Source organism: Arachis ipaensis, chromosome B9 (assembly GCF_059453495.1).
Source record: "Arachis ipaensis isolate K30076 ecotype BB chromosome B9, ASM5945349v1, whole genome shotgun sequence".
Classification (NCBI taxonomy): domain Eukaryota; kingdom Viridiplantae; phylum Streptophyta; class Magnoliopsida; order Fabales; family Fabaceae; genus Arachis; species Arachis ipaensis.
Window position 1 is genome coordinate 153,655,947 of NC_142444.1, and position 72,089 is coordinate 153,728,035.

Sequence of the window (72,089 nt, forward strand, 5' to 3'; positions counted from 1 at the left end):
AACAAGAAATAAAAATAATTATATGAAATGAAATGGATAAGTTTAAATTGAATATTTTTATTATTTTTTTTATAATCCTATAAATTAAATTTTTAGTTTACATAACTATTAGATTTTACACTAATTTATATATCTATCTTAATTCTATATAATGTGAGAATCCAAACCTAATTACTTATTAATCATGGCATCAGTTTTTTCTATATGTAATTATGGCATCTTTTATGCCATATATGTTGTATGCAGTCAAATATATTCATTTATTACTGATAAATACCAAGAGCCTAATAATGTTTTTGCATCCAAAATTAATTTAATGCTACCTGAAAATCTGATCGATGCTACCTGAAAACCTGTTATAGAAAAGTGATGTAGGTTAGATTATCAAATTATTGAATTAAGTCTCATTTTAGTCTTTGAAAGATAAATTATATTGTTTTAGTTATTAATTTCTTAATTGTTATAACTAGATCTTTTATATTTAATAATATGTATTAATATAGTTTTTCATATATTTTCTGTCACTTCAAACTCAGTACTGATAGTGACGTGACTTAAGTCTTGTTATGCTAGACATATTAAAATGATATTGTATGCATTTTGACGTTAAAAAAAGTATTAAATGACGATGTTTGAGGGTTTGAACAATATTAAAACGTTATACTCTTTCTTTTTGAATAATTAACCCTCAAACGACATTGTTTAGTGTTAAAATACGTACGACATCATTTGAATATGTCCGGTGTAGCAAGATTTGAGTCATAGTCACTAACGGTGTTGAGCTCTAATAATAAAAAATAGACTACATTAGTGTACTTTTTTAAATCCAGATGACTAAATTATAATAATTAAAAGTTTAGGGACTAAATCAATATAACTCGCCAATCTCAAAGACTAAAGTAAAACTTAACTCCCAAATTATTTTCATAGAATTCTCTTAGATATTAAATAAAGTGTATATATATACTAACAACAGAAAAAAGTTTTAAATAAATACTTTTATGTTTATATGATTATAAAAAATAAATTAAATGATTGTATATAAAAAAATTATACTCGTATATTTTAACCATAAATTTAATAAAAGTCAAATGTTATATATACCACTTTTATATATACCCTTTTTTTTTCATTCTTAGTATTCAAAGTAATTGATAAAAAATTGGAGAAGATAAAAAAATTTAATTATTCTATTAATTTTTATAATTTTACTAAATTTTTAGTTAGATATTTATATTTTAAATTTTATAATTTAATTTTTATATTATATATAAATTTATAATTAGATCCTTGTTAGTTGTTAACTTTTAAAAAAAATACAATAATCATAGACTATTTACACTTGCATTTATTATGTAATATCACGTCAACAAAAGAGCTGTTTTTTATATTAATTGTGTGAATAATCATTTAAATAAACCATTATAATTGAATTTCTGTGTAAAATATTTTATGTATATCAAAATTAAACTCAAAATAAATACAAAAGAAATTAGTGTGAACATAGTGTATATTTAATAAAATAATATTTTAATAGTATAAAAAGGTTCTTAGTGATTAACTTGATGCAATGCACCTTACTCTTGATACGTCCTGTTTTTACCCAAACTCCCTCATAGTTTTGTCTCCGGTTACCATGGCTGATTATCGTGAATCTCATAGTCCTAACCATGAAAATGGTATTGGTGATGGTGGTGCTATCAAGAACTTTAATGTTACTCTTTCTCCTCTTTCTTCATCAAAGTCTACATCTGATGGCACTACCACCACCACTGCTCTGCTTCACCCAATAACAATAAATGGAAGTAGTAATAATAGTGAACCGATGAGTGAAAATAACCAATTTGACCTGAATCAGAAGTTGAAAGAGAAGAGAACAGGTGGATATGATGATAATGATTATGTGAATCCTAGTTTCATTCATCATTCATCATCATCATCATCCAAAGGTGCAAGTATGAGTGATCATGCAACAAAAGAGATGCTGAAAACTCATCAAATTGAACATGCATGTCCAATGAAGGAGAGCTTGATTTGGACAAAACAAAATCTCAAAAGGTATGATCATGATTTTCTCTTTAAAAAGATTGACGGGTCTTCTGTTTCAGAAAATATTTTTGAAAAAGTAGTATTGCGGCCACAAGGAGGAGTGGGAAGAGGAATAAGAACAGTGTATCACAACAATAACCGCAACAACGAATCGATTAAAAACAACATCAACCAGCAACACCATCACCACAATGATCCAGATAATAATAATAATCAAAAGAAGGTAACTGATGATGTTGTTAACGATAGTGAGGATGGAAGAATTAAGAGCCTTCCTTACAAAAAAAATGGGCCGTACACATGTTCAAAGTGTATGACGGTATTCGAAACATCACAAAAATTTGCGGCTCATACAGCTTCTCATTACAAGCATGAGAGTAAGGCTCAGAGAATGAAGAGACAAATGGCCAAAATGATGCGTAGAAATAAAAAAAGGACCCGTGAACTTCAGCAACAGCAGATCAAGGATTTTGGAGGAGGAGAAGGAGGAGAATCTGCTTTGCAGGTGGAAGTGGAAGATCAAGACCATAATAATAATAATATTAATAATTATGATGCTCCACCTGGTTTTGATATTCGTTTTGGCGATGACAAGATCAAGATGGAGCCTTTTCCATAGATATTATTATGTTATGTTCTTCGATTCTTGTTTGCTATTTGAATTCACAAGTTCATTAGTATTTTGTTATGGGTTATAATTGTCATGGTTATGGGGTTATATATATGTATTGTTAATTATGTTATATTTTGTTGAATTGTGTAATTTTAGTGTGTTACGTATGTATTGGACATTGATATTTTATATGAAATATTTTATTGTATGTCTGTTACTGAATCGTGAATTTGAGCTATATGTTTATATGAGAATAGAATAATGATGATGATGTTGATTTTGTTCTTCTGTAATTCTTTAATGGCAAAAATGTTGATGGTGCTTTGCAGGTTAATAAATGGTAATAAATCTTCTAAGAAAATCAGAAATTTAGTGAGGTGATAATAATAAATAGGAGTGAGAATGTTATTCAATGTTTATTTATTTTTAATTATTCCCATTTAAATTGAATTTTGGAAGAATAAAAAATGTGATATATAATTAATACCATCTTAATGGACTAATATTTTTAAAATGATGCCTTTCACTCACTCTCATCTAGACCCTGAGACCCAATCATTCCATTCCTTCTCTCTTTTTAGACTTGACCTACTCAGCCAAGTTGGGGACTACTCAGATCACCACTGGCCGTTCTTAGCTCGTCACTCCTTTCTTAAACGTCACTGATTGCTTCTTTCATTTCTGGTATTTCCCTCTTCGTCCATCGTTGTGGGTCATCATTGCGTCTTTCTCGTATGTCACCATGCTGAATTGCGCCTTTGTTCTCGCCTCATCGTGCCTCTCTTCTCGCCTCAATGTCGCCATTATTATTGTTGTATTGCCGTCTGCTATTACTGTCACATCGTTGAAGCTGTTTGTGTCTTTCATTCTCCTTTCTTGTGGTCTGTTTTATTCTTACAGTGCTTCATTCATGAGGGTCCTTTTTATTTAAATTTAGATATAAAAAGGTTATACTGAAAAAAATTACTAATTCAGTTGTTTATACTTCTGTGCTTTATTTAAAAAGAAAATAAATTTATAATTTTAGAAATAAGCTTTTTAATATATTTTGTTTTGCAGAAATATCTGATGTCTAATCCGATCAGCAAATGAGTAGATGAGATTGGATAAGCGTGTAAAAAATGTGGATATCGTATTTTATCCGATCTGCTGAGTTTAGTGCGGATCAAATCAAAATTTTTGTCATATCTGATTCACGTACACCTCTAAGTGGATGTGTGAGTTTGTGATATAATACTTAAAATTAGGGGTTGACCAATCCATCTAAAAAGAAAAAAAAAAGCAAAGAAGGATATTTACAAAACAACTTTATTAAGTGACCAACTAGGAGTGTAGCTAACCAACTAGTAAAAAAAGAAAGCCTATTAAGAAAAAAGCAAAAAAAAATAGAATTGGACCCTAACATGAATTCAAATTATCAAAAAACATTTAAAACTAATTGAAAATAAACATTCAAAATCTAGAAAAAAAAATATAAAACCAAATAAAAACAAACATCCGAAATCATTGTAAAACGAATATTCAAATCCTAATAAAAAGAAATATCTTAATTGTAACAAAAAAAAACATCCAAAATTTAACAAAAAGAAAATATTCAAAATTTTTTTAAAAAGTCCAAAACCTAACAAAACGACATATAAAAAATATTGAGAAAATCCAAAAATTTTAAAAAAAATCCAAAACTATTATAAAAATAATTCAAAACCTAAAAAGAATAATAATCCAAAACATAAGAAAAAAAATCTAAAATATATTAAAAAAACATATTTGAAATCCAGGAGAAAGAAACATCTAAAACTAGTTAAAAGAATTATCTAAATCCTAGATAGAGGAAGAAGAAGATCATGTATGGCGATTGCTGTGCAGATGATGGGCGGTGCGGCAGGCGCGATGCGCGATGAATTGGTGAAGAAGAAAAGAAGAAGGAAGAGAAAGAGGAAGAAGAAGAAGAGGAAGAAAAAAAGGAAGAAGAAGAAGATAAACATGCACAACGCAAATATTGGAGGCGTGTTTTTTTGAAATTTAAAAAGTTGGCTGCATTTTAGTTGGTTAGCTATACTTTTTCTTTACTAAAAAAAATAATATATATAATTTAATTAGGAAAAGAATTCAATTATTTTACTTAGATTTTGCGGCTAATTTCTTTAGATATGAAAAAAGATTGTGTGTGTAATTTATAGTAATGATTAATTAGTGTATTTCTTTATATGAATTTTATATTTTTAATTTTAAATAACAAATTAGATTTTCAATTTTAAAGAATAATGAAATTTGTAATAAAATTTAAGAGTCAAATTTCTTAAGTTTACATATTAGAGAGTTCGATTTTTGTTAAAATAATTTTTTTCTAGCATAAAAAAATTAGAGGATATAATTTACACATTTAAAAAAAATTTAATACTAAAATATAAATTTAAGAGCCAGATTTATATATTAAAAAATTAAAAATTACAAATTTAATTCTTAAATTTATATTTTTTACATAAAAATACATCAAATCTTTATATTATTTTAAAATATTATTTGAAATCCAATATCAAAGTTAAAATGCGAGATTTTGCGGCAATCGCTGTAGACAACAGAAATATTATATGATAGAGAAAGAGTACGTACTCCGTACTCAGAGAGAATGAGAGAAGGAGAGAGCGGGAACGAGTGTTTGAGGGCGAAACACAGTGAGCATGGCGGCCATGCCGTCGGAAGAGATAAGGGGGAGAGTGTGGGTGGAGGTGCATCCGGTGTCAAGGAGGGTTTTTCACGAGGGGGTTTTTCAAATCCTACAAAGATCTCCTTTAGAGATAAAGTCATTGGTCCAGAGAAATCGAAGGCGTTTGCACTTGCAGGATCTCTATCTGGGGATAGTATAGCCACGGTGGTGGGCAAGCAGGGCGATTCCCAACCTCCATGTGTAAACTTCACTGAAGAAGCCAAGCTTTGTTTGGCAGAGCCTTATCGAGAAGTTTTAGTGATTAAGGTTCTTGATAAAAATTATAGTTACACAGCTCTTTCACACAAGCTTCGGATGGTTTGGCGCATCAAAGGTGGCTTTGATTTGCTTGATGTGGGGTTTGGGTACTTCATGGTAAAATTCGATGCATGTGAAGATCGTGAGAAGGTCATGCTTGGTGGTCCGTGGTTGATTGAGGGGCACTATGTTGCTGTAAAACCGTGGGATATATATTTTCGGCCATGTGAGCAATCCTTCGGGTCTACGCTTGTATGGGTTCGGATTTCGGGGCTCCCAATCTGGTGCTATCAGGAACAGGCCATGATGCGTATTGCTTCTGCAATAGGAGTTCCCATCAAAGTGGACTTAGCCACTAAATTGGCTGAGAGAGGACGATATGCCCGAGTATGTGTTCAAATAAATTTAGGACTGCCAGTGATCAAGCATATCATTGTGGAAGGCGTAACTCATGTAGTGGAGTATGAAAGTTTAAATTTAATTTGTAACTCTTGTGCACGTTATGGTCACGATATGGCACAGTGCTTGGGTAGAGACTCTAGGGAAGGAAAGAGTGTTGATTCCGATGCCACCAAGCCACGGGACGGTACAAAGGCAGTGCCACATCCTGAGACCAAAAGTCACAATTCAAATGAAGTAGAACCTAATGTGGTAGGTGGCGTTACTGGCGAGAATCCTGCATCGAATTTGCAAGAAGATTTGGAGGCTAATAATTTGGAAGGAAATAATGTTGAGGAGGCTTGCATGCATGATGAACCAGGCTGGGAGCAAGTTGTGAGGAAAGATAAAACCAAGCTGGGTCAGAAGCAATCTAACAAGGTCCAAAGAGGCATTCAATCCAGAATCGATTCGGGTAGAGTAATCAGGCCCACCATTCACTTCTCTCACACGAATGGATCAAGCTCCTATCGTGCTAGGGTCGGGTCACGAGTCAAGGTCGGACACAGCGCTTCCCGTGTTGGTGAGACGTCGATCTCCTCAACCCGACACACCCCAGTGCCTTGCGGGTCCTCTCTCCGGAAACGACCAAGGTCGGGGTCCCTACAGAGCTCGCCAGTTGAGAAGAATGGAGGCACGGTGGTGGAAGCATCGTCATGTCTTCCTTCAACCGTGAAGGAGGGTGTTACCGTGGCGGTTTCATTGGAGAAGGAAGGCGCATTGCCGGCTGTTACTGCGTCGGTAGGCGGGATTAAGGAGATATTCCAGGGAGATCCGGCAAACCTGAAGGTCACGGGAGTCACTTCCGCTGGGCAAGCCTCGGTTTGAGGTTGGTGAAGCACTTTGATTTCCTTGTTTTATATTTTTATATTTTATATTATGGATAGTTTAAATATAATAGCTTGGAATATTAGGGGTGCTTCTAATAAGTTAGCCCGGGTGAATTGTAAAGAGCTGGTTAGGAAATTTAAACCTGTAATTTTTATTGTGGTTGAAACTCACTATCCTTTTCAACACTTGAAAATGTTCTGGGAAAGACTTGGTTATCACCCTATTGGTATAGTGGAGGCGTCAGGACACAAAGGGGGTATTTGGTTCCTTTCTGCAATACAGGGTGTTCACTGCAAATGGGTTGATGCTTTCGATCAGTGTGTTACAGTTGAGGTTCAGGTAAATAATGTGATTTGGAGGTGCAGTGGTATCTATGGTAGTCCTCAATTTAATACCAGAGTTTTGCTATGGGATTATCTTGTTACTCAGTCTTCGTCTTTTTGCGGGCCATGGATTGTTCTTGGTGATTTTAATGAAGTACTATTCTCTCATGAATCTAAGGGTTGCCTCTTCTCGAGTCATCATGCAGATCGGCTTGCTGCCTCTCTAGGGGATAGTAATCTGTTTGACTTGAAGACTATTGGAAGACAATTTTCTTGGTACAGAAGGGTTAAAAATGGTGTTGAGGTGGCGAAAAAACTTGACCGGGTTTGTATCAATAGTGGCTGGCTATCTCTATTTCCAGAGGCTTACGCAGAAATTTTAAATAGGCTTCAATCTGATCATTGTCCTATCCTAGTACGCTGTACAGGTCGTCCCCAACCGAAAAAGAATAGACCTTTTCGGTTTATTGCAGCTTGGGCAACTCATCCGGGGTACAGAAATATTGTGAACCAGTCATGGCAGGCTGGCTACAGAGAGATGCACGGCAAGCTTTCAGAAGTGCAGAAGAACTCTTTGGAGTTTAATTCTAAAGTGTTCGGCAATATTTTCGTTAGGAAATGCAAATTGGAGAGACAGATTAATTTCCTTCAGAAGCGACTTGAAGTAATGGAAGATTTGTCTATGCGACAAAACGAAAAACAGCTGATTGAGGAATTTAATAACACGCTTGTGCAGGAGGAACTTCTATGGTTTCAAAAATCCAGAGAGCAGTGGGTAAAATTTGGGGATAGAAATACCAAGTTCTTTCATGTCCAGACTCTTGTGCGGAGAAAGCATAATAAGATTCATGGTCTCTTTCTTCAAGATGGGGTGTGGGAAACGGACCCGGATGTCCTTAGAAGGGAAGCTGAATCCTTCTATAAACGCCTATTCTGCCAGTCGGAGGATGTAGACTTAGGTTGTCTTGGTGATGTGCCACTACCTTCCCTGAATGATGAAGCCTATTGTAGCCTCACAGCGCCAGTTACTCTGGAAGAAGTTAAGTCGGCTGTTTTCAGTATGCATTCTTTTAAGGCGCCGGGCCCTGATGGGTTTCAGGCTTTCTTCTTTAAAGAATACTGGAAGATTGTTGGTTTTGATGTTTGGACTATGGTTCGTCATGCGTTCTCTGGTTTGGATATGGATCCAAGGATGATGGAAACTCTTGTGGTTCTTATTCCGAAGGTAGAAAACCCGGTTTCCATGAAGGATTTCCGACCAATTAGTCTCTGTAATGTGGTTTACAAAGTTATAACGAAGGTCCTGGTCAATAGACTTCGTCCCCATCTCAAAGAGATTATTGGGCCCCTTCAAGGAGGGTTTATCCCGGGGAGAGGAACCCCTGACAACATCATTGTAGCACAAGAGGTTCTCCATTTCATGAAGAAGACAAAGTCAAAGAAAGGCACCCTGGCCTTTAAGATTGATTTGGAGAAAGCGTACGATAGAGTGGATTGGGGATTTCTGAAACAAACCCTGGTGAGTTTTGGCTTTCCTCCTCCGACAGTCAATCTGATTATGCGTTGTGTCACTGCTTCCTCACTGTCTATCCTCTGGAATGGGGATAGATTAAATAGCTTTACTCCGAGCAGGGGTCTTAGGCAAGGAGATCCTATATCACCGTATCTGTTTGTGTTGTGTATGGAGAGATTGTCCTGTTCTATTAATCAGCAAGTTGATAAGGGCGTGTGGAAGCCAGTTGCGGTTTCTAGAGGGGGTCCAAGAATTTCTCATTTGATGTTTGCCGATGATTTGCTTCTTTTCTGTAAAGCTGAAAAACAGCAAGTTCAAACTGTAATGGTAGCTTTGGAAAATTTCTGCAGAGCCTCTGGGATGAAGGTTAATGTGGAAAAATCTAAAGCGCTATGCTCCAAGAATGTTTCAGCGACAAGAAAAGAGATTTTCACTGGAGTCTCCTCCATCAGATTCGTTCAGAACTTGGGCAAGTATTTAGGGGTGAACCTTAATCACTCTCGGGTGACACGCGCAACTTTCAACGATGTTTTGGACAAGATTCGGGGAAGGCTAGCCAGCTGGAAAGGAAGATTGCTTAATAAGGCAGGCAGACTCTGTTTGCTCAACTCGGTAGTGACTGCGATTCCTACTTATCGCATGCAAGTATCTCTCTTCCCTAAAGGGGTAACTAATAAGATAGAATCCATGATGCAAAACTTTCTATGGAAGGGTCAAGCTGATGGTAGAGGCCTGAATCTAGTTAACTGGAAAGTGTTGGTCACTCCTAAGAAGTTTGGAGGTCTGGGAATTAGAGATCCCTTTTGTGCCAATATTGCTCTTCTTAGAAAACTAGTTTGGCAACTTTTTCACCATCCCAACAAGCTATGGGTTCAACTGTTGACGGAGAAATACCATTCTTCTAAGGATGATTGTTTTAGTCGGTCTCGAGGAAGTGGATCTTATGTTTGGAAGAGTATATGTCGAGCTTGGGATATCCTAAAGGAAGGTTTTAGTTGGTGCATTGGGGATTTGGAACAGAACTTTTGGTTTTCTAAATGGAGAAGAGAGGGGCGACTGTGTCAGGAGATGGATTATGTTCACATTTCTGATTCGGATCTCAGGATCTTGGACCTTTGGTCATCTGGACAGTGGAACCTTGAGAATATTTATTCTCCTCTGAATCAGTCTCTGCAGAGCAACATTAATTCTTACAACCCAGATGTTCAAGCTGGTTCAGAGGTCGGTTGGTGTTGGACTGGTGCGGCCTCAAAGGTTTATGATGCTCATAGTGGTTATTTATGGCTCAGTAAGAAGATGTTTAGTTGGGAGGATAGGGGTAATTGGCTTTGGCTTTGGCGTCAACATATTCCGGAAAAGCACAAATTTTTGGCCTGGCTATGTCTTCGGGAGGCTCTTCCTACTGCTGCATTTCGTTTTAGAAGGGGCATTTCGCACACGGATAGCTGTCCACGATGTTTCTCAAGTCAGGAGTCGGTTTTACATTGTATTCGGGATTGTCCAAAAGCCCAACTTGTTTGGCAAGCTTTAGGGATCTCCGATCAACCAGTGGATTTGATGAGTTGGTTCTTACATAATAGCAAACAGCGCCCCTTTAGATTCTTTTCTGGTCTCTGGTGGATTTGGTGTTCGAGAAACAACGAGATCTTTCATCCTCACGAGCATTGGACCACAGACAAGGTGATTGGTATGGCTTTGTCCTTAGAAAAGGAGCTCCGAAATATTTTTGAGTTGCAACGACTATCTATCCCCTCAACCATTAGTGGCTCTTGGATTCCCCCCTCAGTGGGTACCTTTAAGATTAATTGTGATGCTAGCTATCCTGGCAGTGGTGCTCGAGTTGGTTTTGCTTGTGTTAGCAGAGATTGGAAGGGAAGGTGGCAACGAGGCTGTCTGGGAACAATTGAGAGTCGTAGCATTTTGCAAGGAGAGTTGTTTGCTATTTGGAGAGGCTTTCTTTTAGCATGGGACTCGGGACAAAGAGACATTATATGTGAGACAGACTGTGTGGAGGCTTTTACTATTGTCAATAATTTACAAGATTGCTCTGGGTTTACTGATCCTTTGGTGTTAAAAATCCGAGATATCATGTCTTGGAAATGGCGTGCTGATCTTCGGTTGATCTTGAGAGATGCAAATACAGTAGCAGACATCATGGCAAAGACTGCAATGAGGACTATTTCTCCCCAAGTGGAGCTTCCATTGCCTTGGAAGGAGTTTGAGAGTAGTATTCAGCGGGACTGCCTTTCTTAAGCAGTTTCTTGTTTTTTTTCTTTCTTAGTTTTTGTTTATTTTTCTTTTAAGTCACCAAAAAAAATATGATATGATGAGGAAAACAAAAGCTTCACGCAAAAAGAAACATGCGTGTCATATTTAATCACGGTAATTTTGCTTATGACGTGGTATTTGTAATTATATTTATTTGAAAGAATGTCAATCTAGTATTGGATATGATGTTATTTAAGCTAGATTAAGATTCGCCCGTTGTGAAGTATTAATATGAGTTTATCTCAATTTTTGTCTAATACTAAATTTATTAAATTATTTTGACAATTTATATGTAAAAATTTATATTCAAATAAAAGCATGCACCACATATGCAAATTTGTTATCAATTAAGTAATAGTAGTAAAGAAAACTATGACCAAAGAAAATTCTGGTAAGGTTTTGAGACAAATTGAAAACTTGGTTGAAGAGAACACTAAAAAAGTTAAAACTAGAGAACATGTTAATCTCATTCAACCTATCGATGATATGAAAATTGTTGATTTAAGTGTGAGGGAGACTTCCCAAGGCATAACCAAAGTGTCATACAAGGAATTACTTCTCACACTGACAGGACCTCATTCTCTCGGGGATAACTTTTGGAGTGGGATTCTATTGATGAAGATGATCCTGATCCTGAGGACCGGTGGTACAACGACGCGGATAAGGAAGGGCAAGAGGAGAAACCTTTTGACCCATACCCCAAGATTCCAGTTTTTCAAAAAGAGTTTGAGGAATGGTGCAAACCATGAAAATATGCGCTCATCGTAAAAGTGTTGGAAAAAAGAGTTGGCATTGGTTTTATGGAGCAACTACTCAGAAGAGACTGGGCTATCAAAGGTAAGATTAACGTGATTGATATGAATTGTGACTATTTTTTTGTTCATTTCACATATGAAGCGGATTACTCGCATGCACTGATGGAATGACCTTGGATGGTGGCAGATCATTATTTGGTTCAACGTTGGAGACCCTTCTTTTTGGAGTTAGAAAAAGCAGTCAGAAAGATCGCAGCTTGGATTCGCATCCCGAATCTCCTTATTGAATTATACAACCACCGCTTTTTGTGGACAGTTGGTTCCATCTTAGGTCACATGCTCAAAATTGATCGTACGACCTCTATTCATTCTAAAGGCCACTTTGTTCAGATATGTGTAGAGATTGATCTTGCAAAAAAGCTAATTCCCAGAATTTCAGTTCTTGGTTCTGTGTTGAACGTTGAATATGAAGGACTCTATCAAATATGTTTTTCTTGTGGAAAATATGGATACCGGTCGAAATAGTGCACTAAGTTACTGGAGGAACAAACGGATAACTAGGGAAGTGGGGCCACAGTCGTGGCAACCACCAATCAGAATCTTGAGGGAGATGATCATCAAAAAGGAAAAAAAAGATCGAGATCCTAATAATCAGCATCAACCAAGCTATGATTAAGCACCACCAAATTTCGGACCATGAATGATGGTTAAATGTCCAATTAGGAAGAAAAAAGGCTTAACCGATCACAAATTTGGTGGAAAAAATCAAGGGATAATATTGAATACCAATCAAGAGACAGATATTAGTGATGATTCTTACCAAGTTGATAATAGATCTTGTTTCAATGCCTTGCATGAGGAAGGTGTGTTAATCACGCACGATAGTGAATTGCATGGGAATGAGGAGTCTATTGAAGCCACTAATGCTAGGTTTGAAGTTTCCAAGGCCCGTAAAGGAAAAGAAATAGTGCAACCGACCCAGAAGAAAGTGCTAAGGCAAGATGTGGGCAAGAATCATCTTTAACCCCAGGAACAACTAAGATCACACCCACTTCTCCTCCCAAAAAAAAATCCGAACACTAAAGCTATGGAAGGTGTAGTCATGGAGTACATGTGCCAAATTGCAAGGGATCAATATGAGGACTTCATGGCAACGGAAGGTGTAAATTCATCCCTCGGAGACTATGTCGTTCGTAATAATCCCATGATCAATCCTGATTCATCGCTTTCCTCCACTCCACGCCATGATTTAGGGCATAGGAGAGGTACTGCAACAGGGAGACCACCTGATGCGGTGATGGCGAATTCAGGGGATGGAAGTGTAAGGAACATGGATCCTTCCCTTGCATTAGTGAATGAAGCAGCCCAGGCTTCAACTTTGACTTAGTCACTATCCTTAGCGACTTCCTTTCTGACTCTCGTTTATGATGAATATTGTAAGCTGGAATTGCAGGAGTGCAGGGGATAGAACATTTCCATCCCTGATTTGTGACATCAGAAGAGAATATGACGCAAATTTTCTTATTCTACTAGAGACGCATATTAGTGGTACTAAGGTGAATTTGTTAGGAACAAAATTGGGTAGGATAGTTCCTTCGTGGTAGAGGCGACTGGTCATTCGGGTGGAAAATGGTGCTTGTGGGACTCTACTACCTGGAAGGTTGATGTTCTTGAGCACAATAGGCAGTTTGTTCATCTTAGAGTGACTGGTAACAACTATGATTCTTGGATGCTTTCGGCCGTATATGGTCGTCCCCAACGACTAACTAGGAGAATTCTCTGTAATAGCATTCATAGTTTGTTTGATAGTGTTAATCTTCTTTGGTGTATTTCAGGAGATTTTAATGCTATTTTACATGACTATGAAAGGAGTGGTGGTTCAAACAGGATTGAAAGAGGAGCTTGTTCTAATTTTCAAAGCTGTGTCATTACAAGCTTGTTGACTTCAGTTTTATGGGTTGGCCTTATACGTGGAAGAGAGATAATCTTGTTGAAAGATTGGACAGAGGTCTGAGTAATTTGGATTGGCAGCTTACTTTTCAAGAAGTTGTTTTAAAACACTTGCCTATGTTTAAGTCAGATCATGTGCCCTTCTATCTTCAACTTAGTAACTCTGGATCACAAAATAGGCAAAGAAGGCCTTTTTGTTTTGTTGCTGCTTGGCTCTCTCACCCAGATTTTAGAAACATGATTAATAATTCTTGGGATATGCAGAACTCTTGGATTGAAGGCATCAATAATTTCAAGAATTCTTTGAAGGATTGGAACTAAAATGTGTTTGGTGATATCTTCAAACGAAAAAGGACTCTTCTTAGGAGACTTCAAGGTATCGCATCTAGCCTTGATCAGAGCAGAAATGACTTTCTAGAGAATCTTCAAATAGAACTCTGGAGAGAATATGAAAATGTGCTTGTCAAGAGGGATAGTTGTGGTTCCAAAATCAAGAAGTAAATGGATCGAGTTTAGTGATCGCAACACTAAATACTTTCATGGTTTCACCATGATAAGAAGAAGGGAAAATAAGGTGACCTCGCTCCTTGACTCTACAAGAAATCTTGTTACTGATAATAATATTTTGGAAAATATGGTGTATGATTTTTTTTGTTGAATTATACCTTGATTCTTTGCTTGATATTCCCTTTATCCTTAACAATGCTTTTCCACATCTTAATACAGAAGAGTATAATGATATTGGCAGGGATATCTTGGATTCGAAGGTTAAAGAAGCCGTGTTCCATATGGGCAACTTCAAATCTCCTGGAAGGGGTCTTCAAGTAATTTTTTCCAAAGCCAATGGGAGAAAGTGGGGACTGATCTGTGCTCTCTTATTTAACAAATCTTTGCCAATCCCAATAGAGTAAAAGAGTTATATGAAACTCTGATAACCCTCATTCCGAAGACTGATCCGGTCACCAGTCTTAAACAAATGCACCCGATAAGTCTTTGCAATGTGTCCTACAAAGTCATCACAAAGATCCTAGCTAACCGACTGAGGAGAGTAATGGAAAAGTTGGTTGCACCGACCCAATGCAGTTTCGTTCTTGGTAGACAGAGTACTGATAATATTATCATCTATCAAAAAATTATTCACTCGATGAGAAATAAGAAATGCTCTAAAGGTTGGATGGCTATTAAGATCGACCTTGAGAAAGCTTATGGTAGACTTAAATAGAACTTCATTAAGGATACTCTAATGGAGATAGGTCTCCCTAATCATATTATTAATCTTATTCTTTCATGTATTTCGACTGCCAGGATGAGGGTGTTATGGAATGGTGAAGAGCTTGACGAATTTTCTCCAACTAGAGGTATTCGGCAAGGTGATCCGATATCGCCATACATCTTTGTCTTGTGTATTGAGCACCTGTCCCAACTTATTAATGCGGCTATTCATCATGGGTTCTGGAAACCTATCCGCATTAAGTGGGATTCCCCTCAGATATCTCATATGTGCTTTGCTGATGACTTAATCCTATTTGTAGAGGCTAGCATTGATCAAGCTGAAGTTATTAATAAATGTTTTAATGCTTCCTATGAAAGCTCCGGTCATAAAGTTAGGCAGGATAAGACTAGAATTTTCTTCTCTAAGAATGTTGGCAATAATGTGCGAATAGATATTAGCGAAGCTTTGGGGTTTGCTAAAACTGATGACCATGGTAAATATTTGGGAGTTCTTATTCTCCATTCCAGAGTCTCAGGTCATACCTACTAAGAAATCATTAACAAGATTAATACCAGACTCAACTCGTGAAAAATCTTCTTCTCTTTCCCTAGCCGAGAGATGTACTCTAGTAAAATCTGTTCTTTCTACTATCCCTTATTATACTATGTAATCTGTTCTTTTACCTTCGTCTAATTGTAATGCTATTGATCATAAATGCAAGAGCTTTCTATGGGGAAACACTGAGAGCTCAAAGAAGATTCATCTCCTAAATTGGAGTAAAGTGTGTGTTTCTAAAAAAGCAGGAGGCCTTAGTATACGACACACTAGCAAAGTGAACCATGCCTTTATAATGAAAGCAGTGTGGGGCCTCATTGAGAGAAAAGACTGCCTTTGGGCTAGAGTTCTCCGATCTAAATACGGCAAAGGGAATGATATAATTCCCAAGGTAGAGAGAAGGAGGAGTAAATCCAACCTCTGGAAAGGCATATGAAAAGCGTGGCCTAACGTCCAACAGAACTACGTTTGGCGTATAGGAGATGGTTCGAGGATAAACTTCTGGAACCATAATTAGGTCCCAAATGTGGGCTGCTTGAGTCAACTTGTTAACCAGGTAAGTGCTCTAATAGATAAAAATAGTTCTCTAATGAATTTCCTTACTGTTGTAGGTAACTGGGATAAAAGGAAGCTGGAAATCTGGCTGCCAAAGGAGCTGATCAAGAAAAAATATTAGCTATCTCTTCTCCATCCCCTTGGAAGAACACTGACCTTATAGCTTAGAGCTTTTCTTTGGATGGGGCTTTTGAGATGAAGACAACATACTAGAATTTGAATGAAGAGCCAAATAATTCTGAAAGACTGTACAATCTTACCTGGAAATGGGAAGGTCCTGAGCGCATTCATACTTTTCTTTGGTTGATATCTCACGAAGCCATCCTCACAAACGTTGAAAGAAGAAGACGTCACCTTACAACTACAATCGTTTGCCCAAGATGTTCCGTGCATGATGAAACCATTCTTCATGTACTTTGAGATTGTGTCTATGCGGGTTTTAATAACTTTTTTGAGCTCAATCTAACTGATTAGTTAATTCATAACCTTGCTACCAAAGGGGAATGGGCCTACATATTCGGGGTTATGGTCTCCTCCATTTGGTATTTCAGGAATAGATTTAATTTCGAAGGAGATATTACTGTGGTTCGAGCTAAAGTTGAACAGGTGAAAGTGCAGTTTATTGAGATTGTCAAAGTCATCAAAACCATTCCTAATCATAATAGTTTTTAGAAGCAAGTTATTAAATGGAGTTCTCCTGTCGAGGGACGTATCAAGCTAAACGTCAACGGTTCTTTCTTCTCTCAAGCTAACAGTGCTACTTATGGTAGGATATTTCAAAATCATCTTGGCTAATTTGTTAAGGGTTTTACCTGCAACTTGGAGAGTTGTTCCATTACGCATGCGGAGCTCTTGAAAATTATTCGTGGACTTCAAATTGCATTTAGCTAACAATTTTATTTCATTAATGGTTGAATCTGACTCTAAAATAACTATTAATTTTGCAAAGAATGTTACCTAAATATACACCTGTGTGCTCCTTTTATAGTTGACATTCGCATCTTAGCTGAACATATCCAAAACATTCAATGGTTTCCTATCTTACGTGAAGCTATTCGAGTGGCACATCTTTACTAAGAAAGGACATGATATACTCTTTGGCCACAATATTCTCCTCCTGAGAAGATTTTGTTAGTTTTTTCTTTTCTTTTAGAGACCTCTTTCTCTAAAAAAAAACATACCACACAAAATTTATATTCAAATATTTTGTTAAAATAAACTATTATATGTTAAAATGTGTATTTCTAAATAAACCGTAAAACATATCATAGATACATGATTTAGCCATTTAGATGCTTAATTTATTTGGTATACTAATAAAAAAACAAACAAATAAATAATAATAATTCAACAATCCAAAACCAAGTTTTATCTCTCAAATACAAACCATGCATACTATTAGTATTTAATTAATGGTTTTTTTGAAAATTGATTGAGATAATATATATATATATATATATATATATATAGGGCAAATTTACGTTATTAAATTGTTACACCCTCAATATTACGCAAATGCATTGTTTCCAAATCCAATACGTAAATATATTGATTCACAATTCTATATAAACCGCTACTGGTAGTAACGATTTACAGATGTGCATAAACCGCTACAACCAGTCGCGGTTTACGTGTGCGTGTGTGAGTGTAAACCGCTATAAGCTATAGCGGTTTACATGTAGTGTGCCTATTTCAAACAAAAAATGGACAATTAGATGATAAAGGGATTATTGTCCCCTTTCTCAGTCTGAGATTCTGCTTCCAAATAGATGAAAAAGAAATCAAAATAAAACAAAAGAAAATTTAACAAAAAAAGTTAACTGAAAAAGTTAAAATTAATTTTCAATACATATATATAGTTTCGTCTCCTTATATTGTAATTAAAATATAAATGTCACTTGTATATATTTTTCAAAAAATAATGTAAATTGTACTATCTTCTAAGAATTAATGGAGGTCATATATAGTTCAGTTAGAGAGTAAATTACACCAAAAACAAGAACAAAAAATACTGTTTTAATATATTATGTGTATAATACACCTATATATCTCTCTATTTTTATGTACTCACGTATCTTTTTATTTTGTATATGTTTGATTAAAAATATTATTTATATACTAAAATAAATTACTAAAATTAATTATTATATATTTATATATAAATATATATTATTTAATTTATTTTTAATATATATTTTATATTTTAACTTATATTTTATAATCGTGGATTTTAATATAGGCTTATGTATCATGGCCGATTTTATGTACTCGCTGCAACATCTTTTTAATTAGGCTTTTCTTGTTAAATATCAGAATTTTTTTGTTTGTTTGTTTGTTTTTTCTTTAAAGACAAACATAACTTCTATGTTTTAACTCTTGTTCACCGGAAATAACTAAGTGTAGTTTTTACATTCTGTTCAATTATTAAATTGAAAAATAATTTAAAAAAATATTATTTTTTTGCTAATTTTGTCATTCGATTTTATTTGTAATAAAAAAATCAAGAATAATTATCAGAATTTTGTATTTTTTTCATAGCCATGTTTTATAAATAAATAATTTTTTGTACTATTATTTTTAGTATTCTTTTATAAGTTTTGATTTTTTAATCAATTTTTTTATATTCTCTAATGCATATTGTTATATTTTTATAACGGAATTTTTAGTACTCATTATCCATATAAAATTTTTAATTATTTCTATTAATACATATTCTTTTGTATGGAACTTAGTTTTGTATGGAACTTAGTTAATTTTTATTTAATTTTGTATAATTTGACTATATAGACAGCACACTACACGTAAACCGCTATAGCCTATAGCGGTTTACACTCTCACACACACATGTAAACCGCTGCTGCCTGTAGTGGTTTACACTCACACACGCACACACGTAAACCGCTGCTGCCCTCACACACGCACACACGTAAATCGCGGTTGGTTATAGCGGTTTATGCACACCTGTAAACTGCTACTGCCAGTAGCGGTTTATATAGAATTGTGAATCAATGTATTTGCGTATTAGATTTGGAAACAATGCATTTACGTAATATTGAGGATGAAACAATTTAATAACGTAAATTGTCCATATATATATTTTATTTTTATTATTTTATGTAATTTAATTTTAATTTAGTCTTATATATATAATAATTATTTCTGAAAAAAATTATAAAATATTATAAAATATCAATTATACTATACAATTAAATAATAAAAATATCGTTGAATAATTACTCAATAAAAAGAGAGACATTATTTATATTTATATATAAAGAGAATTTGAATTGTTTCATTTAAAATCTTCTTGTTTTTTTTCCGCAATGTTTTTGTCTCTCTCAATTATAGTAAAAATTTGAAGTTGATCCATTAAAATTATACTTGTTATAGATTTTTTAACTATTAAGCTATAATTTTTTGGTATTGTATAAAAATTAATAAGCAAAATGTGATTTGATGGATACAGTACCTAAATAAAAAAGCTAATATTAATAATAAATATATTATATAACATTGCCAAAATATTGAAATAAAAAAATTCAAATTAATATACTTTTAATGTATTAATTAAATTAATAAAAACATGATTAATATGCTTTAAATTTTAGATATTTTAATATTTTTTTTGTACTATTTTTGACCTTTCTACACTACTAACATGTTTTAGATTTATCACTGGTTATAAACTTAGTTTGTAGCAACATGAAAGAAAATATCTATCTATATAACTACATTTATACTATAAAAAAAAAACAAAAACAGAAAAAACAAAAAAATTAATAACAAAAAAAATTATGGCGATCTTGCAGAAGCAGAACGAAGTAATTGCGATGAAACGGCGACAGGCGAAGCAAAAAAAAAGTTAGAAGGAGTCGGCCAAAAAATCGTAAACAGGAGAGTAATAATTTGGTTAAATGATTTTTAGTTTCTGAAATATAAGGGGGTTGGGAGGTGCTGCAAAAGTTAGTATGCTAAAGAATTTTAAAAATAAATTTAAGTTGAAAATGTTGAGTCTGGTAGAAACAAAGAAGGAGGTCATGACTAAATTTGATGTTGTTCGTATTCGGGGAAGTGACAGAGCGTGCTGGGAGTTTGTAGGCTCGATTGGATCTTTTGGAGGACTGTTGTTAATATAGAATGAATCGGCTTTTAAAATGTATAATTGTTACAAAGGAGATAGATGGCTGTGTTTAGAGGGGGTCGTGGTAAAAGATAACTTTCATTGTGCTATTTGTTTGGTGTATGGACCGCATGAGAGAGCTGAGAAGATCTCCACGTGGGAGGAGTTGAGTTATATTGCAGGATTGTGTCAAGTGCCGCGTTCTATTTTTTGGGAGACTTTAATGAAATTCTGCTTTTGGAGGAAAGGAAAGGAGCAACTACATTACCAGCGTCTGCGGCAGAGTTTAGAACATGGATAAATGATATGGAGTTGGTTGATTTAGAACTTAATGATTGTAAGTATACATGGTTTAGGGGACAGTCGTGCAGTCGTATTGATAGGAGCTTGGTTTCTTTAGAGTGGCTTGATATGTACCCAGAGATGAGGCTAAGAAGTGGGCCTCGAGGTTTATCTGATCACTGCCCTTTGATCATGGAAGATTTCAGAAGATTCGATGGTCCAAGACCGTTCCGTAGCCTAGACTCATGGTTCACACATGAAGGATTCTTGAGGATGGTGAAGGAAGAATGGAGGAAAATAGGAGATGTACAATTCCTAGAGAAGATGAAAGCACTGTCAGAACCTTTACGTTTATGGCATAAGCAGCATTTTGGAGATATGACTGAGCGGATAAAGAGGTTTGAGGAAGAAATATGTAAGGTGGATGATATGGTTAGTAGTGGCCGATACGATGGTACAATAGAGGCAAGGAGAAAGGCTCTAGTGAAGTGCTGTGAGAAGTGGTATATAAGACAGGATATGCACTGGAAGCAAATGTCAAGATCTAAATATGCCACTGAGATGGATAGAAATACAAGGTACTTCCATAATATTGCTTCGGCGAGGAGAAAGAATAATCGAATTGAGGCTTTGGTGATTAATGGGAGGCTGGTGAGGAATCAAGCGAGAATCAAGATTGCGATCCGGGACTTTTATAAACGTCTGTACCACCAGGAAGCGTCCCCAAGGGTGACTTTTAGGGATGGATTGGTTAACCGGCTAGAGAGGGAGGAAGCGGAAGCCTTAGAGGCGCTACCATCAGTAGAGGAAGTGAAAAAGGCAGTATGGGACTATGAATCTTCTAAGGCTCCGGGGAGCGATGGGTACAACATGAACTTTATAAAAAAGTGTTGGGCTGAGATTGGCACGGAGTTCACTGCAGCTATGATGAAGTTTTTTGAGACTGCAAGATTGCCAGCGGACGCTAATGTCACTTGGGTAGCGTTGGCTCCGAAATTCGTTGGGGCTGAGGAGATAAAAGACTTTAGACCTATCAGCATGGTTGGATGTGTCTATAAAGTTATTTCAAAAATATTGACACTAAGAATGAGGGGTGTTATGCCAGGCTTAGTAGGGGAAACATGGAGTGCTTTTGTGAAGGGGAGAAAGATACATGATGGAGCTTTAATAGCATGTGAAATTGTGCAATGGTTAAAAATGAAGAAGAAGGCTTCAGCGATTATTAAAATGGACTTCCAGAAAGCCTATGACAGAGTTAAATGGTGCTTTGTTGACACTGTACTGGAGAGATGGGTTTCGGAAGAACATGGAGGGCGTGGGTGAGGGAGTGTGTTACATCGGCATCTATATATATCCTAATTAATGGATCTCCGTCAAAACCATTCAAAATGGAGAGGGGGCTATGTCAAGGATACCCTTTATCGCCTTTCTTGTTTGTACTGGTGGTGGATGTGTTGAACAGGATGATTGGGGAGGCGGTTAGAAATAGGCGGATATCTCCTCTATTAGTCCGTAGGGATAAAATAGAGCTATCACACCTACAATTTGCTGATGACACTATTTTATTCTGTCTGCCGGAGGAGGAGACTGTCAGGAACTATATGAGGCTTCTGAGGTATTTTGAAATGATGTCTGGGTTGAGCATCAACTTCGAGAAGTCTAACTTGATACCAGTGAACTGCAGCCAGGAGTGGGTCAACCGGATGTGTCAGCTACTAGGTTGTCAGGAGGCAGCTCTGCCGGTGCGGTACCTTGGCATTAACCTAGGAGCGAATCCGCAGTTGGTAAAAATTTGGAAGCCAGTGATTGATAAGGTGGAAGAAAAGCTCAGCTTGTGGAAAGCAAAGGTTCTTAGCAAGGCTGGAAAGCTGGTACTTATCAAGTCAGTTATCAACAGTTTGCCCATTTACTACATGAGTTCGTACAAGATGCCAAACGTGGTTGCACGGAGAATTATCTCTATGTAGAGGAAATTTTTTTGGAGAAAGGATGATGGAAGACCGGGTATGGCACTAGTGAAATGGGAGATGATCCAGGCACCTAAGAAGCTAGGAGGTGGGTGATGTGGTGGTCCAAAATGCGGCATTATTGTTTAAATGGTGGTGGCGGTTCTCCAAGGAGGATTGTCCCCTATGGAAGAGGATTGTATGTTCTTACAATAGCTTGAACCCAAGTCACTTACTGTCAACTCAGATATTACCGAAGAGGGGAGGACCGTGGAGGGACATCTGTCAAGTACAAATAAAGGAACAACATGTTAGGAAGAAGATAATTGATGGGTTGGCTATGGAAGTAGGAGATGGTAGATCGACCAGATTCTGGGAGGATACATGGCTCCAAGTGGAAAAGCTGAAAGACAACTTTCTAAGACTCTTCTTGATTTCAAACCAAAAAGGATCAGTTATTGGGGACTGTGGGTTTTGGGATGGGATATAGTGGGTGTGTCACTTCCAATGGAGAAAGGAACTACGACAATGGGAGACAAATGTACTGAACCAGTTGCTGCATGTTCTGCAATCTGTTAGATTGATAGCATATGTGCAAGATAGAGTGGTGTGAAAATTTAACAAGGAAGGCGTTTATTCAACTAATTCATTTGTGCAGGTTTTGCAGGAAGAGACTTTGGATGAGGAGATACTGAGCTATAAGTTCACAAAAGAAATTTGGAAAGGCCTAGTTCCGCCACGAGTGGAATTGTTCTCCTGGTTCGTTTTGGTAGGCAGAGTCAATACTAAGGATCGGCTGAATAGACTGAAAATCCTACAATAGAATGATACTATGTGCATGTTATGTAAGAAAGATGCTGAAAATATACAACATCTATTTATTACCTGTGAGTACTCTTGGCAGGTGTGGTGTGCTTGGGTCTCGGCGTTTGGATAAGAGTGGATTACCCCCGGTACTGTGAAAAAGCAATTTGAGAGTTGGAGATCTGTGTCAATGAGGAAAGAGGTACGCAAGTACTAGTTAGTTGGTTTTTTCTCAGTGATATGGACTATATGGTTACGCAGAAATGATGTCATTTTTCACAAGAAGATAACAGGGATTAGAAAATGCGTGGAGCAATCCTTTTCATATGCCATAGAATGGTGTTGTAAATAACTCATGTTATTGATAGTAATACCGGAGATAACATAGTAGTTATACGACTGTTATGTTTGTTTGTCTGTAATGCTCCATATGTGTGTTGAGCTATTTTTTTCAAAAAATAAAACAACAAAAAAAAGAAAGAAGAATAAAAAAAATTACAGCATAGCACATTATTTAGTTAAAAATTAGTGAAAGACCGAAGAAATCTTTGTATAACCGTAAGTCCATAATCTTAAAAAAATTTTGTTAGAAAGTTATTTTGTCACTGTTAAAAAAATTCCTATGCTATTTTTGTGGTTGACAACTTCTATCTGGTTAGGAAATTTCATGTGTTCCGATGAAGAAATTTTTGGTGTCAAAACTAAAAATTTTTTGTATTATCATTAAAAAATTTTAGTGCTATTTTTTTAATAAATTTTACAAAATTCAAATTTTTTTTTCTTGTTTTTTTTTTTGTTTCTCCTTCTCATAATTTCTCTTGTTTTACCTTTTTAACAAAAATCTATGTCATGATTAAAAAATTTTAATGTCAGAATTAAGTAACTTCTTGTGTCGTAATTAAAATTTTTTAATATTATTTTTTTGATAAATTTTGTACAATTTAAAACTCTCATTTCTCTTCTTTTTTATCATTATCTTTTTTTTTTATTTCAACTTTTTATAATTATTTTTGTTTAATTTTGTCCTCTTAACAAAAATTAAAAAAATAAAGCAAAAGAAAAGAAATAAAAATAAATTCCCTAATAGTCAACTAGAGAAGAAAGGAAGAGTAGGAGAAAAAAAAAATACACATAAAAAGATGGTGAGAAAAAACTCACAAAAAAAAAATACAAAAAAAAAAAGCGTGTAATTCATGCGTATATCATGTGAATATTTTTTATTGGATTTAAATTAATTTAATTAAAATTAATTGACAAAAATATTTAAATATATAGTTAAAATACGATCATAAATATAACTAAAATAGTCTTGTATTTCTTCTTATAACTTAGTATAACCATTGTCTATTTTTGATCTAATTTTAACAGTTCATTCTCCAATAACTCAATAAAAATAGAATACACATTAGGTTAAAATCATACCGAAACTAGAACTGACAGAATAACATTCAACCAAACTACCAAAGATGAACATATTGATAATGTAAAAGATAGATACTAATGAACTTGAACTGTGCATGTGAAGTGAAACGCTGTCCAATCATGCGAATACGCCAGGGATTGTCCCCTCTGTGGTAATTTTTTTTCAAGAAAAGAATAATGAGAAGCTATAAAAATAAGTTCAAGGGGTTTAGTTAGGGTGTATATGGCTTGGTTCAGTTTGTAGATTCGGTTTGAATTCGAACACTTTAAGAATTAATTTGGTGTGATTTTATCGGGTTTAGAGATGAATAAGAATCTTAAAAATAGACTGATCATTATTTAGAGTCAAGTCCGAATCAAGATAAATCTAGTTTTATCCAATCTATATGCACTCTAAGAAAACTAAAAAAATTATATATTTTTTAAATTAATTTTAATATTATATTATATTAATTATAAGTTTATTATTTTATTTTTAATCACGTGAATTAGAAAATAGATCAAAGAAGTATGAAATTAAAATTTATGGACAAATTAAAATTCAAATATGGATATCAATTTCACCGTAACAAGTATATTTTTTTATAAATAAGTATATCATAATTTTTTGACATAAAATTTATCAAGACTTGAGTTTCACCAATTTAGATTTGGTTTTAGTGTGACCCGAAATTAGTAAAATTCCTCGTATTTAGAATCGGATAAGAATCTAAAAAATAGATCCACTCATTATTAAAATCGAATATAAGTCAAAACAAATCCAACTTTATCTAATCCATGTACACCCTTACTAGTAGAGAGGAAAAGTAACTTATGGACTTGTAGTCATTTTGTATTATATATGTATGTATCAATATACCAGTAGCATGTTAGTAGTTGGATGGGTCTTCCGTTTTTGAAAAATTCTTTGAGAAGTAGTATTGGTGTCATAAGGAGGAGTAGGAAGAGGAATAAAGATAGTTAATTAGTAATCACAATAATAGCAGTAACAACGAAGTAATTAAAAACAATATCAGTAGTACTATTATCACGAAAATTCAGATAATACTAATTAGAAAAAGGTATAATGATGTTGTTAACGATAATGATGATAGAAGAATCCAAAGTCTTCCGTACAAGAAAAATGGATCATACATAAAAATTTCAGTTTATATAAATTGAGAGATCAAATAAAGAGACAAAAGGTTAAAATGATGCGTAAAAGAAAAAAAAAAAAAAAAAACCTTTTTTAAACTTCAGCAACAACAAATTAAGAATTTTAGAAGAGAAAAAGAAAAAAAATCTGTTATAAAAATGAAAGCGAAAGATCACATTCATAATAATAATATTAATAATAATTAGGATGCTCCTCCTGATTTTAATATTCATTTTGGTTGTTGACAAGATCAAGATGGAATCTTTTTTGTAAATGTTATAGTTATTTTTTTAGTTCTTGTTTGCTATTTGAATTCACAGGTCTATTAGTATTTTGTTATGGGTTTTAGTTGTCATAGTTATGTGGGATTATATATATATATATATATATATATATATATATATATATATATATATATATTGTTAATTATATTATATTTCGTTGAATTGTGTGGTTTTAGTGATGTTAGTTATGTATTTGGACAATGGTCTTTATATAAATTGTTTTGTTGTGCGTGGGTTCTACCAAATTGTGAATTCGAGCTATGGTTATATATGAATGAATAATCATGATGATATTGATTTTGTTCTTCAGTAACTCTTCAATAGCAAAAATATTGATGGTGCTTTGACTAATCAATGGTAATAAATCTTTTAAGAAGGTGAGGAATTTAGTGAGATGATAGTAATAAATAAGAGTGAAAATATTATTCAACATTTACTTTTTTTTTCTTCAAATATAATATTGGAAGAACAAAAACTGTGATAAATAATTAGTACAATTCTAATGGACTACTGTTTTTAAAAAATGATATTTGCTCGTAAAAGATTAACCACGGAATTATTCATTAAGTATTTGTGTAATATATTTAATTAATTTTAATGTGTATGATATATTTTAAGTAGTATAATTAAATATTTTTAATAAAAATGAGAAAATGATTAATATTGGTTCAAATACAAAATAAAATCTAAAAAAAAAATATTAGTCATCTAATATTTTTTATATAATTATTTAAATTTAATTTTAATATACTATAAATACAAAATTCGGACAATCCTAATGGACTAATGTTTTCAAATTAAAAAATATTAGATATTTGTGCATATAAAACATCAGCAAGTTTTTGTTTGGATGTAAATGAAAATTTGTATAAAATTAATTTTGATTAAAAATGAATTAGTGTTAATATAATTTATGTATGATAACTTTTATATTAAAATAGATTATAATAAATTAAATATTATTTAGATTATACTCGTCAAAATTATTTTTAGACAAAAATTATTAAAAAGGATATCATTTTAAATAATTATTTTATATTATTTTATTTTAGATATTTAAATAAATTTTAATACTTTTTTTAGTGTTTAATATTCTTTTAGCTATAATTTTTTATTATTTATGATTTTAATATTATTAATTTAATTTAGTCTTTTTAATGAAATTAATAAAATTATAGTATAAAATAAAAAAAACTCTATAAAAATTATAACAGCAAAAAAGTTTATGTGAACAAAAATGATAAAAATTATATAAAAAGTAATAACATATATGAGAGAGCATCAAACAAATATTACAAAAAATAAGCCAATGAGTAATAGCTCAAATGGCATAGTCTCCCCATACTTAATTAAGAGGTTGCGGGTTCGAGTCTCCTATCTTTGGTAAAAAAAAAAAAATATTACAAAAAACAAAATTTATCTTATGGAGAATAAAAGAGTTACGCTAGTCACGAGAATTGGCCATGATATGTGCTTCAGGTTGTGTTTCAAGACAAAATAAAAATAATAGATTGAAATTGAATATAAAGATAGATCAAAATTTAAAATAAAAAATAAAAAGAGTAAATTAAAATTGAATAAAATAAAAAATTATTTTATTTTTTATTTAATTTTTTATGAAATAAAAAAAACTTATTCAACTTAATTTTAACACACTATGATTTGATATAAATTGAAATTGAACAAAAGAAAATATTTTTATCTTCGAGATGCAACAAAAAAATAACTCACTTAATTTTATTTATTCACACTATAATTTTATTATAAAACTAAAAAATGAGTTTTCACTTTTTTAATCTCTATTTTTATTTTACGGTTACAATAATTTAAGAGATATTTATAATTTTATATTAGATTAAAAATAAAAATTCTAAGCCTACTAATCTAAATCCAATTTACTAAATAAATAAATAAATAAAAATATATGAAATTAAACTGAACATTCTAACACCTAAAAATATAAATTAATAACCACAAAATAACGATTAAACTCCTCAGTCCTCATGTCACAATCTATGTATAATCTAATTTTAATAGTTCATTCACCAATAACCCAAATGGAGTGAGACACGTACAAGCCTGGAGTGTTACCTCTCGCAATTCTTTTAAGAATAATGAGAAGCTATAAAAGCAAGTTTATCGTTTTTTTTTTTTTAGATATATTGGATTGCTCTCAATTTTAGGCTATATTAACACACATTACACTCATATACATAAGACTTTTATTTAGAGTTGACTACTTGTACAATATAAATCAGTTTTTAGTCGGCCTTTAAATATAATATTTTATTATTTTAATTTTTTAATTAATCATATTTCCTATTTTTAAGAAACCACTCTTATTTTAAAGAATCTCTAACTTCTTATTACTATAATAAAGCATTTCCTTTATTTTCTCCCTCTCTCGTAATGTAATCATCACCAATCTCTTGTTCACACACACTCTCTCTTTAGTAAAAACTATATTATTCTCTCATATAGTAAAGTTCTTTGCTTCAAATAAAAAAAACTCATGTAAATATTTTATCTACACATTCGAAACTAGAATATCATTATAAATTCAGCTGGTCCAATTAAACACAAACACATTTAAAATTATGTTGCCTTTGATTATTCAAAAAAAAAAAAAAAACAAGAACAACAAAAACGTCCAAAATTATGTTACCTTTCATTAATCGAGAGAAAAATAAAAAATAATATAAACACATCTAAAATCATGTTGTCTTTCATTAATTGAAAAAAAGGAGACAAACCACTACAAGTTTGATTACAAGTTCAGCTGGTTGCAATTAAACACATAAACACATCTAAAATTATGCAACTGTTCAGTAACCAGAATTAAAAAAACAACAATATAAACACATCTAAAACACATAAAACACATTTAAAATTACACAGCCTTTCATTAACCAAATTAAAAAACAGCATAAACACATCCAAAATTATACTTTAATTAATAAAAAAAACAAGAACAATATAAACACATCCAAAATTATGATGCTTTTTATTGATCGAGAAAAAAAAAAGCCAGTAAGATCAGCATACGTTTATTAACAGAAAAAAAAAGGATAAGATACGGGAGAGAAAGCACTACAAATCATTCACAACAGTGAACAAAAATTATCAACACAGCCACATCCAAATACTCATGAGTGTTTCCGACGCGGGGGGAGCGGCGTGGAGGAAGAAGGCGACCTGACTGAGAAGCGGCGTGGAGGAGGAAGGCCGCACGACAGAGCTGCACAGGGAGAGTAAGGGGAGTAGCGCGGAGTGACGGAGCTGCACAGGAGGAGAAGCGCGGTGTGCAAGAGCTGCGCAGGGGGAGGAGACCGACGCGGGAGGAGGAGAGTGCGGGCAGAGACTAACGACGGCGGCGATGAAGATAAGCTTGGAAGGAGAGGAATGTGACGTTGTAGATGAGCGCCGAGGTGGAAGAAGGCAGCATCGAGGATGAGGGCCGAGGAGGACGGTGACGCGGACGAACGGCGGCGGAAGATGACTTCTCTAAGTTTTCAAAGTGTGCCGTTGAGTTTTGGATGTGACTCTTTTGGATTTTGAATGTGGGATAAATGTGACTTCTTTACTTTGGCCATTGCCAAGATTTGAACCCGTGTACAACATATTAAGAGGCAATACATAACCACTTAACCAAAGCCTCATTTGCGGGTTAAGTACTTGGGTTAAGTACTTGTTGGGAAGAAGTGGCATTTGATTTTGAGAATAGGCCAAAAGCCTAAAACAAGACATTGAAAATAGAATACAAAGGACCAAAGACACAATTAGTATTTTTATATTTTGTTTGGTAATAAAGTAAATACACAATAGAACAAATAATAAAAAATTCAATTTACCTTCATTTTTTTCTTCACACAATTTAAAATAAAAAATAAAATAATAAAAAAATATAATTATAAAAATTCGACAATGATAATAAAAAACAATAATAAATTGTTTTCGTTCAGTATTTCTATGTTCCTATAAAAAAGGACACAAAATACACTAATTCAATATCTTACGACACAATGGCTCTATCCATATCTCACCTACCAAACGTAGCAAGTAACTTGTGGACTTATATTCATTTTGTATTATATATGTATCAATATACCAGTAGCTTGCTAGTAACATTATTGTTATCCATGAGAATAGTGACGTTTAAGTGTCACATTTTATAAACATATTGATATCCAATATGTTAAAGATCTATTTACAATTTTGTAGCAAAAAAGAGTATCAAAAGACTAAACAAAGAATCAGATGGATTTGACCTTATTATACACATGAATTGCACTCAACGTCAGGTGGGTTTTGTCTTTCGTGAAATCTGGAGAACTGGTGGCTTAACAGCTATCCTATTAAGCAGCTTTTTCTATTATGCAAGTTAAAGAATTTAGAAAATACTAAAGAACTAACACTTTTAGTGAAGAAAATATTAACTAATATTAATTCAAATATATAAAAAATTGTTACCTATTTAGTGATTTTGATTTTTAATTTCTCATTCCAAGATATACATTAGTTACGGGTTTAGAAGAGCGCAAGAGATCTAAAGTAGGACCACAAAATAAAGCAACCGGGATATCACAATATAACGAAAGTCAAAACTGAGATTTGCGGATATTTGTTTCAACGATACTTCAAACGATTTAAATGACATACACTAGAAGAAATGATGATACAAAATGAAGATACCTACGGGAAATCTAAACATCCTACGAGGAAATATACAAACTATGACCTCCCTTCAACAATACTCATCTGTGGGGGGTAAGACATAAGCTCTAAGTACAAGAACAGGTACAACTATATCCCAGTATTGGGATTGTTCCCGGCAAGGATAAGGGAAATTTCTAGACCTCTGCTAAAGGCTTGGTTAAACATGAGGCGAGTTTGGAATGTTGATACAAATGGGAACCATGAAAAGAATGCAATGGGTATAAAGATAATCATTCCCATGCCAGCATCATACAGGCGAGCAATTGATCGAACGGATTTCCATAGTCCCAGCTTCTTCATCACAGGCTTCCAAGCAGCAGCAATCTACACATGGACATGAACCAACGTAGAAAAATCAAATAGTAGTACTACAAAACGAAATAATTATTAAAACCATTTCATACATTATCTCCTCAATTCAGTGAGCTTTGTTTGGACAGTGGTACTGTTTTAGTCAAAAGAAATGGTTAAAATGGATAAGATTAACAATCAATCCCTGTATGGAACAAGATATATCATTCTCCTTTTGAGTTATGTCCACTCAATCTAAGTAGGAGATCATGCAAGTATCTCTGTCTGACAAGTATAAAAGAAAGTTAAGACATGAAGATCAGGAAAAAGAGAACTCACAGAAAGAATTCCCCATCCGGTGGGAATAAATGCCAATATCGAAGCAAATATGTCAGGTATGGACAACTTTGTCAATGCAACTGCAACGGCTATACCAGCCAGTGCCAACAAGAGGGAGACTCCTTGTATAAAGCGTAACAAAAGCTGGAAATTGACTGATATCTTCTGACTGAAGGTAAATACCTATAGAATAACAATACAAGGCCAACCTCAGGAATGAAGATGCAAAGTTACTGATACACACGCTATATACCACAGGCAATACATTTTCGCACCTTGAAAAGCAATATAAGCACGGCCAACACCACCCATGACAGGCCATAAACCTATCCAAAATACCAAACCTGATTGATTAGTTGACTGGGAGCTCATTGAATACAAGTAAATATGTTTAAAAGTTTTTCTTTAGTACATCAAACTGCCTGCATAAGTTCTATCAGTGAAGATAAAAACAATAAAGCGTATAACAAGAACCAAAAAAACTGCAAATGGAGTTGTAACTATGCAAACTTGATTAACTTTTCATGTTGAAATTTTAAAACACTCAAAATAAGATAAGAGGGAAGAGTTGTCCTCCTAGTTTGTTATACCCTCAATGAAGTATCTGATCCTTGCACATTAAGCTTGTACACAATGCCATACTGGAAGATGAAAAATCTTAGACTCAGGATGGTCTCTGCTATCCTTGAACCAAAACTCTTGATATGGGCCTGTTGACATGATAATTTATGAAAACTATAAGTGGAAAATATCACTGAATAAAGAAAACTTAACTCTAATATTAGGGTAAGGAGGAAGTGAAGTTTGATGGACCAGCTAGAGTCTATAGATACAAATAGAGATGCAAACAATTTTAAAAATGACTAGTTATATATTCAATACCAGTTCTTCATCCCACCAAGCTTCCCAGCTTTCTTCTCCCTTGACACCAATGCCACCTCTGTAAAGCAGCCAATTTGTCCAATCTCTGAAGTCTTCCACTACCCTTAAATGACACCACAAGAGGCTGAATCAGTAAAACTGAAACCAATGCCAGAGAGATTACAAAGATAATACTTACTTTTGCCACTCAAATCCAGACGGGTTGAATAAATAGGGAGCAAATAACCAGGACAGAGCCATAAACCAACTGCTTACTGTCAGAAGAATGTATGAGACTGCACCTCCATTATTATACCCATAAGCAAGATATACAATCAACAGAAGCACAACTTCCAGCCTGAAGAAGAAGACGAATTAGCATGCTTATGGGATAGAGAGGGATATGAATTGCAGATTGTGTGTAATGAAATTCTTTGGAATTCGGGAAACTTAATCTGTCAAAGGAATCAAATTTCAACTTTTATTTGAGGATCTTAGATATCTGCGTCACTTTCAATCACAAAATTACATGTAGATATTTCACTTATGCAATGCCTTCTGAGTTAAAGGAGCCTCACGCTTTAACGAAATGACTACGAGAGTAAAGTCTGTAATTCTCTGAAAATTTGATATGGCGGACAACAAACCCGCGGCCAGTTGCTTGATACTGTTCACAAATGAATATATTAGCAGTCGAAAAGAGTTAATAGAAAAAGATACATGATAAGGTAGGCAGACAAACCCTAGCACCACCATGGAGAATGGTCCGACCAAAATAGTGAGTTTTGGTACCCAATGAAAATGTGAAAAAAACAGAGCACAGCTGGAACTGCATTGTGACAAAACTGACAACAGCCTGCAAAGCAATCAAAATTGAAAGACCAAATCAAAAAAGGAAGAAATTTATTCCCCCTCCCCCAAAAGAAAGGAGCATTAAAGGCAACAGCTATGATGGGAGTTGAGCAAACATCTGGTTTCCAAATCTTGCCTTGTGAAACATGTATGGGAAGTTACTGCCTTACAAAAATAACACTTCCTGAGAAGGGACAAAACCTGGATACACCAAGCTGCCCTATCTCAAATCTAGAGATACGCACGGCAAAAAACGTGTGCACACAGGCATGGATTTCACATTATTTGCAAGTAGCTGGCAATATACACTTACCCTCAAGAAGCCTTGTTCAAGAATGAAGCCCAGGACCATTGGCACGGCTGTGAAGACACCAATCTGAAAGAGAAACTGTGTATTCAATGCAGCAGTCAGGGCAGCATTCTTCATTATCCTGGCCCTTTCTTCAATGGTTTCGCCAACACCAGATAGTGCCTGGAGACAGATTTCACTTAATTGATATAATAGAAGAAAAGTCAAAGTGAAAGATCCGCAGAACAAAACACTAGCCATATGTATTTGCCAATATTCATTGTAAGTAGCTGCTCTAATTATGTTCTTGAACCCTTAGCTTGTGCAACATTCTCATTTATCAGTAAAAGGAAAAGTTTGAACAAGGTTATCAAGCACTTGAATTAATTTGTGACCTCTTACAAATAGCTTGCAAGTTTAGGGACTCAATTGAGTTTAGGATTTTACAAGAACTATACTATTAAGTTCACCTAAACTTGTGTATGCTTTGCAATTTTAGATGAGTTTTGTTATTTTGCATTTGAAAACTTGGCGAAAGAACCCCACCAGCAAACAAGTTAAGAGCAATGTAATATTATCTCACATTTAAGACCAACCTTAGTCATAAAGATCACAATGAATACAGAATTTGCACAAATTATCATGAAACAGAATCACACGCAACATGAACAAGAGCAAACACAACCACCACCACCACTAGGTGTAATCAAGAAATCATGCAAAAATTTACAACAGTAAAAAATTAATGAAATCCAACTTACCAGATATGCTTTCCCATAAAGAAAGATGTATACAGTCAGCACAGTTAACTGCAAGATGACCAAGAAAAGGGGAGGAAATCCTTCAGAAGTGGAATAGTTCAGGTATGAGTTGATGTAGTGCAAAGGCGAGGATGATTATAAATAAGGCATGAATAATTTCATTTCATGATATGCATAAACAGAATGAAGGTTAGGTGTTGGTATATAAGTGTGCAGGTGAGAATAATTCTATATAAGGCACGAAAATTTTCATTCCATGATATGCATAAATAGAATGAGTGTAAGGCCTTGTTTTAAAGTCTCTGCTAGACTCGTAAAGTCCCGGTAGCTTGTCTTCTATCCCCTGGTAAACAAAAATAAAATATCCCATTTGCCTAATTTTGTCATGAGCCTCTTTGCCTGCTTCTGGTTTTCTTTACATAAACCACCTTAGGATATGTTTGGGAGATTTTCTGAGGTGGGAGGGAAAATTCATTGATGACAAGTAAAAAGGGGAGGAGTCGGTGAGAAATCTCTCTCTTGTTTGGAAGCTGGGTGGAGAAGGGAGTGCTTTGCATCTTGTCTCTGACGGGGTCGTTATTTTCATTGTTTGCAAAGGCAAGGGAGGGCTTCCATGTCCCCTGCCACCCCTTCAAAACAATCTTCCAACACATATTTGACAACCTGGCTGCACGACTCCACACCTTGCCCTCTTACACCATTTCTTCCAAACAAGCCTTTAAGCATATGTATAAGATCTACGAATTATCACTAGTAAATTCTTTTATAGTCATAGGCACTTAGGAGGATTGTGCTCCATTGAATGATCAAGTTACATCTCAGAAGTAATTGTAATAGGATACACGTGGTAATTACTTCATCAACTTTTGAGTTTGTCTACCAAGTCTTTTGGCTTTATTAGTAACAAGCTTGGGAATATCAACAACTATGGCCTGTGAGTCTTAAAGCCTATAATAAACTTTATTGTTGTGTTCTTTCTGTCTAGCCTCAACTAACATGCTGTGCAGGGAGGTAGTCTAGACTCACTGTTATACTACTAGGTCGTAGAATTGGTTTTATTAATATTTATCAGTACAGAGTCATGGGGTCTTCATCATGCCACTTTATTGACTTCTAACCTCCATTATAAACAATTATAAAATAATTGGCCAATCAATACTTAAAATAGTTAAAAACAAATGGCATACCATGGTACAAAAGTAGTATCCAACTGTTGTAAAATAGAAGGACATCATCCGGAAGAAATCGAGAAGTTGCCCAAGTCTGTACACATCCCGACTGAGAACTTGTTCACCATTACCACCAGAAACTTTCCCTTCAAATACTGCAATTTGATTGAGTCCAACATCCCTTCCCTTGCCGACCTGTAATTTTTACTCTTAGAACAGGGTTTATTATTGATACTCATACAACATTGTGATAAACGAACATGCCTCACCTGAATATATTCATGATGGGTAACATTTCCTTGACGCAAGGTAGAATTGAATCCTGCATATTAACAATAATCAAGAAAATGAACAGAAAATTTTTTTTGGGGGAGGGGGGGGGGGAGTCAAGAAATTCTCATGCAATTAGAACGACGTGATACATGTCATCTCTGCTTTGGGTTCAAAGCAGAATTCCCACCATGCCTGCAGTTTTCACTCATGCAGACAAACAAAAATCATCTTAACACTACCATAAGTAGAATACAAGATCCAACAGATCTTCAAACCATCAACAACTACTTTTCAAGATCATTTCACAGGGTTAATAAAGCCTAGAATCTCTTACTCTGCCTACTATACAAAAAAATATGTAAATTGGAAGTTGTTTTTTCAATAGTAATAATTTTATGACAGGTCATAAAAAAATAGTAATAAAGTATTAAGAGTAGTGAGTAATTAAAGCAATTGTTAGTGACAGCTGTGTCTCCACTATATTGGATTTGGCCCTTGATGTAGCTTACACAGTAAAATAATGCCCCCTATATATTCTCTCAACACTATCAATCTCTCATAATGGCAAAATCATAATTCAGATCCAACATTTGTCGTTGAATTCTAATAGATAGGTTCGCAAAACAAACTTGCAGCACCTAGAAGAGCACCTACAACACTGCAAACATTGTTCCATCAACAGAAACAGCCAAATAAGCAGAAACAAAAAGCCACACCTGCGTAGATATCTTCACTTATGTTTATAACACGAGAAGCCTTGCTGATACCACCACGGGTTATGTGGAAGACTCTATCGAAGACATCAGGATGACCATAATGCATACGAACCCTGAGCATATCATAATTAGCATATTTTATATCTAAATAGAATGGAACTTGTAAAAGATATCAACTGAAAAAAAAATGTAAAATTGGCTTACTTCAAAGGATTTGCTAAAACACGCTGACCCAAAGTCACAAAACTGGTTTCTTGGTTAGACATAAATGAGGCCAATGATGAGACACTGTATGCAAATATAGGTAAGTTACTAGAAGCTGTAAGTATTAAAATTTAAGCCAAATAAACACACTATATCACGTTTTATGCCACACATACCTTCCAGTAAATACATGCTCCCTAACACCAAGTATGGTTGGAGGACGAAGTCCATGATCAGAGTGAAACTCTTCAAGTAGATTCCTCATTTTTAGAGCCTCCTCAAAGTAGTTATCCTATAACAAAACTCACTAAACATCACAAACTTAAGGGAAAGCAAATAAATTTTACATTAATTACAAAACAAGAAAATTATCAACATAAGTTTATTTGCACAATATGTGAAAAGAGTAACCAAAATAAAACTAACCGTTTTCTAGGATACGAAGAGTTTTATTATGGTGTTGGGGAGAGGAGGAGAGAGAATAGAAGAGGAGAAGAAGAAGAGAGAGAGGGGGGGGGGGGGGGGGATTCTTAATCTTAGTGCAGTGGCTAATCTTACAGGAAAGTATGGCACACAACACAGGACAGTTTAGGAGGGTGCAGAAATTCAAACTAGATTATAAAGGCTTCACAAATTTTTTAGATGAATCAAATGAATTAGAGACAAATGTAAAAACACTTTATCACCTGATTCATGTCAATTGTCTGGATTGCATTTCCCCGAGTAAATATGATTGCATGGTTTTGATTCTCAGGCTTCCCTTCTCCAATTTTGGGATTCCCAGGTAATTTTACCGAGTATATTTCCTGTGATAAATGCTCAATTAAGTAAAACTACACAAAGTGGTGTAATTCATTAAAGAGAGTAACATCATGAAAGTAGCCTAAGAATAGATGAAATACAGAAGAGTATACTTGAAAGCCACAAATGCTAATTTGTGCAAGTAAATTTTCTGACATTTTGAACTAAACAGATAGATATAGACCAACTATTTTAGGTTTATGCATTTCATACATTACACATGAAAACATTATATAATTATTATTTATTTATTTATTTTCTTTTTTTACCAATTTTTATCATTAAAATCAGTGAATCTAAAAGTGGGTAGTTAATACACAGCAGCCATAAGTTGCAAAGCACTAGCAAGCAAACACCGCCAATCAATATATATGTACAGTTTTAAAATTTTGTGGGACTTAATTCTGTTTGTATAAAGTTTTCTGATTCTAACAAACTCATTCTACAACATAAAGATTGGTGACAGTGTTCTGCTTTTGGGGTTTTACAGCCTGGTTTGAAACAAATGTGCTAGATGTATAACCATTTATATGTCTCTATCTAACAGCTTAAGTTTTCAGAAGAGATGGTTTCATGACAAAATGCTTGCATCTTGAAGCGAGATTCCTCCAACCTGAATTTGTTATACAATAGAATCATTCTTGTGGTTTTCTTCTGGTGTTCAATACATGCTATTTTTAGGGATAGGTAGTTCAGGGTTTTCTATATGTAAAAGAAACAGGGAAAAGATATATTTAATTGTTTGAAGTGAATGACAATAATAAAAGATGCCATAGAAATCTGAAGGAAATTATGCAGAAGCTTCATAGATAAAAGATAAAATAAAAAATGAAATGATATGATTAGATGTCAAATCCATCAACTATATGGTTCAATCAAAACCATTTGAAATGTGCAAGCACAAACAGACCAACCAAGTTTGGACCTTGGAAAATAGTAGCTTCAATTAAGTTTTCCAACAATCTAATCGATAATTTTAGGAGGGAAAATGTAACTGCTTCCATGCAATTAATAACAATAAAGGTTTGGTTTAAGAAGACATACAATAAGTAGTGAAAAATCAAGTGATTGAAAATTCACCCTTGTACTCGGAATGGGGGGAATTAATGCTGATGATAAGGTTGCTAGAAAATAGAGAAGGTAGATACCAGCAAAAAACAAGAACAAAAGACACTAAATAAGACGGAAGGTACAGAAGAATGGCACCTTGTCTTTCCCATTGACATCAGCTTTCACCAGCTTTGAGTAGTACTCAGTGTTTACTTTTCCATCTCTTAAAGTTTCAACAGTGTCAATGAAAGCAACACGAAGAGCTTCATTTCTAAGGGCATGAAGAATTACAAATTAGATACTGAGCTAGAGAACTATGCAACTTGAATAATTAAGACAATGAAGTAGTTAATTGCTAATACAAGTTGATTAGTGAAATTGAACTAACCTTTGCATAAGTAAAGCAACATCAGCAGCCTCAGGCTTTTGCTCTTCTTTCTGCTTACCATAAATTTGACATGTCACAACATAAGTGAACTTAAGATCTGCCTGAGCACGTGCTTCAGGGGACAAATCAAACCCACGTGTATCAGACAGTTCATCAGAACTAGCTGGAGCCTCCAAATCTAAATTGTAAAAAGAAAGAGAAAAAGATGAAAAATTACTAGCATGCATATAAAGAACATATGAAGGAGTCTTATGAACTTACCTCCAACCGTTAACCTCTCCAAATATGTCTGAAGCATAAGAGCTTTCCTGTAATACATCATCCCCCGAACTGTAAATTTGAAACAAGAAAGAACAGAGAATGATCAAGATTTGAAACATTAAATGCAGTATTCAATATAATCCAATAGAATGTAAAATACCCTTCTAAAAGAAAATCGATCAAATGCAGCAAACAAATTTCAAATATTGAATATGACAAGAAATTAAAACATCAGCTAAGAAGGCACAATAAAAATCATTGTCGAAAATTACCAGTTCTGGCCAGTGTTTGTCCACGATATGAAGCCCAAAAACGCAATTCAAGGATATCATTAGCACTATCAAAAAGCTCTGTGTCAGGAGCATTTTCATCATGGCGGATTCGGGCTAGAAAGTTTTTCCACTCGTCTGCAGAGAATTATGAGAATTACATATTGATCAATACTGTTAAAACTGGTATAAGATACAGGAAGAATTGTAGGAACTGTGTGTACTGAATCAGGTATCCTTGACAATGTATTGAGAACATTAAGTACAATTGGGATAATTTCTGGTTCTGAGGGATTCTGGTACAAATAAATGGATAGAGATATAAGATTATTGATCTCACTCTTCCTATTTGTACTGCTCACACTTTTAGCAACCTTCTAACCAATTTTCTCAAACTTTCAAACACCAGTCCTAACTGATTAAGCAGTTTTTAAAAAATTCAGCTGCTGTTCCTCCAGACTGCAGCCTGGCAGCCCCTCCTTCCTGATCCCAACTTATCCCTTCACTATAAACCAGCCCTAAATCTGTTTCCTATCAAATAACAACAAATTTTATGTAAACAAAGCCGGCGTGAAGATAATCCAGAGAGCCTACAATGACAACCAGATAGCCACAACAACTAAACCTTGTCCTACTAAGCGGATTAGATGTCCCCATAGTGTCTATCTTTATCTTCAGACCACCAATGGTCTATATGAACACACTCCATCTGATTTTCTGTCCTTACCTACACTTCTATAAGCCTTCTCCACAAATATCCAACCCACATAACGTGAGATCCTACTATTTTTTTTCCAATGACATAAACCTATTTCCTTGTTACTTAGTTTTGACTGTCCAACATTTAGCCTTGTAAAATATGCCCCCCCCCTCCCCCCTCATTTTTTTTTTTTTTTTGAAGTTTGGTTATTATTCTTTCACCATTATAACACTGGACTTGAAGCGCTTCTCCTAACAAGAAAAGGATGCATATTAGCCCAATTTCATCCATCCAGCTTGAAGCCTATGGTTACATCACTACCAATTTCTTCGTCATTTCTTTCTTAATATAATGAACCATTAACTTGTGGGGAAACAACTTCGTGCTTTTCAACTGGTCTGATTTTAGCTTAAAATAACTGAACTAGCCTTATGGTTGCCTGAAGGTATTCCATAAGTGCAAGCAGAAATAGTGTCAAGCCAATTAGTTTCCATAATTAGGGGTTGCACATGGCCAGGACCGGGGCCAGGGCAAGATTCAGCTAGACCTGGGCCTATCTTAAAATTTCTTAAATTAACCCAAAAAACCAGGTCAAACCGGGGTCAACTCAACATTTAATTAACTACATAGTTTTTAAAATTATACATATTATATAACATCTTACAGCAAATAAATTATTCTAATGCAAAAATAACATCATATAACAAAAGATATTGAGGTACCTATCCATAATATACTTATAATCTTGTATTCTTAATAGAATCAAAATGGAGTGAGGAATACCTGGATAAATTTTCTGAAGATAGAACAGAGTTGATATGCCATCTTCATTTTTCTTTAGGAGTTCAGCCATGCTATAAAGCACAATCTCGGAATAATAAGGGGTGAAAACACTGCAAAAACGGAAGATATAAGTACACAAACAAGTGGAATGATGTCTTCCAAGATAAAAGGGTTACCTGAAGGACAACATCTCTCGAACTGGCTTTGTACGAGGCATCTTCATAAAAAGTGAATTTGTGAAGAACTCTAGCCTTCGTCTGGCTTCAAGATTTTTGGGTATGCTTGACGCGGATTCTTTAATGGTCAACAGAGAATATAATCGTTTGACTTGCAATCTCTGCATATACTATAGTTAGCTAATTCATAGACTAGGTATTAACACAACGATACAAAAACATATGATAATAACATACTAAGTCAGTATTCTTGGGCCACTTCAACTTTGCAAACAACCGCCCTTCATCCCTAGCTTTGGTCAGCAAATTCCATGTATCATAGTTCTCCCTATATAAATAAGAAAATAACATTAAATCATCTCACTGGTGGAAAGGGAGCAGTGCTATTTCAAAAATTATCAGTGTTCGACAACACCAGAGACAGACCTCAGATTTATATGAAGCACATCATATCGCACAACATCATACAGATCCTGAACAGCCCTAACTGCACCTCTTTCCAGTTCAGGTGTTTCAGTCTCTTTCTACACGAAGTAAAAACAATAGCAAGTCAAAATGTTAAGTAAATAACATAGAAGACACTAGGAAGAGAATGGATATATCAGATGCGAATCCCAAAAAAATGCAACTCTACTGCCAAAAAGATGAATACAGAACCATCATTTGAAGCCTCACTCTATTAATATATTCAGCAGGAACAAAAATTGCACCAGGCAATTTCTTCAATAGAAGAAACACAAGAAACAAGAGATAATAGTTAATACCAGGTAGGGAAAACCATATCCTATAACTCGGGTTCCCCACAACAGAGAATCCTCAGTATTATCAAAGAACATGCACAAAGTTCCAATCCAGGTGCATCATATGATGTAGAAACAATGACAACTCCAGAGGCAAGTTATATAGAGGGTACTAAGAGAATGAAATATAATCTGGGATTTAACACAGATATAAAGAACAAACGTATCATATCAATGAAACAGCTGGAGAAATTTAATATGGAATTTACAGTTTCGACCCATAAATATTCAAAAAAAGCATGCTACTGTCATAAGTATAGATGAATAAAGAAGCATTATTTCTAGCATTCAACTCAAATAATATATTCAGCAGGAAAAACCTGCACTGGATGTTTCTTTCTAAAGAGAAACAATAGAAGCTAGAGTTACTATATAGAAATAATCATATCCTCTAAATTGTTTCCACTAAACAACCATGTTCATAACAAGAGAAGCCACAATATTAGCATAGAACATATGCAAAGCAACAATATGGTATGGAAGATGCAAGCTTTCTATCCCAACCACATTCCCCAAAGAACAAGAAATATCTAAAGTCGCAATAATTTTATTGCCTTCCACATCCCTTTTCTCTAGAAGGGCAGCATTGTAAAGAAAGAGCAGTGCTACAAAAGTAAGGATTAGGAGTTCTGCAGAAGAAATAAATTTAAAAAAAAAAAAACACCACAAGAGCAAGGCAGTCATTAATCACAACAAAATGCATAGTTTTCCTTCAAATCCATGTGAATTTCACAGACAGCAATGACAATTCATTACAGTACTTCAATAGAAAAAAAAAAACACAGATGTCATAAAACAATGTCTCCTGAAAGGTCTATAATACCTTTAAAAAAAGGTTTAATCCTCTTGTTATAAAGAAGAAATCCATCAAGACAGAGAAGATGCTTATGAAGGGTTAGCGTTACGGATTAAGGGAAAAAAGGAATTTCAGAATAAAGATTAGATACAAGATGAACAAATTAAAGTTGAAAAGCATACAAAGAAAGAATATGCAGCATATCAAAATTTTGTTGACTAAAACAGAAGATATGGCGATGTGATCATTTATAAAATAGTGCAATAAAATATTAGATGCTAACCAGAATCCCCATCAAAGCAGTTACTCTTGATATCACAAGAGCCATCTTGTTTAACTGGAAATCTGCATGAATATTCCCATTATCGATACTTGCATTAATATCCCCATATATCCTTTCAACCCTGGTATAGTGGAAATAATTGTGCAGGAAAAAACAACCAAAAATCAATAAATATCAACAATAAAGTTCATCACAAAGGTTTCATGTGCTTCAATATAACAGCTTACTCACCACATCCTTCCCACTTCATCTAATATTTCTGTTAAAATGAGTTTAATAGCATAGTAACACTCCTGAACAGCATATTTCATATAGTCATCTCTTGAAATCCTATCCCAAAGCTCATACTGAGTGTCTCTATTCTCAGTAGCAATATCCTTAGCCAAAAATATCTACATAATCATGCACAAGAAGTAAAGACCAAATCAAAGAATCTAAACAGAACGATAACAGTTAGTACTAAATCTTTCATGGTAATGCAATACATGATTATCAGAATCAAACAGTTCTTTTCTGTTCAAGTTGTTCAATTTCATTGGATTCTCAAGGGCATGAAGGTTACAAATATGACATGGCAAGAATTGCGGCAAGGATTGTGGGAGGATTCAAATTATTAGTTTCTGGCGACTAGCCAGATTACATCCACATTACATAGGTCCAACACAACCCAAATGATAAAATTGAGCTTTTTCCTTCTGCAAATAATTCTAGGCCCTATAATAATTATTGAATTTCAAAATCATTTATAAAGTTGCCTATAAGCTGTCATGACAACTGTAGAGCGAAAATATTTAAAACTGCATGAAAAACTCGGAAAAATGGTCTTCCAATTCACAAATAGAAAAACATGAATACAATATCTGGAACTACCTTGCTTGCAAGTAGGAAAAGTGGCCACTGAACCAAAGGAAGATCCCCCGAGTTTCTAGGCATTAAAAGCAACTCCATTTCACTGCAAGCAAGGGAGAACAACATACATGTATTAGAATCTGATAATTAGAAAAGAAAAATGCTAAATACAAGAAAAGCCAAGAAAAATATATAATAGCTGAAAGACTAACAAGTCAGTTATATAATCTTCCTCCCTTAGATTTGTTATGATCTCATTCCAAAATGGCGAAAACCGAGCAGCATCAAACTTTTGCTTCTCCACAGCCTTTAGATGAAAGAACAATTGAGTAAGAAGAAATTGTTGAACATCAAAAGGACTCGACTAATCTTTATCAAGACATCAGATCGATGGAAAATGTTTTTTAGAGACATTGTACTAAGTTAGTATAATGTTATTAAATTTCTTTATATCAATAAAATTGCTCGATCCCCCCAAAATGCAATGATGGCAGTGTTGTAGTCAGTACAAAAGATATGTGATTAGTTAGTAACCAGCAAACAGTAATATGTTGTGAACAAATTTTATTTTCCTTTCCCCAAAGCAAATGGCTGACCTGAGAAGTTGACTGGCGGGAGCCCCTGAAAATATGTAAATGATCGAGAAATGTATGAGTAGATATAAAGAATATGACAACACAGCGGGGGCAAAAACCCAAAATGGAGATGTAACTTAAACAACTATGATAGAAAAAGAAAACATACACGGACAACTATCTTCCAATCCCCCCCCCCCCCCAACAAAAAAAAGAGAGTTCACGGCCAGAAACAGCACCTGTTGGATAAAGGAACATGAAGGGTGTCCATAAAAGCTCTAGGAAACTGCTCAAAAAGTTTGTGTAGTGCTTCAAGTGACCTAATCTGTTGCCAGACAAAGGGGGGAAATTACATACACACAGACCCAACAAATTGCAAGAGTAACAGATATTAATAACAACTTCAATACCCAAAAAATCACATACCTCTCCTAGACGATCTCTTGCCCCAAGCAAGAATCCCCAGATAGCAGATACAAGTGTGTAAAAAACTTGAAGATCTAATAGATAGATCTGAAAAAATGGGAATCGATAAATTGGACAATGTGGGTGAAAAGAAATAAAAGGGATACAAAATAGAATATTGTGTAAAACTTGGGGTACAAGTTATAAATTATGTAATAGGAAAACACATTTCTAACAAATCAGTACATGACCAGAGATTTGATTGTAATAATAAGACATGCAATCATACTGAATTTCTTTCAGAATATTCCTCTCATCTCTCTTATATCTCTCCTCAGTACTTAGATTTTCACGAGGTTTCACTCAGTTTCACTCTTTTTTGGACACTCAAACTATATAGTACCACAAACTGTTAGTAATCAGCACAAGTGTACCAGGGTCAACACTAGGAAGTACAAGAAAATTTTCATGGGGTGTTTCTAGAAAGCCTATGAGAGCATATTAGAGTGAAGAATTGCAGAGTAAGGAGGATTGGAGCCCTACTTTGAGGCTGGCTACACCAAAGCAAGTGTCTGAGTTATCAAGTGATTTGATAAGCAAAATCATACTTTATCCTTAACAACAACTTGCAAGATAAATTCAAGCGAAAAAGAGAACAAACAGAAACAGGCATGAACTTACAGCAAACACCGGAGCCCATAAGCTAGCAACTGTCAATGCATTATGATTATCTGAACAAACAAAGGCTCTTTTAAGTAACTGATAGAATCAACCAGGAAACAAGACGACAAAAGAAAAAAAATCAAGTCATTGCTTACTTTTAGAGACAAAATCATGCCAAGAATATTCTATATTATCCTGTTTTATTATCTCCCTTGTTGGCTTCACCAGGGGCTTGATCTAGAAACCACAAAAATTTAAGGCAAAATAGTATATAGAACAAATGGATGCATGCAAGCACACATGTGTAGCTATCTAGACAAGGAGGACAAACCTGGAGAAAGTATGCGAACGAGAACTTTCCACTCAAAATAATAAGCCAAAATAGCAGATACCTGAAAGGAGAATATAACTACCAAGTAAAGAACATGACCTAGATTTGAATATAACTACCAAGAGTAATCTCCCCGAGATATAATTTCCACGTTTGTTAGTTTATGTCATTAAGAAAGAATTGCTTGTGCCCCATATCTTTGTATTCTAGTTTTTCATCTTAATAAAAATAATTCTTTTATTTTTATTTTTTTTTGACAGGAAAATGTTGAGATGTGGATGCAAGAACTATAAATTCCCAGTGTTCTAAAGTAAGACTATAGCATATAATGGAATTCGAGTGTGTACTTTATGAAATCTGTAGTCCTTTCATACATTCCTCGCCCAACATAATGGCGTTCCTTAAGAAGTTCACAGAACACCCCAAAAAGAAAACACAAACCAACAGTCAGAATGACTCAACAAGATATTTAACATAATATTAAGAAATATGATCGCCGAAACTAAAGCAGCTGAGCACATTAAACCTGGCGCATCCATTTCACAAAGCGAATTACAGACCATCGGTCGCATTGATTTGTAAGCTGATGCATTGCAGGTATCCGCATGAGAAAACCAATGAAAAATTGGACACCGGCATAAATCCCAATGACAAACACATACAATTTGTAAAAAGCTGAATTTCCATTTCTTTTATTCTCTTCCATGAGTGCTTTACTGCAGTGAGATATGATCACTTCAGACAATCCAGACTTCAAAGAAAAATCATAAAACCAGATAAAGAACAATAACATAATTGAGGGCATACATACACATAAAGGAAGGTAATGAAAACTGAAGCAAGGCTGAACCAAAGAAAACGTAGAAATATTCGGGACACAGCTAGACCCCTTGTTGTTGAATATGCACCATACATCATCAAAACATCCAGAACACCTAAAGTAATGAAGAGATGAAAGGATGAAATAATATATTAAGGCCTTCTCCTCTACTTAATGAAATTCCTTTCCGTATAATAATAAAGTACTAGTAAGAAACTATTTTAGTGGAACAAGCCCACAAATAACTTGGTATTTAGATCAAGAAGTTCAGCAGAACAGAACAGTTACAAATCCATAACTTAAAATATAGCATAACCTCACAAAATAAATACATACTCTCTAGAAACTTCATCACAACAAATGTTGGTCCAAGACTAAGAACCTCTCGCAAAGTCTTCGCATTAAGATTTTCATCATTGAAGGCAAGAATGGTTAGACCCTAAACATTAAGAATTAAGTTGAAAATTAGCACAATGAAAAAAGAAAGGCTAATAGACCATGAAAGTATATGCCAAATAATATGATATTATCCAAAATGTGAAAGGAGAAAAGAGAATTTTGTATTTAAAGGAGCAATTTTTATAACAAAAGAAATTTCATTAAGGTAAAGAGGAAAACAAATACGAAAGAAAAGGAGTAAATAAGATCCACCCCAACCAAAAGAAAAACTAAGAAAGCCACAACATCAACGGATAGTAGCTTTGCAATCTCTCAACGTGTCTGAGAGAGAAAGTCCTCTGAAAAGTTTATATGCCTTACATGATGTTAAACTCCTAAATTTATCCCAAACACTAACTTTTCCTGAGAATCTATCATTAAAGGTGCATAGGTTGTATTCTACCCAAATATCCCAAATAGTGGCATATATAAAAAAATAATAATAATAAAAAATACACTGAATGTTTAATTAAACCTGAAACATCATGAAAAGAAATATCCACAAACGGTGGAAGCTGTGATAGAGATGAAAAAAGGTCCGATGCTCCACAAAAGATGTTTTCCCTCGATGCTGACTTCCACCAGATATAAGCATTTTCTGAAAGTTAAAAATACAAATAAATAGATCAACAAGGATTTACCCAAAAATAAAATAAAATTATGATAATGATCAGTTTTCAAGAATCAGATCATATACTAAGTTTCATTATGTAATCAATGCTTGGCTCAACCTAACTTTCACTAAAAAAACTTATATTGTTAAGTAGAAATATATGAAACGCTTATATCTAATAGTATACATGGTCCCACTGTACGTCAAGAGCAAACAATGCAATGCCTCATCTTACCTTCTGATTAACTTTTATTTGCACAACACAGGGTAACAACAACCAAACTCTGGACCATTTGGCCAAAGAGGCTCCAGTAAAATATGATCAATTTCTTTTTCTTTTTCTTTTTCATAAAAGCTTAAGCTATTAGATAGAGAACACGAATTGTTTCAAATGTAATAACCCTCTTATGCAAGGTCAAGATGAGTCTTGTAAATAAAATGTGGCGGAAAATGGCACAAATAGAGCTATAGCCCTCTAACAAATTGGCCCAATTTATAAATCAAATTAGTTGTGGTTCAATCCACTGATTCTGATTTAGATCAAAAGATTAAGTTTCATTTCACCATGTATAGGTTCCACCATACATTTAAGTTATGCTACTGCTAGAGGCAATAAAACCTACTTTCTGTCTTTCTCGTCCTCATCCGGTATCACAGCCCACCATTATTATATCTTGCTAGCACTAGAATGCCGAGAACTACTAGCAGACACCTTTTTAAAAATAAGTGCAGGCAGGAATATTGTTCATAAAGCAGATACTAAGTATTGAATTGCCGTATTTTAACACTACTATAGCATGTCAATGGAAACCACACAAACCTTTGATTTAGGCAGTGGCTTTTGGAAAAATGAAGAGCTTGTGCGCCAAGGCCAACTAAGCTCAAAGCAATGAAGTGACCTAAAAAATGGGGATCAGATTAATGAATAAGAAACAACAGAATAATCATTTGACACTCACTGACGACTCCTTACCAGAAGTACTCGTTAAAATCATCATAATTTCTCCAGGATGAATGAGGTGCCTTCCCATTATCATTGTTACCAGCTTCCTAAAATTCCATGTAAAATTAGTGATGAATTCCTAAAGGAAAAAAAAAGAGAGAGATAATCTACCTAAATTCCAGTTGAAAAGCATTTCTCCAATTATAAAAGAAAAACAACATAACCAAGACATTAACTATTGCCGTTCAAAAACCCAAGGAGAGAAGTGAAAATAAAATAATACACTATGCATCTTTTGTTCTTTATTTAAATGGTTGGAACAAACAGTCATGAATATTTTCCTGCACAACTCCTGATCCACAATTACATAGAACGCCTTAGTTATAATACCTTGGTTATAATTTAAGGCACATGATCAGTGCAACTTGCTAAAATTTCTTAACACTTTAACAACATTCACCAAATACCTTAGCTAGACCCAATAAAGTTTTTCGGTGAGGTAGTTATTGACATTATCATCCTGTTTCTAAAACTTCTTGGCTAAAACCGGACAAACTGACCAACGACATAGGACACATCAAAATGCATCTAATAATTTTCAAATCACAAAAACTTGCATAAATAAATAATTTTCTACAATTTTGACAACTCAAAATTCCAAGATACTGTGTGGTTTCCCCGTGAAGAGGGAACCATTTCCTATTTTCATCTTTATTATAGTTTGAGAAGTTGAGAGAGGAGAGAGAAGAGAAGGTAGAGAGTGAGAGAGAAAGTTAGAGTGAAAACATCTTACCAATCACACCAAATTTTTAACTTCCTCATTTATGAGAAATATTGTCATTAAAAGCTTAACATAGTCAGTCCCAAACACAAATAAAAGAGGAGATTGTGTTAAGCTATTGGCAGTCAATGTAAAATTTCACAAAACACTATGTGATGGATCAGATTTAAAATAGAAAACAGTGACCTTATTTCGTCCATGTATATCTAGTGAGAAAATGCATAATTTTTCTAGGCTGTATTAAATTTTTTATTGAAAATAAAAAACGGGAACTGTGCAACTCAAACTATTACAAGGTCTCAACAGAATTTTCAGCTCAACAATGACACTTCTCATCAGAGATTTTAGACCATGTTTTATAGGGTAAGCATCCTTTTTAATGTCATCAATAGTACCCAGTCAGTACCCACAACCAAATATTCTGGTTACGATCTACTAGCAATCTGCACAGCTTTTTCCCGTTTTTGTATTTCGTAAAGTTTAAGAAACTAAAAGTACACATAGAATAGTGGTAAACTTACTGCATTAACAACATCATAAAGAGGAAAGATAACTTTATCAAGAAATGAGACACCATTCTCAGAGGTGCAACTCTTAGCTGGCTGGGCAACATGTTGTCTTAATATCTCATCCATCTCTCTAACCATCTGGATATCAATTAAGAAATTATCAGGCTCCAGATAACAGGGAAAACAACATAGACAAACCATAAACCCTACTTGGTAAAATCATTATGAAAGGAGGGGGAGGGGGGGAGGCAGAATATATGCAGTATACCAAATAAAAGTTAAGTAAATAAGAAGATTCGTTAGGAACAAAATCACAGAATTTCAACGTATGAATGGCAATTTAGGAGCTCCAGCAACATCACAACATCCTCAGAGCAATTATGGAGTCAAATTATGATTAATATAACTAATAAGAGAAACTTCACATCCTCCTGTTCACTAGAATGTTGGAGACTTGAAATTAATAAATAATCCTATTACTTGGCAATGGTTTACAAAACATCAGTAGATTAATAAGAAACTTTACAGAGCCAATAAAAAAGAGCTTTCACTCAGACTTCATCCAATTAACTTACATGATGGAATATGTAGCACAAACATTCTGGAAGAAACCTGATATTGGCAGCTTCACCCCATATTAAAAAGTATAAAGAAAGATATAGCAATATCTTCTCCTTATTAACAGCTTCCAAACTGAGAAAAACCATTTGACCTCCTTTAGTGACAATCTTTGTAAACCACAAAAAGTCAACTAACATTAAACCAAAAGATGTGTATCATTACTTGCTCCAAACTGGCTGAATACATAAGTAGTCACACCACTTTATATAATTATCAAGGGACTTAAGGAAAACTTGCCGCACAGCTGCTTCATCCAATCTCTGGAAACAAGATATACAACATAAGAGAAAGAGAAACCAACAGATGAACCTTCTCTAGTTGGTAGTGTAAGTGTAATAAAAGATTAGTAACACTAAGGACTTCCCAATTGCCTGAACAAGTAATATGTGGCAATCAAAAACAGAAACAGTGAGGGGAGATATGCAGGATAAAGATACATAACCAAGAGTTTACATTATATTTATGATACATAAAATGTTGGCATGTAAATTACTTTACATTAGTGATGGCATAAGTTAGTGGCCCTAGTTGACAGGTACCCACATGAAATGTAAGTGGAAAGGTGTCTCCTTTTCATCTTTATCATCAAGCAGAAGAGATAGCGGACAATGTGTAGTATGTTGATGTATTAATAATTTTTTCTTCTTAATGAGAAATGAAAGATTAACCAGAGATAGAATATAAGGTATCCATCAGGATATAAGAAAAAAGAAAACAAAATAGCTACTAAAAGATTGATACATCTAATAAGACAACCTCTCTATGTATCTACCAAAGAAAGACATTTCAAAAGACCATTTGCAGAACACCACAAAGAAGCTAAGAAAGTAATCGTATCTGAAGTATTGAAAAACTGGAGACTTCTCAAAGTTCTAATATTCCAGCTTAAAGACAATAGAGAACAGCAGAAACTGAACAATGACAACATTGATTATTACACTGATCTGAGCACCATTAAAATGTGGGAAAGGGAATGCTTCTTCAAACGCACCAATAAAAATCAGGCATTCACTATACTTTCAAAATTTGACTTGTCATTGCATAGATCTACTAAATGAAGTAATAATTAACAAATGGAAATAGTGTTGCTTCAGCCAGCCTTATTACACAAATTCCTAGTTCATATCCTTTAGAATTGCATATCTCTATTTTTACACACACAACTGTTTACCTTGGGAAACTTTAGGAGTTAAATATGGACTAATGAACAGTTTAATCAATTTCAATGAAATAACATAATACAACTCTGACATCTAAAAGAAACAAAGAATTACAGGATCAGTTGCATCTGGAATTCGAAGCCGAGATTGCTCATTCGCAAGAAGGTGGACTATGTGCTCGCGCTGATTAGATACATTATCTTTCTGCCAGCAACAAATGATAGTTATTTGAGGCTTCAGAACATCAAATAAATTAGAACAAACAAAATTAATGAAAATGAAGATAAAGTACAAAATCCAAAAGGCAGCAGAGAACTACAATTGTCAGAAGAACTCTATTTAAATTAAGAGTTTTTACAGCATAAATAAATTTCCTTGCTTTAGGAATTTCTGAAAAATGATCCAAGTAATTGAAGTCATATTCATGCACCTTATCCTATCAGCTTAAACTTTTGGAACAAGTGATTTCACGACACAGTATTAGAGCTTCTATGACCTAAAGGTCTATAGTTCAATCCTTGTTGATGATTTCAAAAGAAAAAATTTTTAAGACATTAAAAAGGGGAAAAAATACTGTGCAAAATTCATGCAAGGAAAAAGAGACTCTTGAGTGAGAGCACCGTGTTAGATACATAACCATTAAAGCTCAAACTTTTGAGACAAGTGGTTTATGACATTAAATATGGTCTAGCCCATCATAGATGGGATGCTGACCCATCATATTCTACTACTAACTCTAGTCCTTTAAAATTTATTCTCAAGTTTCATGTTTCTTTTGGCTTGGAATTTTGTGTTTCAAGATTTGGGGGAATTTTTAGGTGGAGGATGTTCCTTACTTTAAAGATTTTACCAGCTTATATAATTTCTCTACTTTACATAATCTGCCCAAGAGAAACCTTTCATTCTATTCAAGAAAATTATTTGAGATGGAACTTTCACTTTATTAGAGACACGAGAATTAGAGAATGGGCCTTTTTAATTCATTTGTCAATGTTCTTGTTCATTTTCCATTAAAAATAAGGATTTAGCTAAAGAGAACCCTATGAGCATTGGCTAAGAGAGTTAAAATAAAAAGTTTTGACGCTTCCAATGTATTACCAATTCAATCAATGCATTGGGAACTTAAAAATTTTGTGTGTTCTATTAAAAATATACTTAATTAGTACTCTTAGGTCACTTGTTGGCAAGACCTAAAAAAAAGCAAAATCTTTCTATTAGGAAACCTCTAATTGAAGGAATAGACATCTTCCTATTGTTGCAGAGAACCAAAAGGGAGACAATGAGGATTACATCAAATTTGAAACAAGAGTATGCAAAGTAAATCCCAAGCTAAATGTATAAATATTCAAGGATTAGTGATGAACATGAAATATTAATATTTTTCTAAAAAATAAAACAATTAAGTTTCAGAAAATATCAGAAAGATAAATTAGTTTAAGTACAGGGAAGAATGTGAAAAACAGAGAGAAGCATATCAATCTCGACTTGGAACCACATAGAAACCCTGATATACAGACCTGAAATCCAAAAGTATACTGCAAAAAGTCAAGCATGTCAGCATTCCTTGTAGAAGAAGTGAAGGCTTCCCTAGGCAACTCTGGCAAGCCAGAAAAATATCTTAAGGCTGACACTGCTGCTTGAACCTAGTAAAAAAATTTCTTTAGGTAATAAACAGACACGAATTCACAAAAAATGGCGATTTAGAACAAAGAAAGTCAATCACCTCAGGGAAAGAAACAATAGCATTTGTTGAAGATGCAGCATCTAAGGGAATGATGTTGTAAGCTATCAAGTCCTCCGTTAATGCAGAATCTGATTCCATGACCCGCTTGAGCTGCAACAGAAAGAAAGCAATTGAAGGGAAGCTCAAATCTAGGAAATATTTCATTCTGATCGAAATAGACAGTTTCGGAGTGCATAAGATGCTTCCAAAGTCAAACCAAGATAGTCTGTGTTAACTGCAATACCTTGGTAGCCAACTCCATGTTAAACCAACTACACACATTTATTTATTTAGTTATATAAAATATTTCATGAAGAAATAAGTGAAATGTGATGATGAAGGATCAACTATCAACCTGAAAAGAAACAGTGAAAAATGAAACCAAGGCTAAACTTAAACCTTTCTGTTATTCTTCACTTTTAGAGTATTGGATGCATCTTAAAGTAAAATGACATTATCATTGCTTCAAGTGTACCACTATAATAATAATTCTGGTCCAAAATAACCGCCATGAATCCACTTATCCCAAAAGCTTAAACTAATAAGAGAAGACACATGAATGGTCCTATCTCTAACAAGCAAAAGCCTCTTTTGGGCTTGAAGCCTAATAGTGCATAAGCTTTTTTCCTTTCTTTTTTGTGTCTTATGCACTTTTTTTTTTGGGCGTAACAAGAATCAAACTCTTGACCTTTTAGTCATAAGATCTAATATTATGTCATGAAACCGTTTATTCCAAAAGTTTAAGCTGATATGTGAAGGCATATGAATGGTTATAAGGCTTACGCACAATCACATTTCAAGTCCAAAAGAATTCTTGTGTGAGGAGGTGTAATAGAAATATAACTATTCATGCGTCTCCTCCTATCATCTTAAGCTTTTGAAATAATTATTTTCATGATATTGACCTAAAAGTCTTAGAGTTCAATCCTTGTCAAACCCAAAAGAAAAAATGTAAGCATAAGGCAAAACAAAAAGATAAAAGGGAAAAAAAGCCTATGTAAAATTCACAGAAATCCAAAAATGAAAAAAAGAAAAACACTATTGCATGAGGGGCATATTAGAAATATAATTATTCATATTCCTCTACTTATCAGCTTAAGATTTCAGAATAAGTGGTTTTATAATGATAATTGTCTAGCTACAATTATGCATATACATTAAAGAAATTATTAAAAACATCTTGATCTTTAGATCAATTTAATTGAATGTTTGAATATTCAAAATAACCCTTATCAATTATTCTATTCTTATACTTACTCTTTATTTCCATTTAGTGGAAAAAATAATTCATTTTACCTTATTTTTTCTAAATGGGCAATTATTTGAGACCAAATAAAATTTTAAGAGTGGACAAATAATTTCAGACCAGAGGGATTAATATATTACATTACATGCATTAAAGGAATCTTTTCCAGAACAATGCACAGGCAAGAATCAGTTTAACCGTTTATATATTTGTGCACTTCAAGAAATCAACCTCATCTGGAATTTCTTGGGTTAGCTGCTCAAGTACTGTCCCCAAAACCTTTAAGGTAGCAAAAACCCGTTTCCTCTTCACAGTCTTGCGCTCCAACCTGTATAAGAAGAAAAAGCAAAACTGAGGAAAACAGCTACAATCAATACAAAACAATTCAGATGATAAAATTAAAGCCATGATAGATAGCTAAGATGTTTTTGAAGTTTCAGTGACCAAGTATTATGTAGTGCCTAATCAATCATTTTGGATAAACAATAAAATATTCTTAGGAGGGAAGAAATAGAAGTACGAGATAGGAAACTTTTAGCATCTATTTGGTGTTAAGCTCATGATCTTTATAGAGGATTTTCCCTTTCGGACTTGTTGAGAGATTAGAAAGCTATGCTTTATAGATAAATCTTTTGCTTTGTTTTGATTTTCTATAGTGTATGCAGTGTACTAGCTGCCCCATTTGATTCAATCTGGATTACAAGGATACCAGATTCACAGTCAAAATACTATTCTTCATGAACAATAATTATGACATATACCTCTAAGTTACATTTATTGTGCTATTCCGGTAATAGAAGATCACATAAAATAAAATATAAAACATATTTTCACAAACATAATAGTGGCCAAAGTTGGATACAGTTTCCCTTAAACAACCTTCTGAAACCAAAGCAACTTGTGTCATATATGTTCAACTTTCTCCTCATGTGTAAGATTAGAGACATGAATGACTTCCAAATTCAATTTTGAGAGGATTTGCCGGACTGTATATATTAAATCAGTAATAACTAAATAAAAGTGAAACTCAACTCCATAAGCTTAATGCCTGATTGCAGAATAATAACAATTCCAATTTTTGGTATACTCCTTATCTACATCTCTATTTCACTGAACTAAGGGGAAAATATTTATGGAACTTATCAAACTTTGTAATAATATGGAAAACAACAATCAAGCTATGCCATTGCATTAAGCAGGACCCAATGGAGGGCAAAAAGAAAGCATAAGATTATCCAAATCAGTGTTATGTCTATCTACTTGGACAAAAAACATACTCGCCAAGATCCCGGCTGAAAGCACCAGATTCCCTCAACTTCATCTCTTCCTCGTGCAATTTCTCTACATTATTCTTCTCTCTATAAAGCTTATAGAACTCTTGTAATCGAGCAACATCCCGACTTCTATCTATGGTTCCAACTTCTCGTTTAGCCAGCTTTTGCTGAAAATATAAGTAAAAAAGAAGATAAGAAAGTAATAAAACATAGCTACCCAAAAGAATCATAGGAGAGGTCTACTAAGGTGGAAAGAAACATTAGAAGATGATAATGAATACTTTACAAATAACAAAGGAAAACAAGAACAAAATAGGGGGTTTCACAAAAATTCCCTCTGGGAATAAGTGGAACCTTCTTCGGCAGTCCTCCCAGTTCAAAAACAATTTTTATAATGGTAATTTTTTTTGGGATAAAAATGTGATTATTATAATAAGTCCTTTAAGAATATAAAAGGAAAAAGGGGGGGGGAAAAAGTAAAGGTTGCACAGAAAATTCACTTTTAGGTTTAATTGAACCTTCTGAGGCCTCCCACAAAAAAGAGAATGACTATGACTTTACTGCTTAGATATGTAGGTCATGAAATAATCGCATCACATAATAATAAAGAACTACAATGCAAAAGTAAAGAACAACATAAAATTTTAAAAAGAATTACAAATTGAAGAAAAAATTAAGAAAGAAGTGTGGGTAAAAAGATCATGATAGTATTTCATTAAGCAGCAAAAATTGTCATAGAAAATAGTTGACAATGATTATACAGGAAAGTTTATGCATTAAACTTAAATCAAAGGTGCATCCAGTCCTAAAATACAAAAGGATGCCAAATGACAAGAACTTTTCAGAGACAGGCTTTGAGAAACCATGTACATACACACCAGGATGCGCAACACAAGTATTTTAAGTAAAATTTGCATTCCAGATAGAAAATCAGAAAAATACTATGTACCTTAATGACAGACATCAAACCGGTCTTAAATTGTAAAACACCCCGTCCCTCACTGTTAGGGTCCAAATTTTGTGACAATGAATATGCATGCTCACATACTGCAAATCGAATAAGATTCCATTAGAACAATTGTTAGGAACTTTAAGAACTTCAATGACCGAATTAAAGGATATATCGGCACTCCCAAGCGACAATATCTTAATTCAAATAACATATACACTTTCAACATTTAACATTGATAGAAATATGCACATGTTAATAATGTGCCTTCTCATATTACTAGAACTCCTAGTTTATAGTGTAAATTAATGTAACAGATACTTTTTGTTTTTAAATCAAATATTTAAAATCGTTAGAGATACGCACATGGTAATTATGTGCATGCTCATATTATTCAATATTCTTAGTTTGCTAATGAGTTGATTGACAGAAGGGGATATCTTTTCCTTCTCCTCTTTCTTGTTTTGTTGACATATATATCCATTATGCTGACTATATATTGGATGTCAAAAAACCCATATCAACAAAAGTAAACAGAACACTCGCATAAAGAATACAAAGTAGTAAGTGAAGAAGAACATACAAATTCTAGAGACATTGGGATCATCATCTTGAATTTCGTCTGCAACTCGAAGAATTTCATCAATATCCCGGTTTTTTGCAAGAGCGGATGGCACATTCCCAGCAATTCCACCAACAGGTCGCCCATATGCATCATCACCAATTCTCTCCCTCCTTAATGCAGCACGTACTAACCGCTCCCAAAGTTCCTCAACTCGAGGCATTTTTCTAACAATAATATTTAGTGAAACCACACAAACTAACAGTTAAAGAAAAAGTAAAATAAAATTGAGCAAAAAACCCATTATAGCATGGGGACAATAAGTAAAACTAACATATAAAGAGTGACAGGGAGTCACCACTGAGCCCCAGCAGAGCATTTACCAATATTAACTTATTCTTTAAACAAAATTATCTTGTATATTTAAAAATGTGGAGGATGCCAAACTCCACAAACAGACCAAATGAATAAATGCACATGACTTGTGCTATGAATGCAATGCAATGCAGTACTCTGCAATACAATCATTAAGAAATTACGAACAACAGCGATATTCTTTATATATTGGCACTGAATAACCAGCTTCCGGCAAGGTATGCAACGACTCAAGCTTAACAGTACTCGTACCTATGGAACTTAGACGTTCATAACAGCATGAAATGATAACAAGTTGATAAGAAAGACGAGAAACGGTTCTTGAATCAAGTGGATCCAATTCAGCTCGCTCTATAGCATCAAATCAGTAGGCACTAGACAATCTACTGCAAAATACAGGTCATATTCCATGTTTAGATAAAAGACATGAGACGATGCAGCAAACTATAGCCAATAATAAACCGTCATTGCAATAATAAACACGAGATCACATTATTCAACCTAAAATGGACTTCCTACACTTCAGAAACCAAATTTCCAAAACAAATAAAACAAAACAAAAAGTGAAGATCGAAGAACTTCCATTGGAGTGGTTAATTTTCTCGAAAAGTAAACAGAATAAGAGGGAAAATAAGCGAAGGAGAGAGGAAATGAGGAACCTGATAAACCCTAGAGGTATGGTCCGGAGTTGAAAACGAGCAGAATCTGGTCTCTGATTAGTGTGATTCGAACGAAAAAGCGGTTTGTGTTGCTTTTCTTCGTTTTGAAAAGATGAAGAGGGATGCGAAATGCGGAGATATAGAAAAGAAAAATGGGGTAAAAAAAAAAGAAAAAGATGTAAACGACAAAGCTGAAAGTTTAAGTGATGGGCAACGGGAAACCGGATATGCCGGTTAAAGCCGGTAGTGCACGCAACAGCGTTTCGGTTCGAGCTGGTCTCAGCGTCAAACCCATGACGCGGAGAAGCAAAGGGGAAATCAAACCCATTAAGACAAGACAAATGGACTGTAATGAATAAATAAGGAAAAGTATAGAAACTAGAAAGTATATAAGGGTGAACGTGTATCACATCGGATAGGATCAAAATTTCGATCCGATCAATACTAAAATTATTGAATTGAATCAAATTTAATATTCATAACTTTTAAGTTTGGATCTCAAATATATGCACAAAATATATAAATAATTTAAAGTTATTAAAAATATCAATAAAATATTATTTTTTTATTTTTTATATATATTTACTCTTAAATATTGTTAAACATGTCTTTTTAAATAATAAAAATAAAATAATACAACATATATAATTATTATTAATTAAAATAAAATATAAAAAGAATATTAATTTATTTATTTGTTTTATAGATATGTAAATTGGATATATAAATACCTATATAAAATCTGCAATCCAATCTTACGAATCGAATCGATATCCATAATTTTTTAATAGAATTTGGATAAATATCGTGAATATACATATCGAATTTGATTCATAAATACCTCTAAAAGTAAAGGTACTCAACAGGATTGAACATACTCTAAAATTATTAGTTAATCAAAAATTACTATCTAAGCAGGGACAATGTAAGGAAACAAATTCAAAAAATTAATGTTAAATTATATTGTGTAATTATTTATTATTAAGATTATCCATAATTTTTTTATTTTTTATTGAATATTAGTAATATTGTAATTTTAACTGCACATATACAGAATCCTCTCATTTTTAAAACTTTTAATTTCATAAATAAAATTAACAAAAATAATATGCACATATCAAAAATTAATTATCAAACTAGTCATTATATATTTATGTATAAATATATTTATTATTTAAGTTATTTTTAATATATATTTTAATTTATATTCTATAAGAATAATTAATTTGTAATTTTTTATATATATTTAATATAATTATAAAATTATAAGTATAGAAGATATATGTATAATACTATGATTCTATGAATATATCAAAAGTCACTTTTACGTCTATTGGCTCCGTTTTGAAATATTCGAAAGTTTTTTTTTTTACTTTTAAATTATGAAAAAGTCACGGCTTTTTTATTTAAATACGCATGGAAAAATGATTTATTCCCTAAATGTGTATGGTTAGAAACGCTTCTCAAAATGCGCAATTTCATTTCATGTATGGCGACCACGAAATGGAATTTAACACCATTTCAGGCTTGGTGACCGCGAAATGAAGACACCATTTCTGCCTCATCGGTTACGAAATGGAGGTCCCATGTCATGCATGGCAGCCGTGAAATGGACATGCAAATCCAGGGACGACAGACACCAAAATGGTGGCATGCCAGACGTGAAAATGGAGAGCATGTCAGGTAGGACTCACACGAAATGAGACAAGTTAGTGTGTACCACACACGAATTGCAACGAAAGTTGGGCTATATAAACCCCCCTGCAGAAGTAATGCCACAATTCCAATCCTCACTTCTTCTACTCTCTCTTCCTCTCTGTGAGTTTCATTTCTATAGAGCTTAGTATCATAAATTTTTGGTGTGAAAATGGCCTCTGAACACATTTACGTGGTCGTATATTCGAATAGAGAAATTTTTCATGCTATCGAAGGGGTGACATTTATATGTGATGACCCACTTTGGATAATGATTCCCCCACAACCATGTTTGCAACAACTAAAGAATTTGATTCTGATAAACACTGGGTTGGTTGGGAAAAAGGAGATTAGTACATTGACTTACAAGATGCCAATTGCGGTAGCTAGTTCGTTTGCATATTAGAAAATGCATATTAAATCTGACCAGCAGATTTCGATGATGTTTGCATATCATCGTAGTATTGAAAGCATCTATTCGATGGAACTTTGTGTGAAGTTTCAAGATGTGGGGGGTAGCTCATCTAGTTCGAATAACGTGGAGGAACTGCGGAATTTTGGTGCGGGTGAAACCATTCCGTTTTCGAAGATTGGCAAGGCTCGCAGTCCGTTGTTTAACTCCTTCGTTGTGCCAGCCCAGAATGTAAAAAATCCGCACGGACGTCCCTCCCTCACAACTTATGGGGAATCTCCAAAAGGTATTGCACACAGGTTGGCTGACTCGTCTGACGAAGACGAGATTGAGGATGATAGTAGAGACGAAGCAGAAGTTGTTCCGGAAACCCAACCGATTCAAGAAGAAACGTTATCCCAACTCAGGTCGAACCGATAAATGTGATGGGGGTAGGCGGTTTTTCAAGCAGCACTCCCGGCCACTATCTTCAACTGAGTCTTGGTCCAATGAACTCGACTACCGCGGAAGACATACCGAGCAACTATGCTTTGACCGGTGAAATGGAGCTGGAGATTGGCTTGAAATTCCTGAATAAAGAAACAGGGATGCTAGCAGTTAAGAACTACAACATTCGTAGAAGTGCAGAATTCAAAGTGGTAGAGTCAGATCATACTCAGTATATATGTTGTTGCAATATCAACGGCACGATCGCGGTGAAGAAATCACCATGTGGGACTCCAAGAAACTTTGCAGGCACTCTCGACAGAATACGTGCATCCCTGTACGACATCCACGTAAACTACAAATACCGAACATCACAAAAAATTGTTAAACAATATTCTTGGAAAAAACAAAATCATACTCTAACAAACGACGAAAGTAAGTACCTCATCCACCTTCAGACCGCCCAATCTCAGGCGGTGCCTAAGCAAGCGTTGCTCAGCGTAGTCATTTTTTTCTTTCTTACCCGCCTACCTATAAACAAACATGTTGGTATTAACCTTTTTGAAAATCCGATGCAGATGAAATAGCACAAACTCAAAACTACACATGTTATATAATATAATGTATTACCTTGTAGCTAACGGAAATGTATATGGGCTCGTAACTTCCGGTGCCCAAAAGGGAAGCCTGAAGTATATCCATGACATCAGCAATGTATGACAGCCAGCCATTTCCTCGATGTTATAATCAGTAGCTAGGCACATGGCTTTATATAACCAACAGAGCACGGCGCTGTCCCAACTGTAGGTACTAATGGCGTCATAGTTGGCCAAGAGAGGAAGATAACGCATGTGAACCGTGTTGTTCACCTTGTCAGGAAGTAAGAAGCCACCTAGTAAATACATAATGTAACAACGTGCATACCGTACAACGACATCTTCGAGAGAGTCAAGAGGCATCTGTTGGAGTCTACTCCTGAGCCACTTCAATTTTATGTTATACTTCGTGGTCCCGACATGACCATCAGGAACTTCCCCCATGAGCTCCTCACACCATTGCCAAATATCCCTCTGATGGAACTTACTTCAGCTTCTCAAAGTCCCACTCACCGGCTCACTATCAATTAGTAACCCCAACTGCATGGCAACATCTTCTAGAGTAACAGTACACTCGCCCCATGGGAGGTGGAACGTGTGGGTTTAAGGACGCCATCTTTCCACAATCGCATTAATCAATGGATTGTCGTATTCAAAATGCTTTATTAAGGATGCATAATAGAATCCAACCCTTCTTAAATACGGTTCAAGCATTTGTCGCCTAATCTCCAGGGCTAGATCAGCTTGATTAAAAGTAAAGACGTCTACTAGTGTGCCATGCAGAGTTAGCACACGTGCCGGCTGAAATAGATAATGAGAAAAAACAAAATTATTCAATTAATAAATGTATTATTATTCATAGTTATATTTTTGCTAACAAAAAAAAAAACTGACCTTCAGATGTAAGTTGGCAGAAATGTGAAATTCATCCAACCTATTAAGATTTTCTTCGACATTGATTCCACTTCCACTTATTTTAATAAATAATGAAAATTATTTTTTTCCAAAATATGAAACCCCACCAGCAGAACCACACTCCTTGTTTCCTATTTCCCTACCACACGATTTTGGTCCCTCCCCATCTCCCCTTTTATATTCATTCAATCCACAAGCTTCCAAAACTTGCCTCCCAGCCCAGCCACTCCTGCGTCGTACGGGGACTGCATCTTTCAGGCCCCAATTCGTGTGCACCGATCACTAATTGGCCCATCTCGTGGCTGGCTCAACTGATGACACCAATTCGCTGGTGCCAGGGACGGGTTGGCCATTTCGTGGGTGCCTCCAATGATGTACTCCATTCCGTGGTAGGCGGGCTTGAGGTGGAACTCTGACACGCACATGTCCATTTCGTGGACGCCTCATGTGAAATGGTGTTAAATTCCATTTCATTGTCGCCATGCATCAAATGGAACTGCGCATTTTGAGAAGCGTTTCAAACCATGCGCATTTATGGAATAAATCATTTTTTCATGCGTATTTAGATAAAAAAGCCAAAAAGTTACACTATTAATATTTGATATAACTTTTTAAATTAATTTTTTACTTTAGAAAAATTATTCAAAATACTAATAAAAAAAGTTAAAAAAAAAAAAAACTCTTTCTCTTTTAAGAATTGCCTATCACGAATTAAACTCTAAAACGGTTCTTGAGATTAGCGTCATACATTAAAATCATTTCTGAGAATCCAATTGTACTAATTATGTCCCTGAGATTGATAAAAGTGTACTATATTAGTTTCTGACCCGTTTTTCATTAACGATGTGATGACATGGCTTGATGGCGTGGGCTGTTAATGACACGTGTCATTCTATAGTTTAGCTACGTATAATAGTATGATGATGTGGTGACCAATGACACGTGACATACTGATGTGGATGGTTGTGCCACGTGTCACAATGCTATTTGGCCAAGTGTTCATTTGTGCCACGTGTTACAACAGTATTCATCCACGTGTTGTCTATTATTTCATCATTGTAGATGTATCAAATTAGTCCCTCACTTTGCATTAAGTGACTCATTTTAGTCCCTGAAATTGAATGTCGTGTACCAAACTAGTCTTTTCACCAGTTTTTTCTCATTTTTTTTAAAAATTTAAAATTTTTAATATCTTAAATTCACTAATTTCAATTCTATTTTTTCATATATCGTTTAAATACAAGTGCTTTCATACAAATTTTTAAGATTTTAGTTTTAACAAGTGTAATTACCCGTGCCATGCACGTGATAAGATTGAAATTATAATTTTAAATTATTTTTTTAAAATTATTTTGAATTATAATAATTTGATTAATAAAAAAGTAACATGTTATGTATTGTTTGTTTTTTTTAATCTAGTGTTAATTTGATTAACTCTAAAATTATTATTAATTGGTTTTAATAATCTACTTTTTTCAATAAATCAGACATATATATATATATATATTGAATGTGATCATAAATAATATAGTAATAGTTAAACCCACCAACAAATATATTGGCTATTATCACACTATAAAACAAATTAAATATAAAAGCTATTAGCACTTATAAATTTATAAAATCGCACTATCTTTGATTCGTGCAAGAGTTTACTTATCAAATAAACTTAAAATGTGAACAAAAATATTTATAAAATGGACCTAACATCACTTTAAAGAATCATGGAAAATAATCAACTTACCTTATTATCCATGAGAACCATTTCTATATAAATCGTTTTGTTCTTGTTAAATTTGGATGGGACTTTTCATAATCTTATATATTAATTTTGTTAAATAATTATATATATATATCTTACGGTAGTTTTTCTTAATATATATACATATACATAAATATAAAAATATATGAATTATATTTTGTTAAACTCTATGTTATCGGTTATTAAAAATATTTCAATCACATATATTATATTTTTTTGTTATAATTATTTCGTTTTATATATATGATTATTTTTTATTCTACAATCGTGCAATAATTTTTTATTTTTTATATCCATATATATTCCTCAATTCCGACCCCATTCATATGCATATTAACGGTTTTTTTTTTAATAGTGGTGTTTTAATTTTGTTTTCTTTTTTTTATGTATCTTTCTTTTTTTTTAAACAGTGATGTTTTAATATTTTTTTTAAATATATTTTTCTTAATAATTACATTACTGATCTGAAATATAAAATAAAAAAAGTGATACATATATCTAAGAAAGAAAATAAACTTAAAAATCAGAAAAAAAAAAAAGAAATTTTATATTAAAAATATAAAAATAATATATTCAAAAAGAATAGTTGTAATATATAAATTGAGTCAACAATTTAAATTTCTCTAAATCTAATTTAATCAAATACCAATATTAGAAATAAATTACTTAAATAATATTTAATCTATTATAGTCCTTAGACACGTATAGATTATAGTCATTCTCGTAACGACAACCAACTGAAACAACATCGTAAGTTCGAACATTTAGAATTCGTGTAAATTCAGACCACTCCCTTGTTCTTTGAAAACCTTCTGTATCCTTGATAGAGTTGAATCGTAATTTCTTTTATGGAAAAAGAGTTACGGTCTTACGGAGGTGGCTTTGATGTGTTGGAAACCAAAATTCAGAAGTCACTATTTATATTTGAGTGTGACACCCATTAAAATCGAAAGGCCAAATAAAATAATATATCTGGTTTTATTTTCATTTAATTCTAAATCAAAAGTAATAATAACTTATTTAATTCAGCATTTATGATAATAAATGAGATGACCATTATATAAGTCATTTAATGTAAAATAGCTTAATTTGCGATTATAATTAATATATGTATTTCCCATAAATAGATTAGGAAATAATAATTTCGTAACAAAATAATTATTCAATTTGAATTACAATTAATTGATTGATACAAATTATAATAAATTGTATGATATTTAAATAATTAACCAAATCAATTAGTTGATATAATTAATTTATTATAATAAATTGAATTTAATGAGTTAAGAGAAATAAATAAAAAAACACCATCAGAAACATGCCACGAAAGTTTTATCATTAAGTGCAGAAATTTAATTTTTATATAATAGAATAGATATTTACAGATTATTATATTAAACATAGACTAAAAAAACACACTAAACAAAATAAAAGCATCAATGGTAAAATACAACCTAAAAAATTACTTAAATTAAAAAAAGAACCTTGATGAATTATAATAAATCTATATATGATAAGTAAAAGTAAAATAAACAATTAAAAATAAAGTATAAAGAGCAATTAAAAAAAGTAAAAGAAGATAGAAAAGATAATGTAGTAGATAAAAAATGTATTACAATAGAAGATTAATATAATTAATTAATACAAATGATGAAAGAGAAAAATTAAAATACGATCTTATTAAAAAAAAAAATTTCAAAAACAATATTTAAAAAAAGAACCTAGTAATCAACTTTTATAAAAATATTACAAAAATTTAAATTATCTTTAAATAAAATAATAATACCCTTAAGAATTATTAATCAAAATAAATAAAAAAATTAATATAAAACAAAATAATAGAAAAATATTAGCAAAATTAAGATAAAAAAATAAAAATAAAAAATTACAAATACGTTATCTGAAATACAAAATAGAAAGAGAGAAAAGAGATATATAAAATAATAAGATAATAAATTAAATTAATTGAGTTCATTTATTTCATTGTTTTATATATTATTTATTAAATAATTTAATATTTATCTCGATCAAATTAAATAATAAATTAGTTATAATTAATTTGGTTTAATGAATCAAACAAAATTTAAAATAATTTGATATTTACTCTAAGTAAACTAAATATTTGAAGTAATGATTAATGTAATTTAATGAATCAAATAAAATATTAAATGATGATATATTTATCCTAATCAAATTAACTTACACAATTGATTAGTTATAATTAATACAATTGAATGAATCAAATACATTAAATTGAAAAATAATTTAGTTAATTTATGTTTTAAGGATACATTTTAAAAATATTTATTTTTCAACAATTTTTATAAAATATTTTTTATAATATTTTTAACTTATGGTCTAAAGGCACAGTTATAATAACCCGTTAAAAAGTACTTAATTAGTTAATACAAATAATTAGTATAATTGATTTAGTTCAATAAATTAAAAGAAATAAATGTGAAAGGAAGAGATAAAGGGAAAGTGAAATTATAAAAACGTATAGCCTTTAAAAAGCAATAAAAAAGTCTCTTTTAGTTTTTTATTTATTAATTATTAATTTATTATACTTGATTTCACAACATTTATTATACGTTATTCATCTTATAAATTAATACAATCAATTAATTGATATCAATTATCAATAATTAATTATAATTGATATAACTCATTTTGCTATACTATCTAAATAAATAATTAAAAATACACATCTTAGTTTTTTGTTAAAAGTATAATAAAATAAAATACATAAATTGAGTAGATATAAATCTAAAAATTATAAAATTTTATTAACAACTCAAATAAATTAGTACCATGAAACTAAATTTAATGTCTATTTTAAAAATAATTATTGACCTTTTATTCTTTTAATTATTAATAATTTAAATAAAGTAATACCCTATAACTTATTTGTTATCTATTTTAAGTAATTACTAACATTTTATTTTTCTAATTATTTGCTTGTCTTATTTATCATTTATGCCTTCAATCAATTATATTAATAAATAAATAAACTAAATTAACTCCGATTATACTTGCACTATTCAACAATTCAACATAATCTTTTTAATTTGGGATTAACTACTAATGATAGAAAATAAAAAAATTTAGAGTAATTCAATATTATGAACATTAATTATTATTTTGAAATAACCTAAAATCATAATGCAATTTATTTTTAAAGAAATAATAAAGTATTATTGTTAATTATGAAATAACCTAAAATCATAATATATTTTATTTTTAAAGAAACAATCATCCATTAATATCTATAAATAGAAACTATCGTCAAAATACTTTGATTAAAAATATGAGCGGTTAATTACCATTCATTATTAATAATATATCAATTATATCAAAAAGTAAAAATATAATTATCCGCATTTACACCATTTGAAGAATTACCATCATGAATAAAATTTTGTCAAAAAAAAAAAAGAATAAAATTACATACATAGTGAATTTAAAAAATAAATATCGTTAAGTAATTATGCTTTTTTTTAATAAATAGTAAAAAATTAAATATCATAAACTATATTCTTTTAAAAGTAACCCTTTTAAGTTGTTATGTTTGGTATGGTTTATTTGTATATCATTTAAATTGACATTATTTTTAATTATAATAATTATTTATCCTTAATAATTATTGTTAGAATTTAATAATTTTTCATGCCTTAATTATCTATAAAAAAAATTAAACATATATATCCTGAAAAAGTTATTAAATAAATTTATTTTTTTACCCTATTTTCACATTAAAAATTTTTTTGTTCTGTCTTTTTTTTTATTATTATGTTATTAGATTTTTTAAATAATATTAAAAAAATTTAAAAATAGAAATAGCGATGGCACCTTGAATAATTAATTCAATAGAATTAAATTTAAACGAATAAGATGATTCAATCAATTATTTAAATAATAGCATATTTATAAATATTAATAATAAAAATAGTCTCACTAATATAAATGATCAATACAATAATTATATAAAAAAATAACTAATCACATAATTGCATAATTTTCAAGATCCTATATAGTTGAATCTAATCGCCAAATAAAAAAATATCTATATAATAATGTCCTAATATTTTAGTATACTATAAATCATATTATAAATTTATATATCATATTATAATTTTAAGTCAACTCCTTAAACACATTATAATATAAAGCATCTAAAAAGATACACCAAATTAACGAATATCACATGGGTCACAATATACACTCTAAATTATCACGATATTTCAAATAAAAAGAACATCATTACAGAGAAATCAATGAATATAACTAAAATAAAGAGCAACAAAGAGACACAAAAAAATAATAAAAAGAATCAATAATAACATTAACATATAAATCACATACACGAACAATGTATGTATTAATTGTGAATCACAAAAAAAAGATAATATATATATATATATATATATATATGAATTGAAGTACACATGACAAAAAAGAATATTATAAAACAAAATTATAGTAAGATTATTTAAAAACAACATAAAGATGACACCTTTTTTGTTAATCAGAAGCTAAAAGAAAAAAAAAAGTATGCGTCTAATAATAAGCAATTAAAATAAACAAAAATTTTAAAAAAATATAAAAAAATAAAATGTATAAATAAAGATAAAAAAAATAAATTACAAAAATTTTACCCTAAACACGATGGAGGGAGGGAGGAAGAGAGAGAGAAAAGAGAGTGAATGAATAAAAAACATTTGATCTTATATAAATAGATGGTATTGAGAAAAATAAACTAATTAAATTAATTCATATATTTTATTATCATATTTATTATTCATTAAATAATTTGATATTTGTTCCAATCAAATCAAATAATTAATTAATTCATATAAATTATAATAAATAGTGAGATTTGAATGTCTAATCAAACTAATTAATTGATATAATTAATTAATTATAATTAATTTACTTTAATAAATTAAATAAAATAAATTAGAAAACACTTCAAGAGCATGCCACATCAGTTCCATCATTAAGTACAAAAACTCGATTTTTATATAATAGAATAGATAGAATAGAGATAGATAATAAAGATATTTTCTTAAATTAGTATAATTATGTATTATTCATTAAATATTAATTGTAATATTGTAATATAATTATAATAAAGATATTTTTTTAAAATAAATTTATCTAGAGAAATATAAATTGGTTATTATTATTATTATTATTATTATTATTATTATTATTATTATTATTATTATTATTATTAAAATGATAAAAAATATTTTCGATTGATAATTGATAAGTAGTTTAATAATGCATTAAATATTAATTTTATATAACTATAATAAATATATTTTTCTAAATTAGTATAATTTACATTATTACTTAAATGCTAATTATAGTATAATTATAATAAAGATATTTTTATAAGATACATTTAGAAGAGAAAATAGTGCATCCATTTTGGCGGGAAAATAGATTCACGAGGAATCGACACCCCACTTCTATTAGTTGGGGGGAAACCCAATTTTAGTATATTAAGTAGATAGATAGATAGATAGATAGATTATATAATTTTTTTCCCATAATAATTTAACATTGGTAAAATTTGTAATATATAAGTATGATATTATAGAAAAAGAGTTATATGATTGATTAAACACATTTTTTTTATCAAAAAACATACAAGAAATCAATAATTAAAATAAACATTTTTTTTGTTCTTACGAAATACACGTTTTCATTGTGTATAAATGGGTTAGACTGAAGACACTTCAAGTACCTCTTCAGTCTAGACGAAAGAGGTCGGAGATATAGTGAAAGCGGAGATGGTAGTGAAGGTGCTTGAAATGCCTTCACATCAACTCCAAAACTCGGTTAGAGATATTCGCAAGAGAACAAATATTTTATAAAAGCACTGAAAGAGGTCGGAGATGGTAGTGAAGGTACTTGAAATGCCTTCACGTCAACTCTAAGATGGCGATTAGGGGTATCCGCAAGAGAAAAAATATTTTATAAAAGTACTTGTATTTGAATAACATATGAAAAATAGAATTGAAATTAATGCATTCAAAGATATTGAGAATTTTGAATTTATGGAAAAAAAAGAAAAAACAAGTGTAATGCACGACATTTAATTTCAGGGACTAAAACGAGTCATTTAATGCAAAGTGAAGGACTAATTTGATGCATCTATAATGATGACATAATGGACACGTGGACGAATATTGTTATGACACGTGGCACAAACGGTCACCACATCATCATATCATTGCGCGTGGCCAAATCATGGAGTAACACGTGTCACTAATAGCCCACGTCATCAAGTCATGTCATCACGTCGTTAATGAAAAATGAATCCGGGATTAACATGGTGCACTTTTATCAATCTCAGAGATGTAATTAGTGCAATTAAAATCTCAAGGACGATTTTAATACATGATGCCAATATCAGAAACTATTTTGGGTTTAACTCGCGTATCACCTCTATTTTAAAATAAGTATTTTTATGACTAAAAAAACTTAAATACAAAATAAATTACATTTTAAATTCTGTCCTATTTTTTAAAAAATGTTTTCATTCAAAATGCTTTTCATTTGAAAATAAAAATAAAAACAAAAACGCTCAAACCAATAAGGATCTTATTGAGTTTAGCTAACTTGTACTCTAAAAACACAAGTTAATATTACTATTTTATTTTAAAAAATACCCCGCAATTAAATTAGAAATTAAATTTTGCACATTTTTTTATAATAATCTTTTTTATTAGTAGTTTTAACATTTGTCTTAAGGGTAAAAATTAGTTAAATTTTAACTTATTTATAAACTATTTTTAATATAAATTCATATTTTAGGTTCCTATTTCAAAAAAAAATTAATTAAATTATTTATTTAAATCGGCCCTTAACCTAATAATATGATAAATTACATTAATATTTACCAAAGTCAAATTATAAGATGTTTTATAATTTAATGTCAAATATTATCAACCGTTGAATTAAGAAAAACTCGAGTACATCAATCAATGAATAAGAGATAGGAAGATAATTTTTTGTTTAGTCTAGACTCTAGAGTATTCCTCCGTGGATCATATTAATGACTAATCCCTCATATATCTCAACTCCATTCAATACTACCGGCAATGGATTATTATATGCACGAGATTTGAATTTTCGTCCTTTGTCTAAATGGACAAGTAAGCTAACCACTTACAACAACAATAAATCCTTGTTCCACTAAGTGGGGTCGGCTACATGAATCAAACGACGCTATTGTGCTCTGTCATGTATCATGTCTACAGAGAGACCGTTTACATGTAGATCTCGTTTGACCACCTCATGGATGGTCTTCTTAGGTCTTCCTCTGCCTTTCGCCCTTTGTCCATCTTCCATCTCATCCACCCTCCTGACTGGATGTTCTATCGATCTTCTTCTCACATGTCCAAACCACTTGAGACGCGATTCAACCATCTTTTCCACAATGGGTGCTACTCCAACTCTCTCCCTTATATCTTCATTCCTTATTTTATCCAATCGCGTATGACTACTCATCCATCTCAACATCTTCATCTCTGCCACACTGAACTTATGTTCGTGCTTCCCTTTAGCCGCCCAACACTCCGTACCATACAGCATAGCCGATCTTATAGCGGTGCGATAGAATTTACCTTTAAGTTTTAAGAGCATTTTTTTGTCGCATATAAAACCAAATGCACTCCGTCATTTTGACCAACCTGCTTGGATCTTATGATTTACATCATGTTCAATCTCTCCATTATCCTGTATGATGCACCCAAGATACTTAAAATTTTTAACTTTTCGTAGGATGTTTTCTCCAATTTTCACCTCTATTGGGATTTTCCCTTCTCAAACTGAACTTACATTCCATATATTCCGTCTTGCTACGGCTTATACGCAGACCATACACTTCTAAAGCTTCTCTCCATAACTCCAACTTCTTATTTAGATCTTCCCTTGACTCTCCCATAAGGACGATATCATCGGCAAAAAGCATGCAC

The 72,089-nt window shown here is 32.8% G+C and overlaps 2 protein-coding genes across 5 annotated transcripts; one reads left to right on the plus strand and one right to left on the minus strand.

The window, feature by feature from the left end:
- Positions 1-4,510: 4,510 nt before the first annotated feature.
- Positions 4,511-12,779, plus strand: LOC148546848 (uncharacterized). Its single transcript, XM_088499394.1, has 5 exons — positions 4,511-4,567; positions 5,238-6,887; positions 7,179-7,235; positions 7,398-7,945; positions 12,479-12,779. Exons 1-5 carry the CDS (start codon positions 4,511-4,513, stop codon positions 12,777-12,779), a joined length of 2,613 nt encoding a protein of 870 aa, XP_088355520.1.
- A 17,831-nt stretch (positions 12,780-30,610) lies between these two features.
- Positions 30,611-58,470, minus strand: GSL10 (glucan synthase-like 10). Of its 4 annotated transcripts, none has more exons than XR_015899031.1 (53): positions 58,296-58,470; positions 57,889-58,022; positions 57,283-57,488; positions 56,700-56,797; positions 55,754-55,917; positions 54,708-54,804; positions 53,231-53,341; positions 53,025-53,150; positions 51,622-51,711; positions 50,510-50,607; positions 50,302-50,419; positions 49,739-49,864; positions 48,467-48,543; positions 48,314-48,392; positions 47,356-47,478; positions 46,779-46,881; positions 46,434-46,557; positions 46,149-46,338; positions 45,970-46,022; positions 45,623-45,683; positions 45,447-45,528; positions 45,310-45,359; positions 44,650-44,736; positions 44,463-44,548; positions 44,245-44,269; positions 43,861-43,955; positions 43,670-43,751; positions 43,031-43,191; positions 42,800-42,920; positions 41,347-41,444; positions 41,158-41,248; positions 40,921-41,081; positions 40,745-40,854; positions 39,265-39,399; positions 38,993-39,061; positions 38,732-38,909; positions 38,500-38,614; positions 37,179-37,298; positions 36,669-36,784; positions 36,493-36,576; positions 36,289-36,401; positions 35,569-35,621; positions 35,318-35,494; positions 34,131-34,178; positions 33,394-33,552; positions 32,971-33,084; positions 32,807-32,895; positions 32,424-32,586; positions 32,250-32,347; positions 31,958-32,077; positions 31,643-31,693; positions 31,368-31,550; positions 30,611-31,061 (listed from the first exon to the last, which is right to left on the minus strand). XR_015899031.1 is itself a non-coding variant. In XM_088497764.1 (53 exons), the coding sequence occupies exons 3-53, from the start codon at positions 57,482-57,484 to the stop codon at positions 30,825-30,827; spliced, it is 5,712 nt and encodes a 1,903-aa protein (XP_088353890.1). In that variant the 5' UTR covers positions 57,485-57,488; positions 57,889-58,019; positions 58,296-58,470; the 3' UTR covers positions 30,611-30,824. The 4 variants fall into 4 exon arrangements, 3 of the variants coding, with proteins under 3 accessions (XP_088353890.1, XP_088353889.1, XP_088353891.1); XM_088497764.1 differs by having other exon boundaries at positions 32,250-32,352; positions 32,428-32,586; positions 57,889-58,019; XM_088497763.1 differs by having other exon boundaries at positions 32,250-32,352; positions 32,428-32,586.
- Between the last annotated feature and the right edge of the window lie 13,619 nt (positions 58,471-72,089).

Bases quoted from the DNA above. Each gene is read 5' to 3' on its own strand.
- GSL10 (XM_088497764.1), bottom strand. From the start codon at position 57,484: ATGCCTCGAGTTGAGGAACTTTGGGAGCGGTTAGTACGTGCTGCATTA. The intron at 55,918-56,699 runs GTACATAGTATT...TTATATTTTCAG, and splicing joins GTTTGATGTCTGTCATTAAG to CAAAAGCTGGCTAAACGAGA. The intron at 31,062-31,367 runs GTGAGTTCTCTT...GTCCATGTGTAG, and splicing joins CCGGATGGGGAATTCTTTCT to ATTGCTGCTGCTTGGAAGCC.
- LOC148546848 (XM_088499394.1), top strand. From the start codon at position 4,511: ATGGCGATTGCTGTGCAGATGATGGGCGGTGCGGCAGGCGCGATGCGC. The intron at 7,236-7,397 runs GTAAATAATGTG...CATGAATCTAAG, and splicing joins GTGTTACAGTTGAGGTTCAG to GGTTGCCTCTTCTCGAGTCA. The intron at 7,946-12,478 runs GCTTGTGCAGGA...ATGTCCAATTAG, and splicing joins ATTGAGGAATTTAATAACAC to GAAGAAAAAAGGCTTAACCG.